Source organism: Oreochromis niloticus, linkage group LG18, assembly GCF_001858045.2.
Source record: "Oreochromis niloticus isolate F11D_XX linkage group LG18, O_niloticus_UMD_NMBU, whole genome shotgun sequence".
Lineage (NCBI taxonomy): Eukaryota > Metazoa > Chordata > Actinopteri > Cichliformes > Cichlidae > Oreochromis > Oreochromis niloticus.
Genome location: NC_031982.2, coordinates 17,847,211 through 17,919,299, shown reverse-complemented (window position 1 = coordinate 17,919,299; position 72,089 = coordinate 17,847,211). Strand labels below are relative to the sequence as shown.

Genomic DNA, 72,089 nt, shown 5'->3' with positions numbered 1-72,089 from the left:
ATGCAAAAATGACCATTTTGCAATTTTACGTGTGCAGTGAAGCAGTGAATTCATGGAGCGATGGGAAAAAGAACTGCTCTTTTCGTTAATCTACATCATTTTTTTTGTTCTCTATTGTTTTATTGTTTTTAACCAGTTGTCACAGATCAGCTCATACCTGAAAAACTTCTTCTGTGTTTTCTTTTTAGGGAAGAAGATTCCACAAATTTCAGATTTTTTTTGAGAAATGTTTCAGTTACTTTGACTTTCTCTGTCATCTTGGTGAGTAAACACTAATAACTTTATCGTGTTTGATTTAGGTTGCACTTTTTTTTTTGTTTTGCCAATTTTCTAACAGAAAACGTGCATCTGCAATAACGTTAGATGTTTCACCTGCAAAAGTGTCTGTATCCACTTTTAAGTAAAATCATAGCATGTTTTTATTTTCTTATCTTAACCTCTCCTTTTTGGAAAGCATGTACGACTATCTGATAAATAACCTTAATCCCTGCTGTTTTTACACTACATGTTCGTTTGGCTTAATTTTCAAACCTTCATAAGAATATAACAGCACTGAAAGACAGACCATGAATAACCATTACCTCATTATTATCACATTCCCTACCTCGCTGTCTTCTTTCTGTGTTCACTCATTTCTTTTAAGCCAGTGGACTACAGTTCACTGACCAGAGAGATGCAGAAGATTAGTGCCAGATAGGCATCTTTGTCCCTCTCCATTTCTCAGAGGGCAGTAGGGAGGACGGCTGGAAATCTCACTCATTTAAGCTGAAACTTTCCACCCCACATGTTACCTCCCCTACCAGATCTACCAGATAATTTCATTGCTTTGTTTAAGACAGCACTAAATCACAAATCTACAGCCTTAAGAAACTACTAACCTCACATCCATTTACAGAGAAGAAAACATTTAGTTTTTATTGTACTGAGTTAGAAACAGGGTGACATTAGAAATGTGGTATACTAATGAAAACAACATTTTTATCTTACAAATAGTGCAGGTAAAAATACTCACAAATAAGTGTTATTTTTAGACTTGCACAACTTGAACACAGTTAATATGTGTAAATATCAAGAAGCACAATGTTTAAGAAGACAATATATCATCCCAGAGGCATAATTTGATTTTGGGGGAATGCTAGCATTTATCTTCTTTCTGTGTTTGGACTGGATTTGATCTTTTTTAAATATTGACCTACTAGCAGCTAAAGCATTAAAGCTAAAGCATTAAAATTGGCAAGACACTTTTTAAGATGAATATATTGCTTTAGATAAGCTTTGATTTTTTTTTTTTTTTTAATTTATACTGTGCGTGGAGAGAGAAACCATGGCATTGGTCTACGGAAGCACTAAAATGGAAATACTGGCCGTTGTGTAGAAAAATAAGCTGAGAAAAGCCAGGAAAAGCCAGTGCTATCAAATATTAAATTCTCTCATTCCATAACCTGCTGATGTTTTGAGGAGATAACCTGGAGGAGTGATTAAGTTTCATACTCTTTGTTGGCTAAATGCAGCACTTACAGTGCTGTGACAAGAGGCGTGTCAAGCTACAGTATAGTGATGAGCCTGGTGAAGATAACATTTCCACTTTAAAAGTCAGTAATCTCTCTTTGACTTTATTTGCATCAGTGATAACCTTACTAATTTAATCTGACCTCAAGTGACATTACGGTCACAGTTTAAGCATTTTGAGGAATTTCTGGGCGTAAGTAAGAATCTGCTGATGAACCAGGCAGCCATGGGAATAACAGACTCCCTACTTCTGTGGTATCTCCTCTCAGCCGTGAGTGGTGAGGTGGGGGATGTTTCACCAAGGGTCTGGGACCTCTCACTCAACCCCTTCTCATCCTCTCTGCTAGAAGGTGTTATCATGAGGTGGACATCTTTTTACCTGTGAAATATTATCGCCTGGCTTGTCTCCACATAAGAGCTCTTTCAACAAGGCCTAACAGTTCTCTGGTTTCAGTTATGGATGCTATGGCTTGCATGTTATTTATACTCTATGTCAATCTGTCTTTTTCATTTGACTAACATGCATCTGCTTCATAGGGCAGTTACTTACTTGCCTCCCCACCACCACCCCCACCACCTACTCCACAGCTTTTGCTTTGGAAAGGGTTCAGCTCTCCCATTTACTGTCAGTAGTGTGATGGTCTTTTGTAAAGGGGCTGGCAAGCAGCGGGGAGATGAGGAAACCCTAAACCGTTTATTAGAAGCACTTTGCACCCTTCAAGCAGAGTGGAGCCATTGTAAATAATGAGTGTAACAGACCATTCTGGATCGGGCACAACCTGATAACTCAGCTCAGTAAGGGATTTGGAAAGGTGTCACGCCTGTGCATGCATGGCAGAGTAGAGCATTACTAACATCACTACATAGAAATGAAGATTGGTTAAAGTAATCAAACTCCAGTTTGGCTGATACACGACTTGTTTCTCTAACTCATTAGCCTTTTATCAACAATTTTATTTTATCAGAACTTGAGGCATCATCTTGATTGTTTGCAAGTTTACTAATGTAATTCACTAATGTAATTGCTAAAATCTGGGAAAATGGAAAAATGGAAAATGAAAAACAAACAAAAACATTTTAGCTAAAATTTTCTGAATTACACTATTTAGGTGAACTAAGAAGTGATAGGTGAAAGAAATGTTTCTGCAGCTTGATAGATACCATCTGTCACTTGATGTTTTTGATAATTTGGGTGAACTAGCCCTTTAAATAGTCAGCGGAACCACTAGGTATGAGAAACTGAGAATAGATAATAAAATAAAGATAATAATGATAATATTTATATATAATTATATATAATTATCAGGTATATATGCTATTTTATTGTTTCTACTGTTATTACTACTACAGAATTATTTGGCCTTTTCGTGCTGTTGTATATGACATTAAAATAATATGATGCTTGTAGGTATAGGTGGCTAAAAACAAAACAAACCAAAGCCACTTTTAACCTGCTACTCAAAGGTTGCCGGGCAACCTGATTGACTTTTAATAGATTATACATAACTGACATTTTTCTGTTTACATGCTGCAAAATTGATATGGAGCTTTCTTAAGGTGTTATAAGGTGCATAAATGTTAAAACAGGTCTTTTTAACCTCTTGCTGGGTAATCTTCAATTCTTGGGGTTCATGATAAAGTCATCATTTCTTAAACAAACATAAAGACAGAGAGAGAGTAAAATAATATTATTAATAATGACATTGTTATTATTATTTTTTCAGAAATATTAAAAAATGTTCTTATGTAAAGAAGTTACAGAACAACTTGTGTGTTTTCACTGTTACCGGGCAATATGTTACTATATTTTTTTAAGTTACACTTAATCAATAAATAAAGATGATTAAATTTATGAAGGTAAATATGTTGCAAAATGTGAGTGCTTGTAGAATAAAATGTGAAAATGTAGAAAAAAGCCTGGTGATGACATATTTGTAAACTGATTTTGAGCTCAAACAGGACTAATCTCATTTTGGTGATTTTTTTTTTTCCTGTACTGTGTGGGTGGAAATATTTTCCAGCAAAAATGTTAGATTCAGTTTTATCCAGATTAATATGAGCATATTAATTCACACATTAAACATTTACTAAAGTTTCTTATGAGCTATGAATAGACAAACAGAATGTGTGACACCATGATTAAGAGTCTCAGTACTGCTCAACTTTAACTTTAAGCACATAATTGTCTCAAATTTGTGAAATATAAGTCTTAAGGGACAGTATTCATGAAAAATCGGGATATTATTACAGCCCAGCTGGGGGCCACTACTGATGCTAAGAGTCACCTGCTTGTGGCCTCACCAGTACTTTACAGCACTTAGTCTGTAGGGCTGAGGTAACAGCTATGACATCATTGTCTCCAGAAATGCTGGGGAGGTATAGTGCCACACAGTTGCCAGATTTTATAGCCCACATGAGAAGGAAAATTACTTCATCCTCTCAGTTTTTGCACAGGGCCTGTTTGCCACTTTTGCCCATGGGAGGCGGTCAGCAAGGGGCTGGCACATTCAATCACAACTCAAGAGGTTTAACATAATATAACACAGTAAAGTTCATTTTTTCAGGAATTTACTGAGCTCCCCCAGTTCTTCTCACCTGTGTTTTTATTGCCGCACCTGGACACTATAGGAGCTTTGGGTTAGCAAAATACGAGTTTTTGCTCTATGTTTGCATTACATGAATCCGAACGTTTTTCGAGAAAGCGATGCAAAACTAGAACAAAACATAAAGGCCAACTGTTGAGGCAGGTTGTATTTTTATGTGTTAATTGCCTTGTTCATAAGGCCATGATAACTGCCGCCAGCTGAGGCAAACAAATTAACACCAGCATCAGCCAGCAAAGAGCAAAACATTTCACTTATTACGAATCACTTGTGGTAGCCTTATATTAGCTGTATATAAAGACGTGCAGTGATATATTATTTGGATTACATTAGAAAGTATGTCTTGAATTCATTATAAGAAACATTGTTGCTATAGTGCATCTAATTTTTAAAATATATTACTTATCTGATTTGATTTGACCCACTATAAGCGCTGTGTGTATGTTTGTTTATTCATATATTAATTTTCTGACTATTAAGGAAATATATTTGGTGCTTGAATAATCCATAACTATATGATGTGATTTTTACTCCCTTACTTTTTATTTACATTTACATTTAAGTAAGTTGCATTCAATAACTGCCTACTAAAATAATCTGAACCACCCTGTTTGTATGTTCGCAAACAATTATTAGTGATGAATTATTGTTTGACTTACACTTTCCAAAGAAAGAGTGCTTCAATATGACATTTTATGAGTATTTTATGTGCAATCTTATGTGTGTGTTTTCCAGCACACGTTTACATGAGAATCATGAGAGATTAAATATGTTTATGTGTGGCTCATATTAAAGAAAGTGTGGGCTCCTCCAGTGTAAGAAAAGTAATATCTGTAATATCTATGATCAGAATGACCAAGCATAACATTACCTTTATTCCAACAGGGCTCACTGTTGAGGTGCACCCACTTTCACGTACCCACATCAAAATTGATATACACAGTATATATACTCATATGCATGCAGTAAATTTGGTTTTATAAGCAATAGCAAGACCATTTTGATGAGTGTGCACTATTAAAAAATATTATCACACAGCTGAGAGGACTTAAAATAAAAAGCATTTAAGGAAAACTCTATTTTTCTATTCCCTATCTGAAGGAATGTTATTTATGTACTTTTGTGGACCTCAAAATGTAAATATTAATGCTTACCCCATATTTAAAAAAAACATACTATATGTATGTTTTGAATATCTAAAAGGTTTTAGTTTTTACTGGATACATTTATGTGAAGGTAATACTGAATACACAGGAATACATGAAAATATTAATAGTGCAGATATATTCTAGCGGATCTTGTAATGCATATTTAACATACTACTGCATGTGTGTTTTAATAAAATAAAGAGCAGTATATATACACAGGAGCTAAAAACATGTAAATATGTAGAAATTTCATGGAATTGCTTTACATCGTGCCATTAAAATAAATGTCTTCTGACTATAAATATGAAGAGAAATGTTCAAAATATTTCTTATAAAAATGCAGCAATAACCAAACCAATAATAGTATGTGACAATAACTAGTTTAGAAGTGCATATGCTGTAATGTTGAGAGCACTAGGTGATATTTGCCTGTTATTTATTTGATATATATCCCAGAACATAGCTAATAAAAGGAACTTAGAATTATTATTATTCTTTTTTAGCTAAAATGATAATCATAATAAGGAAAGTCACAGCTTATAGATCTAATGAATGGATTTTTCTGTGTCCACAAGATGAAAAAATAATTTAATTTGAATAATTATTTAAAAAATAACTGTGACACATTAGATCTAGTCTTCTCAACATCTTCGCCGGACCATGTACGTGATCGTGATTTTCTGGTTTGAGGCTGCTGATGGACTTTGCTTTTTTTAATTTCTGTTTGAGTAAGAAAAGGGAAGGTCAGCAGTTGAGCGGCTTGTTGTTTTCTGGCCTGTGGGTAGGCTTTAGGAGCTTGAAAACCAGGGTGGTCTTACAGAACTATAGCAATAGTCTCTGATTTACTAACCGCCCAACAAATGCCTCACAAAGCCATTCGTGTAACTTTTCCTTTGATAACTGAAATTCCATTTCATTTTCTTTGGCCATGAGCCCAAACACTGATACTTACCTAATAAATATATGTTGTGCGGTTGGATGAGGAACATGAAAATTAGAACGTGTAACTTTAACTTCAGTGATGAGGTTTCTGGACTTTCTCTCATGACCGGTCCCGGGAAAAGTTACTGTGTGGCTGCAGCAGCTTTTTAATCTCTTTGTCAGTGATATAATTCCTTTTGGTGCATTTTCATTATCATCTGCAGGAGGAGAGTTTATTTGGGTTCATTTAATCACAAAAATAATCACAGTATAAGAGATAAATCTTTTGGAAAAGTATCTGAAATCGGCAGGATCTGAAACATTGTGAGTCACTACACTGACGAGTTATAGACAAATAAAGTCTTACACTGACCTGCTCATAAACATACACACTCACACAACCCCATCCTTACAAGTGCACACATTGTACATGCCCACTTTCAACCACCCAGTGGGAATGTGTTTTTCTAGATCATTTGAAGCTGAAATATTTGAGCTGCATGAGTCCTCTTATGAAGTTCTGCCAAGAGGGAGTTCAAAACTGCTGAGATCCTCAGGCAACAACTCCAAAATTCCCAGAATTCACCCATTTCTGTTCCAGATAGTAATGGTTCACATGAAACAAAAAACGGTCAGACAAATTGACATTTTTATGTCACAGCTTGAGCATGACGGAAATAAAGATGATTTATTTAGGAGCGTTTCACTGCATATATTTATGAATTTATTTTGATAAACTGATATTTTTGACAGTTCTCTGAAAGTTGATATAGCTAATTCTCCTAAACCATAGAGGTTCATTGTCTCTCAACAATATGAAAAGTGCTCCCTCCTTTACAACAAATGGATCCAAGGATATTTGGATACAAAGGATTGCTGTTGTGAGGAAAACACACATGTCAGAAATATACGCTATACACTATAAGGCAATGCACTGCTGGTCCAGATAATGACACAGCACCTGTACTATCTCAGCGACTACTAATGCTTATTCAGTGTTTATACTGTAGTTATGTTGTTTATAAAAATAGATTATATTTGTTTCTCTTAGTTTCGGCGTCTCTGCCTCATAGGTTTCATGGTAAATAAAAAGCTGCGCCTGTTTTTATGGCGGATGGTCTTAGTGGTCAGCGTTATAGCTGCGGATTTGGATCTCCATCCAGCCAAGCATCATTTCATTTCATCTTTCCTCAGTCTCTCGTAGCAGACTTGACATCGAGCCAATGAGCTCCCCAGATATAACAAACTGTTTCAGCCATACCTATAATCCAGAACTGTTTCTTAGTGACCAAGTATAAAAAAATAAAACATTATGATTGTTCACAATGCAGATTTTTTATTATCTTCCGTAATGGAAATTCCACACCAATATTTGATATTTACAGTCAATAAATGCGCAGTATGCTGCCGTGTCACATATACAAGAGATGAATGCACCTTTGTTTGAAATGACAGCTTGGGAATACCTAAACTGTGACTCCCTCAAAAGTTCAGAGTATCGTTTTGCTGCGCGTTCCCTTCTGTGCAATTACAGTGCTCAAAGTGATTGAAAAACACCGGTCTAATGTCTCCTTTTTCAGGGCTGCCTTTATGCTGAACAGTAAATCTGTCTCAGCCGTTGGTCCGTTTAACCAGATAAGGAGTTATTCCAGGCCTCACACAAGTCTGATGTCAGAGCCACTAATGACTTTGCTGGCTTTCCTTGTTTTCACATAGACATATCACAGGAAATAAACTGTTAAATGATCCTGCAAAGTACTGATATTTATAGGCTGGTATAGGCTGAAAATATATTTTTATAGCTTGGACATATGTGACCTCCAAATTTTGCACAAGGTGCAAAACCACTCTATTCATATATCTTTGAATATGAGAATGACTTTTTCCTGGAATTTATCCTTTTACATTATTTAGAGTTCACCATGGATGTCCCCTAGAAACGCTACGTTGAGTTCAGAGAGGTTTCGTTTTGCGGGTCATGTTTTCAAACTGCAAAAACTGCGTAAACAAATGGTGAATAATGAGATTCAGATGTTTCTTCGTGCAGTTTGTTGATTTCATCATGTATGTCGAAATCGTCTGCTCAATCTGGTTTTTAAGTTGAAGATTACTTAAAGCGTCGATTCCTCGTTATCCACACTCCAGTAGGGACAAGGGTAAGGGTTGAACAGTGAAAAACGCCTGTGTGAAACATGAGCTACGTTTAAGCTGTCGCCCAGTAAAGCCCGGGCTGTAAAGCGCGAGCCTCCCATGTTGATGGGCAGTTAAACACGTGGGGTCCCAAATCACTGTCAAATGAGCTTTGGTTTCAACCAAGCACCTGGGTTACAGGAGAGGAAGACAGATGAAATCTTAAGAAATTGAAGTTCTTCTGCATCTAAAAAAAATTCTGTTAACTCTTTTGTATGATGCTGGGACTACTTTTTCCAGATTCACATTTTCCACTATCATTATTGTTTATGCTAGGTTTTGAGCAAAAGTGTCAAGTGATCTGTTGTCATCTGGAAGTAAGCCATGAGAGTGATTTGGGCCGAAATAGGCCTTGTCACTGTTTTTTTCCAAGGAGGCCTCCCTCTCAAAAAAGTGCCTTTCTCAGCACCAGCTTGTCTGGCTGCACTTCCTGTCCCTTGGCTCTCCCATGCACATTGTTATTAGGTTCACCAAATGGCCCTGGTTCACCGGTGGTCCCCCCTAATAATTGCCACTGATGGACAGGTCTCGCTGCTTGTGGCCTTGGGCTTCACTAGACGTCAAGCGGGCTGGCCAAGCGTACTTCACTATAACGTTCACAAGAAAAAGCTTAACTGCTGTAACATGAGCACAGAATGAAATAGACTGTAATGACTTAAAACACATCTAATTAAGAGAAAATATTGTAGGGCCACTAGCTGCTTTGGGATACTGGGGTTGGTTTCTTTAAATGTGCTGTTGAGGGACGTCAGGGAAGAAAGGGTAATCTGATCCACAGAGTTAATATGGATAAGTAAAGACATGTTTACACCACAAATGAGGTCTGAATATTCTCAAATGCACTTTGCCGAATTAGAGTTTCAGTGCTATAATGAGATGTATATACTTTTAAAATGTGATTTACACAAATCTCAAGCATGTGAAGATTACCTAAATAGAAATATGATCTTAGTAATACTGACACCAACAAACCGACTATTTGTGTAGCCTGTTGCCAAATTTTGGACCAGATACAATGAGTGGACAACAGTGATGACAGCGGGCATAGTCACGGGGTGGTAGGGGTGATGTTGGTGATGACAACAGCAATGTAGATGATGAAGATGGTGATGACAATGATAATAGCATAGTGGTGTATGTCAGTGATTTTACATTTTTTTCTCATCAGTCATTTTGTCAGTGATCGATCAGATTTTGACGTTTCTTCACATTCTGGTTAGTGACTGTTTACAAATGTAAAATCATAAACTCCCATTTAGTTAGCCTGCTGATCTTAGGTCTGCCAGCTTTCTATGTTCGCACAATAGACAGTGTAAAAGACATAACTACTGTGATTTCATCCATTGGTTAGTAAAGTCCCATTTTAGAGAGGACATTGAGCATTTTGTCATCATAATCTTCAACAAGGGGGCGTGTCTGACTGTGAACATGGTCAATGGCTAACGAGCATATGCCAGCTAATCCTTCTTTATATAGTATGACGATGTATGATGAAGATTTACAAAATGGACCAAATATTTTATTCAACATGGACCAAAAAAGCGAGTGACCAAGACCATAAGCTCAGCAGGAAAGTGTTTGTGGGGTCAACTTTTCTATACTCTGTAAGCCTTTTTGCAGTCACAACTATCGCCCCCAGGTGGCGATTACAAAGGATGCAGGTTTAAGGCATTTCTACATTGGCTTTACTTTTCAGACCCGAAGCTACTGTACGTTCATGTTTTATAATGTCAGTGATTCACACTAATTGTGAAGTCATATAAGTCTTTGATTTTACACACTGCAATAAAAAGCAGACTTCTTATATAATTTTGCTATTTAAAAATTATGTTCTGAAGGTAATTTATCCGGCAGCTAGCATATACTGAGCGCAAAGTAAAAGACTCGACCTCTAACTGACTTCTTTATGTTGTATAAAATAAGAGTGCTATGCATGCTATGCAATGTTATCATCTTAAACGTGTAGAAGATTGTTACATATATGGCATGATGCTAACAGACAGTCTAAGTAGTGTAAGCAACGGATCAGATTATAATTATTATAAAACTGGGTGATCTACCGACCATGTTATATGATTGTGTATAACGTACACACAAACATTTTTATTCACTAGAAGGAGAAGGATACACAGAGTGTGGCAATCGCAAAGCTAATGCTAGCTAACAGCATCAGACCAGGTAGTGAAATTGAAGAGCTCGTGTGTTGTGTGGTGTTCATGGATGTTGACTTTTCTCTTCATTGGAGAAAAAATTAAATGAACTTTTTCTGTATTAAGAGGGTGAATAGATAGAAAATATTTGCAAAGCTAGCTAGAATGATGTTTTTGGTCACATTTGATTATCCTTTCTAGTGAGTACACAACTTGCAGTGTGAATTTGAAACACAACACAAGCAGAAGATTTCAGTTTAATTTCTGCTCATGCTTATTATAATATGATTTGTCGCTTGCACTGTTAGCATGTCATTCGATTCATTCTGTACACTTTGTGTATTATAGCTTTTACTTGTGTTTTGCAATAAAACGGCACCACCATACAAACTTAGTGTATCGCAGGAATTCCTCATACTACAGAAACACAAATACATCACTTCAATATGCAGAGAAATTCAAAGACCCGCTATGACCGGATAGTCACAAGGGTTTACTGAACATTCGGTTTTATAAATAATGGACTATGTTGCCAAGTAGTCTCACAATATTAAAAACAGATAAGGTGTCAAGCTACATTTTAATGAGTGTCTTTAAAATAGATCCCTAAAAAAGTCCCCCAAAGGATCCCTTAAGTATCAGTGTGCTGCCCGCTTCCATTGTACCCCAACTTTAACAGTGCAAACCACCACAATCCAAACAATACTTAAGAAACAGAATAAACTGAAAACAACAAATAATTAAAAAAAACCTTTTTCTATTTTAAAAGCACATTCCTTGTAATATTAGCAATTATATGGCTATGAAAAAAGATCTTGCTTAAAATATGTTCTTAGGGGTTGCCAAACTGAATTCCCCATTCCCCATGGGTGCACTGAAAGTGGCCGTCTCTGGCCTCTGCGAAGGAAAGGGATAGGGAGGCAGATATGAGTCTGCGGTACTCAAACGCCCCAGCCTCGACCTCACAAACAGACCAGCCTCATTGGAGTCTTGGCAAAAGCTTAAAACTGTTTTTTTCTGGCTACTGGGAAGTGTTTAAAGACTTATGACAGCATGAATACTGTTGGCTACAACACAAAGTTTATCACGAAACAATTCAGGTTGTGGTCACCGAGTCATACTTCATCTTTTTAATTGTGATCTCCTTAGATTCTCGGGTTGTATTCTCAACCAGTCAAGCATTATCACTTTATCTTAGCAATGCTGCAGAAGCTGAAAGATGTAAGCAGTGACATGCCTGTTCTCTCTAGTGAGGGTATTTCCTGTTTCCCATAAATCCTTAGTTCATTCACCAACTAATGTCTGGCCAGCTGGCCATCATGAAAGAAAAAAGGATTAAATCTGACATTTCTTTTCTTTCAAAAGTAGGTCAGTTTTAAGTTTACAAAAAACCCAACAACTTTTGAATAAAAATAAAATACAGGTCTTACCTGAGTTTGTAGCTTGTTCACTTATGTTAAATTGTGTCACTGTTTAAATGCACTTTGGTATGTACACATAATACCCCAAAGTACCACTAAAGTAAAATACTTACAGTACTATTTTCTTTGTTCTTGATTTTTTTTTCTTTTAAAGCTGCCAGTTGTTATCCCCTTGCTCTATCTGACTACCACTATTAATTTTTATCTACTAAAAACTTACATCATAAATTAATAAATATATTATAAATGGGCGTGTAATAACTAATAATCATAGTAATAATAGCCATTATCTTAAATCTCATTAACCAACTGAACGGCCACTATCAGCTATGATCAGTTGCACGTTTGTCCGTGTAATCAGTTATAAACAGAACAACATGGATTATGTAGACGGCACTCAGCAGTCCTGTAGTTGATCACTTGAAAGTGCAGATAAACTCTTTAAGTAAATATCACAGTAAATTAGCAAATGTAAAGGACACATTTTAACTCAAGTCATAGTCATTTCCCAATCATTAGCTTCTAGTTTGTTTGTTTAAATATATAATATATAATAACATATAATAGTATTAATACCCTCATTTCCCTCATTGTCAGACTTTAGATTTGTGTAGTTATGAGGATAATAACATTCGTTTACTGGCCTGAAAAGTGATGCCGACAACTGAATCACAGAGTTTCAATGCAAGTCTTGCTATAAATAACGCCACCTCTTCAGTTCCAACTAACTCTTCAGATACGGTAACTAAGCTTTCCTCTTCGTCATTTCAACGAAGGGCAAATGCAAATGGTAGAATGAGCAGGCATGTGTGTGGGGGTGGAGCCCTGTACAAACAATGATGTGTCCTTATGCCTCGAGGTATTTTAAGAATTGACGTCTAGACGATATTGCTAAAAAGGCCTATTAACTGCAGCCGACGGCAGAACTCCAAAGCCATTTACTGGTAGTAGTCAAGAGATGGTCGGTGGCAGTAACTGATTCAAGAACATAATCTTTTACGATGGAAGATTCAGGTTTTTTTTAAAGCCAGCGTCACAATGAATGAGCATTTAATACCACACTGATGAAAATTTTCATTTTCATTTGTTTTTACATGACAAAAGGTTCAGTGGGATTTTTAATTTAATGCTTTACAATCCAATAATCTTTACAAATAAACAACAGAAATATAAACCCTCCTTCAGGGGGAGCACGCACACAACCATGCACGCACGCACACACACGCACGCATGCACACACACATCTAAGCAAGGACTTCCAAGTTCAAGATGGTGTAAAGGTTGACTGTAATAAAGTTCTTATCAGAAGGAAGCATGTTGATGCACACAGCAACAGGGGCTCATAAAAACCCAGCCACACTAAGGTATCTTCCCCACATGTCATGAGAGCGCCTCAGTCCATGCTATGAGCTCAGTCACACAGGCAAACACAAACACACAGCGATCAAATTCCACAACACTGCTGCTCACTTGTGGCTAATTGATGCATGTGTTAGATAATAAAAAGAACATCCTTTTTACATACTCCTAATGCTGTCCAGCAAAGAGGCCAGGGTAAAGAGAGCAAGGGGGGAGGGATGTGCTTTCCTGTGTTTTGCTGAGTTCAGATGACTGTCATGATTAAGTCAAATGAGCAGGGGAAGATTTACAGTCCCCCTCTGTGAGGAGATAAGGCAAGAGGAGTCATTCTGACTGACAGCACATGCCTGGGAGGGAACATAACCCACCTGATGGAGAGAGGTTTTCAACTTTCTTAATCTCTCCCTCTTCCTTCATTACATTCATCATCCCTCTCTCTCTCACCTTTTTGAGTGCTTGACAGCTCACCAACAGTAAAAACACCCAAAGGCAACCCTCGAGTCTAAAACGACGCATCACACAGCCTCCGCCTACCCAGTCTTTACTCACCTTTGCACACCTTTTTTACTCACTTTCAAAGTTAGTGTCTCTCCCTTCTCAGTGTAACAGTGCTGTTTCTGTGTCCGCCCCCACCAGTCCCCTTAAACACACCCCCTCAGCTCTCCCCTTTCCTCAGTCTGAAATAAATCAATGCTGGTTGGAGCTCAGCTGTAATAAATCAGGTCTTGTCCTGGACTGGAGCCTGCCCAGTCAGCCTGTCACTGCCTGGCCTTCACTCAGGATTAATTAAAGGCCTGATATAAAGCCCAGATGTGCTGGAGCAAGAGAGCCCTGAACCCCTTAGACCAGTTAAGGGCTCTTTCTCTGCCTGCACACACACATGCACACAAGCAGGCAGTGTATATCAACATCTGTACACACATGGCAACATGCATGCATCTTTCTAGACACACTGCTATTTGCAAATTCATAGAGGCATGAACAAAGGTCTGCACATGTCTGTGGCCTTCTTGTAATTGTGATATAATGACAGTGAGCTCATCATTCCTTCTGTCCCTCCCATGTTCCCAGTGATACTCTAAGTAGAGGCAGGGATAGAGGTGGAGCCACAGTGATGTATAGTATGTTTCGGTCCACTTACATTAGGTATATCTGTGTGAAGCATTTTTACTGACAGATGTCAAGGCAGTAAAAGTCCTCTGCAGGGGGCTCCATGTGCTCATGGTTCAACTGGAAATAAAACAAAGCATAAGAGTAGATACAGTAGTAATATGGGAGGGTTATTTTTCAGCATCTTGTCTGTTTAGTCTGTATAAACAATGTGAAATGATGAGCAGCTGGAGCCATTTTGTGGTTTTATTGGGCAAAAAAAAAATCCTCTAAGTAGAAACAAATTTGTATCAATACACAATTGCTAACGATAAGTAAAAAGATGGTAAATATGCACTTAGTAAAAAATGTCTCTTCATTTAACTAAATTTCTTGAAGAATACGCTGCGTCAGCATGTAAACCTGCATCCTGGTAATACACACAGGAGTTTAAACCAGCAGTCTGTCAGCAGTATTTTGTTCCTACTACAGTAAACTGACAAAAAAAAAAAAAAAATCAATAGAGCATAAAACATAACAGAACCATAGAAGTACATAACGTAGAAAGTACAGTAGCCTAGCACCTTTCCAATATGTTTAAATGACTGAACTAAGCTTCAACTTTCCTTAACTGAGAGAAAACCCTGAAATGTTTACTTTTTGTTCACTTTTTTGGTTGCATTTTAAACTCATTCTATCTTGGCAATGACAACACATCTATATATCTGACTTTTTATCTTCACTACATGCCTCTTCATGGTGGTTGACAGGGTGTTGCTGCTAGCGGGTGGGGTTATTCTGCCTTGTAAGGTCAAGGGTTGCAAGACATACTTTATTGCATGATGACTGAAAGGGGGATTAGATGAGTAAGATATCACTCTGTTTTCTGGTCACGGCTGAGCAAGGTTAACTCACAGTGGCCCTGGGGCTTGCGCTGAGAGGAAAGGAGGGGGGTGAGAGAGGGTATCGTGAGGGCAAGGGTGGCTTGAGGGACTATTGGGCTGATTCCCGATAGCCGCAGAGCGGTTTGGCCTTCCCGCTCCATGGCAAATGCTCACACAGGAAATTAGAAGTCTGTGCTTCCCTTTTTCACACGAGCTCTTCTTGCACACAGATGCTTTCTTTTATTTTTGCAGATCATTTTGACACTTTAAAATGCTGAAAAGGTCATTTTGGCAAAATTAGCATATGCTATTTCATTTTTTTAAAAAACCCAAAATATCCATGGCGTTTTATTGAAAGTCCCCACTGTGGAGTTATTTTCCAGCATTTATTTATTTATGCGGTCACGTGAATGTCAGCAAAAGCTTTGTCCTGCTCCACAGTTCAAACAACAGCACAGCTAATTTATTTGTCTCGGCTGTGGGATGTCTACACCCGTAGCACATTTACTTTTTAAAGTTCAGAACATATAAATGACGATCGTCTTCATATCACTGCTTTTAGAGGCCAGTCTGAAGATGTGGGGCCCACGCAGTCAGAGATCATGGCTTAAACAGATTGAGGCCATTTTCGTGTGTCAGATATGATATAGCCGCTTGGTGCCTAATGGGCCTGGAAAAAGAGGTAAACATGTCCTCGACCCTGTGAATTCCATTACATAAAGACGTTGATTTGCACCGCTGGGTACACCAACTGCAACGATGGAACTAAACTTCCCAGATAATCTCTAAAACTTGAAACACAGAGGCCACAGAACTCAATGAAAAAACCCCCCCAAAAAACCTCAGCTTTGACAAATAAACAAACTACACAGTCTTTAAATGGGTGCTATAACACAACATTAACATGTTACATATTATCAGACAATCAACAAATGATTCTCCAAAGTGCTCTCACTTAGACCTCAAGATACAATCAACACCCAGGATGAATGCAACTTAGTATTCAGGCGTTAAAGCAGGAAGAAAAATAAACCCAGAGAGTAATTGCTGATATGTTCCTAATGTGCCCCCTCACCCTTGCCTCCCCCTTTCTCTGTACCTCCTGCTGATAGGCCACCCCTGATGGCTGTCACACCTGGTGTTGAAGACGGTAGGGTGTATTTTATCTGCTCAGGGCCCTTTGGGGGGCTATTCGTCTTCCTCCAGACTGGTGTTGGGAGGTCAGGGACAATCCCTCTGTTTATCCCGCTGTCCGTCAAGGCTGCTCGCATCCCTGGGGTTTCTTTTGTATCTCCCCCGTGAAAGTGAGGCACACTCGCACCGCTGAGCTGGAATGTTCAAGTAAGGCAATCAAGCCGCTTGACACTAAATTCGCCCATACAGGAATGATGTTTTGAAATCTACTTAATATCTACACATGCAGCGCACTGCAATTTCCATCAATGCGTTTTATGACTCAAGCAAAACCTTTAAGAAATATACAACCTGACACAGTGTCCGGGTGAGCGCCATTTTTTTTTTTCCAAAATCATTTTCTTGAGGTACACTAACATTCCTATATTTGTGTTTGCCTTTTCTATACACTCCTGCAAAATGGTTAACTTGGCATTGTTTAGATGTGGAGTGTGCCCAGTGGCCAGCAAAAGCACTGTTTATCTACTCCGCATTGCACTACTGCTTCTGCCTGCACACGTGTGTCTGGGATTCTGGGATAGGTCCCCTGGGCAGATGGACCACACATGTGGAGAATGTGAACTCGGCACTCAAACTAGTTTCTCCAAAAGGGGGGGGGAAAGTAGAAATTGTACTGACTGGTATAAGGTGACAAAAATGTTTGAAATGAGTGAGTGTGACACAAAATGCAATTAGAAATATGCTAATATTTATGTGCACAGACTTACATTTGCGGTGGTACAATAAGTAATTCTTCTGCATTTCAAATTACATCACACACAGATGAGGTAATGTCTTGCTTTGGCAGTTTTCAGCTGCATATCGGGCTATCTCGAGCCACATATTTCTCTCCCAGTGAACCATTTTCAGCCACACAAAATAAATCTAGCAACTACAGGCTTAACTACACATTAATTAAACAATGTTTTATCTTCTATTGCTTTTGCTATCAAGTTGAACGACACGCATTTTGAAATGTTCAAAGTTAGAAAGAGGGCGACAAAAAAAAAGAAGAAGGATGGAGGGAAGGAGAAAATGAGTGAAATAGTGAGGGGAGCGGTGTGTGAGTGTGGAAGGTGAAATTTGACTCACAAGCTTGCACTCTTGCCTCTCTCTCTGGGACTTCTCTACTTGGCTTTGACTTAATTGCGTCCCCGATATAAACAAGGGGGTTAGTGTGAGAGCAGACCAGCAGCTGAGGGGCTCTAGCAGAGGGCCAGACTGGGGATTGAGTTCAGAAGGAAGGAAGGACTTAACGCAGAAACTGATATAAAATATGCAAGGGAGTGAAAAGGAGAGAGACATGGACAGAGGATTAAAGATGCGAAGAAGAAATGATAGCTCCTTAACGCAGCAGAGATGACAAAATTAGAACGGGACAGAAATTGGCCAGCTTTCATATCTCACCATATTTTGCATCAAAGCTTGACTGGCGTATCAAGTGGTAATGCTGCCCTGTAATGCCAGAACCGGAGCATCAGACAGTAGCCCTTCTGGCTCCAGCACAGTTAAGGCTGCCCTTCTGAACATCTCTTTCACAGATACTCTCTACTGATCGATTAGTTCCAGCCCTTTCAAGCAGACAGCTAAGGATTGTATTCCATTTTAAGTGATCCCTACTCAGAGTCTTAAGCCCACCAGACCCAGGCAGATGCTGCTGAGGTGCACCTCTGGATTAAGCCCCTAAACTAACAAAATAACTGAGGTAACAACCACATACAGTATACTTTACAGTAGCAGCTCCAAATACATTAGGTCCATATAAATGGTGGCTCTGGATGGATAAATCCCATTAGAACTCAGCTATAGGAGAATATTGTCTTTTGGAAAATATGCTTTAATAGCAAAATCGTTGCCTTGCACACTTGAATTTGAAACAGTAGTTAAACATTTTGGGAAACATGCTTAATTGCTTGCTTTCCAGAATTTTGCTGAGAATATCACTACAGCTTGAATATATTTATTATAAATACAATGAAGATGGGTAAGAGGTAGAAGCTAGCCCAAATCTGTTCAAATGCATCAACGATGGGGCACCAGGAAATCTAAAACCTATATTCCATATAATGGTAGCTAGAGAAAGAAAGGAAGAAGTCCTCAGCGTGTATCTGCTATTTATGGACATTTGGGCAAGAACCTTGAGTTAAAACACTGAATAAAGCCTGCTAAAGTAGCTGTGAAGTTAGTGCAGAATCCACACTGCAGTTCTGGTGGCTTAACAGCGAGTTGATAACATAATTAATAAAAGCCAAATTAAACACACGAAAACTAAGTAAAACTAAATGAGAAGAGAAGTGAGAGTTCCTAGACGAGGCATGAACCACAACACCTTGGCTGTTTTGTGTTTTACACCACTGCAATATGTGAACTTTGTCAGTCTTTTAAACAGTAGAGGGGTTTTATTAGGGTTAAGCTTAGCCAACAGAAGTGCCGTGGTGTTGTACAGCAATGCTACCGGATGCAGTCTGCATATGTCACACACACCAGTGTCTTTGATAAAAGGGTGGCGTAAAGGTGAGGTAGCTTCACGTGTCCTTCCTAGCCTTCAGCATGAACACAAATGTGTATGTTTTCCAGAATTTTAGATATATCGTTTATATTGTTTTTATATTACATTGTTACCAACAGCGACAGAAAGATAAGCTGCACCTTCGAACTTTGTCTTGTGGATTGTTAATCTGCGCCACAACCAATAACTGCAGCACAGTCAGAGCTGTTGTCGTTACTGTGCCACCAGATAACCAACTAAGGGTGAAATATTCTATATACTCATTTTTGCTGGAAAGATAATAGGCTTTCAAAAATGGTGCACTAGAAGTGGGTATTGTTAATACAAAAATGCAGGAATTAATAAGTACTGTGTGCTGTGTTTTTAGTCATAGAAACAAAAAACCCCTCAAATACAGTACAACCTTTATAAAACTCAGTACCACGTGTCAGTCAGAGTGATTAATTGCTACTGATTGGTATAATTTTCTGATGAATACTGTATTTTCCTATTCATTGCTCTGTAAGAAGTGGGCTATGAGAGTTCCCAGGAAATTGGTGTTTGACATGGTGTGCTATGAGAGCCATGTTGTCCTTTAAACTGGGACAAATTGTGTCTTGGGCAGCTGCCAGGGTGTAAAATGCCCAATTTCGGCCCCAGCTATTTAGACGGCAATCATCCACGAGGTCAGGCCAGTCTCAGCACTTCATTTCTCATCTATTTTGCTTCCACCCATGACAACTAAATGACGGCTGACATCGACTCACACGATTTTGTACTCACACGAATTTGTACTGGCTAAAAATGTGTGTGTGTCCCACAGCCATGACCCCTCGGCTCATGTCCTGGAGGGGATAAAGGACTGGGTCAAACACATATGACATCATTCTGAAGTCATGGAGTTTAGCAGTGACCGAGCTGTGATTTTTATGTGTGTGTGTGTGTGTGTGTGTGTGTGTGTGTGTGTGTGTGTGTGAGAGAGAGAGAGAGAGAGAGAAAGGGAGAAGTTGAGCATGTTTATTTTTAAAATGTAAAAAATTAGGAGTTTTGCCAAGACATCATTTTGTTAATCAGATTTAGCATCTGGATGCCATACTGTTTCAAATTATATTGTCTCTCTACTCAGAACATTTACAAAATTTGCCAGTGTGACTGTTTCTAAAAGAATATTTACATGCATTTACATGCAAAATAAAGTTAGCAACCCAGAGTTCCTCTGTTGCCGAGAGTACATCCTCTACCAAAGCCAATACCAATGCCTTACCTCAAAATTTAAAAACAGAGAATTCAAATCCAAATTTTAATGGATTCTGCTCCACCTGCCCTCCCGGTTTCATGAATTTCAGCTTGGTGAACAAGCAATCAGTAATGATCCTTCACACAGGAGCTCTAGTAGGACTGAAAACTGAATTAGGGGAACTGCTGCTGTGTAAAGACAAAAATAGAAAAAAGGAGTTGGGATCTGTCACATACATACTCATAAATGCACATACTCACCACGGACTGCAAGGTTAAGGAGCTTAGAACATGTCAAGTCAGTTTTATTCATTGCCCAATATCAGAAATCATAAGTATGTCTCGAGTGGCTTTCTAATCTGTACTGCGTACACTGCCCTGTTACCTTAAAGACTCTGTCCTAAGTGCTCCCTGCTGAGAGTAAGGTGAAAACAGATGTTGGTTTCTCATAGATTTTGAGCAACCGGTACCTTTTACATCAACCCTGCCTGGGCAGTCATGCAAATACAGTAAGTAGTTGTAACAGTTCAACATAAATGCTCAGTGGCTTGAAAATGTACACGTTTGTGATTGTGAGTTTCATATGCAATAAACTATGTCTTTAATTTCCTTTCAAGGCCACACTGGTGAAAAGTATTTTTTACTATTGATTATAAAGGAGTTGATTGTATTATATATGACACAGTTCTCTTTTTTTTGATATTTGTTTCATCTCCTCTCTGATTGAGGTCATTAGAAACCTCAAAATTAGTAACAGCGGGGGGAAGGGTTACCATCACCTACACACCACCCTTCTGTTGGAGTTACAGTTAATGTCTAAAGGCATTGTGTCTTACAAATGCTTTATTTGACACTAAATGAAAAAAAAAATCATTGAAAGACTGGAATTGGAGTCACCTTTTAAATGGAAATTCCAGCAAGTTTAATGGTGGGCCCTTGGTGGAGGTGAAGTAGATTATTATCCATCTTTATTCACTGTTCTCTTCTTTTGTCTTTGGAGTCTTTGGGAATTCCAAGAACTCTGTATTAGAAGGTTGGGAAATTTGGCATATGATTGGAGACTGACTCTTTCTTTTTACACATGAACCTCAGCCCTGAAACTTTCTTGACATTACCCAACAGAGTGGTATGCAAGGCAAATGTTATCTTACCTGTCCTTTGCAACAAAGCTGCGTGATGGCCAATTGAAAATAATGTAGGCAAATTCACAGCAACTAGGAATCATATCTCCTGACTCTTGCATGCTCTACCTCGGCAGGTCCGCTGCCTAAACCAAGCACAGTATTTCCAGTTGTAAGAACATGTCTGAAGCACTCTTGATTGCCACATGTGGGAAATGTTAATGGCAAACTCTGTCTGCAGCTCATGTGTGAAACAAAGTTAGAGGAAGTGTTTATGCACTCAGCTTTCAAACCATGCACCCAATTTCCATACTGATACTGCTGGTATCCAGATATCTTAGCTCTTCTTTAAGCAATCGTTGACCAGAATTTGGTCCTGTGAGTCTTTGATTGGTCGGAAAATTACTGATCATTAATTGTAGTAGGACAGTAAAACACATAGTTTACCTTTAAATCACATTGGTTCAGTAATTATAGTGTAGCCTTTGGGCTTTTTAACAATATCAGTTACAGGGAGGGATCTAAATCACTGTCTCTCTCTCTGATAATACAAGAAACACACACACACACACACACACACACACACACACTACATTTTGTAACACTTCATTGGGGAACAAAGGTGCTGTTCTGGCACCATTTGAATCTGAGCTTTTCTTAACATAAATGGTGTTGCTGATGTGGACATCATAATTATATGATTATTTCTTTCTTGTATTATTAGGAAAAATTCAAGTATGTGTATCTTAAAATCTTATACCAAAAAATCTTGAATCTCTGTCATTATCGGCTTCATGAACTCCTGACTGTAATGGTTTACCCAGAGCTATACTCAGGTACTGTCAGTGTGCTACTGAATGGCCAGCTACTCATTGGCCATTACGGTCAGACAGTAGCATAAAATCACCCCATTAAAAGAAAGCTAAATATTGACAAAAGGTTTAGGCTTGGCTGACTGAAAGTCGAAATTTAACACGTGTGGGCTGCGTTAAAACATTCAGAAGCTATTTGCAATTTTTGTGATTTTTCAATCAGGCTATAAAATCATCATTGCTTTTTTCATCCGCTTTTTCTGTCTCTTTAGTATCACAGATGAGTGGAAAACAGTTGACCCCCATCTCATGTTGATTATTTAGCTATGCCTTCCTTCAACTCTGCACTTCACTCCCCTCACTGACCACCTCCATTCCCCCAAAGACCGCTATCCCCCTGTCAGATTTACTGCAAAATATGTGTGTTCCACCATATTTGTGAAATTCCCCATGTGTCAACCTCCAGCTCCCCTAAGCAGGGCTTTGAACCTGCCCACGAGCTTGAGAGCTCACATAAATTCACCACACTTGATGCAGAGGAGTAGACTGTCTTTACATAGGAGTCTAATTGCTGAACTTTGCCACAGCTGAGTTTGCGGAGCTGAATGATTTGTCAAAATTCCTCTCTCTTAGCAATAAATTAGCCAGCCAACTTGGTCAGCCAGTTAACATTTTAAATAAAGAATGGCTCTTATTTGGATTGTCTTGGTTCTCTCTCCCTTTTTAAAGGAATAACTACAGAAAGGTTACTTGGCAACTGAGCAATGTTTTGACATTTTCAACCCTCGCTATTAATATCATAATAAACTTGCAGGGAAGAACTGTCATGAAACACAAAGCAAAACTCTAAATCTATCGTTGTGATTCTGCGAAAATATATAACCTGCATCACATATATGCCTGGAAAAGCGAACACTTTCATGAAAAATAATTACATCTGGAACATAATGTTGTGATGAGTTTCATGACCACCTAGTTTGTGCGACTATGAATTAGCCTGTTCTGGAAAATTGTGGGAAAAAGTGAGTGTGCTGTCCTATCAGAAGCCAAAATGAGTGTTTACTTTGACTTGGAGTTCACCTTGCACTTGGACTGACCCTCCACCAAACTGACTTCATTGGCTCACACTTGCTCTTCTTTTTTGCTCATTTCCATCTTGTCTGTCCCCACTTAGTCAGCTTTTCAAGCTTCTCTATGAATTTTCATAATTCTCTCATTTACTGCACTGGCAAAGCCCAAGCTATAAATCTGCAGTAAAGCATGTTACCTGACAGCAAAGTAATATTTACTCAACTACTGTACTTAAGTATTAAAGTTTGCCGCTTGTCCATCTCCTTTAACACATTCTTCATGGATTTATTGTAGCTTTAACTCATCTACATTTATTTAGTGGCTTTAGTAACAATATTTCAAAAAGCTATATAACATGTATTAGTATTTTCTAGGATTTTAGTATAATTGCAAAAGTAGGACATTTACTCATAATTAATTATATTTATAAGAATAACTCCTGGCATTCTGGGAGGCAAGTAAAAGATCCGAATCCCAAATGCAAGACTGCAAATAATATTTGCCTCCGTTTTCAAAAGACTTAATCAGTAACAAAGGGGGCCAAGGTTAAGACATTCTTTAATTAAGTACAGATACTGGTGTTAAAAATACTCCAGTAAAAGTGAAAAAGTGCAGGCTTTTCTTATTCAAAGTAAGAAAGTAAAAGTAACTCTTTGGAGGATGTTTCTACCACCTATTTTTGGATAAAGCTAACTGACACTTGTTTCTATATTAATGTAATAATGAAATAATATTAATAAGATGGGAATACAAACTGTACTCAGCTTGAATCAGAAAAAAAATAGCTCTGTTTTCTGTTGCCTACATTGTAGAGGGTGACTTTGCCTCTAAACAGGAAGATTAGTACAGATTAAAGTGGGATTGAGCAGGAGGGGGAACCTAAAATCTATTGTAGTGGCTCAGCGTGGGGAAAAGAATCACAACTCATAATAATTTCTATTGAGAGTTTAGGTAGATTTTCATGAGTTGTTCTGGCTGATTTCCATCCTCTACACCGACACTACACTGCTTATGTTGTTTTTATAGTAGACGGTAAACAGTTGGTATGAAGGTGGAATTCACTGTCAGCATAATCAGCTAAAATTCCTAATAATCTATGCTACACTTTATGTATCCTAAGTTTAACCATGAGCCCCGCAGCTACTGTGCACCAGTCCAACACACTGTTTACTTTAAATGCATCACAGTACAGGAAACTAACCAGTTTATCCTGCACTAACCTGCATAGGATTGCAATCCTTACCTTTAAATCTAACCTCTCTATGTTTTCCAGTCTATCTTTCTCCATCTCTGGGTGAAGTTAGCTCTCTTTCTTTTCTCTCCCTGTAAAATACAGCAGCTGGACCTTTAGCTAGCAGCACACTAAACGACAAACTGCACACAAACAGTTTGTGTGTTTGCTGATGTTTGTTGAGTTGATGAAAAACCTGCATTAGAAATTACCTGCTACAACATGTTACTCCCCTTAAGCTTGCTCGTCTTTTGTAGACTCGGTAGATGCTGCAATACTGCGATTGTAACTTATGACACCTGCAGTCGTTCCAGTGCTGTGCCAAAAAATGTTTTTGCATCTTTCATATCTTTTTATGGAACATCCCCTCGTGATTAATACACAAACAGGATTGCCTCTCATGGGTTACTGATTAGACTCGAATCGGGTTGATGTGTGAAGGCCTGCAGTGATGTGAAATTATAACTCCCCTCAAATGTATCAGACCAAAAGTATCGAGGCTGGTTTGAAAATGTAAGGAGTAGAAAGTACACATATTTGTTTAAAAATGTAGGGAGTAAAAGTAAAAATTTGTCAGAAAAATAAATGCTGAAGTAGAGTACAGATACCTGAAAGTTCTACGTAAGAGCAGTAGAAAGTAAATGTATGCACATTTTGACCTTTCCCGGCTGTGTAGGTTCTCATTCATCTAGGTCATGGTAGTGAGCTTAAAAAACTGCTTAAAAATGGACTTTTAAGTTTGCTTTCAACCTAGAGGCTTCATCAGTTCTCAAACCAAAAGGTGGAGAGGGGTACTCTGCATTAGGTATTGGATGAAAGGTGAAATGTCTCAACAAACCTTAAGAAGTCCAGTTACCATCTTTTTAATCTCCTTAGATTGACTTTTCCTCTTTTTTAATGTTGTTGCATTACTATAAAATGTACAATTGTACAAAAAAACCTAAAATAATACTGTGAAAGAGGTTAATAATATCACATTTTTGCCACAAATGCAGCAGATGTTTCATTTCACTTCTTCGTGTCTCTCAATTTCATACGTTCTTGAGTGTATGTGCACCCTGCTGGGCTAATCCGCAGACCTTTAGGTTTTCCACCCACATCAAACTGGGAGCCAAGATTCTTCACCCTGAGTTCCTTATGAGTGAGGCACTTTGTACCCCAGGCTCAAAATAGCATGCGGCTCTCAATTATTGGGTAAGGAGCAAACACAGGTGTGGAAATCAACCACCACCACTGGTGCCGCTGCCACAGAATAAAGGCACTCTTGTCTTAAAGAGTCTGACTAGGAAGACCAGGCCATGCCAGGCTTTGAACTACAGAGACCCTCTTGGTTTGTTTAGCGCTGGAGCTAAAAGAAACCTTTTAAAGGTGTGGAAATGAATCGTCCCACATCAGTCATGCATTTCCACTATTGATTTATTCAGCAGCCTCTGCTGCCTGCTGACCCTCTAATCCTGTATCTGTGAAAATGTTAGGTTCTTAGTATTTTTCAAAGTTTTGTCATTGTGTTATTTATGAGGTTTGATTTGATGATTCAGGAACATGCAAGAAAAAAATTGAAGGCGCATACTTTTAAAAGTTAAAGCTAGCCTTTAAACTCCAGTTTAATGGTATTATTTTTACCTTTAATGGAATAATCACTGAAGTCAAAGATAAAATTGACATTTCCGCAAAAGTGACTTGGGTCTAGCCCAGATTATGTCCTAAAAAATAAATAGCTTGGAGATTAAATTTCTCCCCAGCGCTGGCAAAATGAATTATGAGTAATTTTTCAACTAGTGGTAGTGAAGGACAGTGTGTTTGGAGCTGGGTGGGGGGCGACAAAGAGCAGAGCTTAGTGGTGTCTGCCACGGACAATGAGCGCTCTGTTTGTCTGGCTGTAATTCTGCTGGTGTGGATCAGGTGGCCCCGTTTACCTCCAGGTTCTTGGCCCCTCTCCTGCTGCTCTGCTTTTCTCTTCTCAGCACGTTCTTTACATTTATTGGCGAAGCCAGTGGTTCCTGTGAGGGCTGACCAGGCTTGTGCACTGATGAATTGCTGACTAATTTAGCCACATCAGAAAATGGGAACCTCATAACAGAGCCAGACAGATTAAGATACAGTAACTGTTCAACTGGTCACTCGCTCATTCGTTTTATTTACAAGGATTTACAAGCCATTTCAGATAAGGAACTAATCAGTCAGGGCTGCGCTGACATGTCTTTCTAATTAAATGTTGAAAAATGACAGTGGCAGTGACTGTTGAATGAGTCAAGACTCAAAAGAATGTTCAAGAACTATTGGATGCTGATATTTATTTACTCTAACATCGAATTATTGCCCAAGTTGTATTTTTTAAAACATAAATATGATTTTGGATTTTCATGCGCATAAAATGAGAAGAAAAGCCAGTATTCATGAAAAGACTGTTGGTTACAGAGCAGAAAGTGAATTCATGAATTATTTTTGTAGCTTTTCACAAGTGGGAGACAAAGCCCCCTCGCTGAAATCTACTTTCACAGTAAAAACAATGACAGTGGATTTTGCATCTTAGTTTCAGAGTGCAGTCTGTATCCCGAAGATCTGTGAGGTTGTGTGTGGCCCACACAGGAAATTAAGAAACCTCTGCAGCTTTAAGCATATTTATATCTGAATTATCTGGGAACAGTGGATTTAAACAAAAGTGAAACAAGGTTCAACATGTGCTCATTCTGGGTATGTGTGGTCAAGTAGCAGCTTTCCATTTAATTGTAGCTCTTGGGATTAAAAGTTCATATGTAAATATGTATTTTTTTAATTTTATGTATATTACTTTTTAATTGTTTAATTTTTTTTTTTCCTGTGGCCCAAATTAGATACGAGAAAAGTTAAAAACTTAAAATCTTTATGTTAAGAGCTTTTGTTTAATAGCTAAACATTCATTGTTGAGATGTTATTAATGTACCATCAACTTCAGGGGCAGCTTACAGTGTAAATGATTCATATTTACACAATCAGGATAAAACATGCTCCCGTCACTTAAAAATTTGAGAGGAGCCCCGTTACGTCAGTGAGTGTGTGTGGGCGACGAGGGACCCAACAAAAACAGGAGTTATTTATTTTAGGGAGGGATATAAGAAGCAGGATAATGATGAGAGAGATCCCCCTTTGAAAGCCCCGAGCCAGTCGCCGTGAGTTCATCACAGCCTTCTCACTGCTGTGCACAGCAGATACAGTACACTGCAGCCAGCGAGTGTCCAGCCTCTGTGGGCATAAATTTACACAGATGGTTCTTGTATCAATGGATTAGAGAGCGTATTTCCTCAATAAGCGAAAAAACAAAGGCTTTACTGAATTTATTATGTCTTAATTGAGGAGACCTACACCAATGTATATTTGTGTGTGAACAACCTGGACTTTTTTTCTTTTGCTTTTATGATCTCATTTAGGGATCTTTGTCAGTGGAGTTTACATAGTTTCACTTATTCAGACAAAGAAGTCCTCAGGTATGTTGTGTCCAAATACAAAGGCATTAAAATCACAGAGTCAGTTTGCTTTTTAAGTTTTTTCTTTTTTAAGTTAAATACATTCAAAGGCCTTGGACGTAAACGTGAAAAAAAGGTGACAAGAAATGTCACTTAGAAGTTTATAGAAATACTTGTGCAAAACCATGTTTGATATAAAACACAGTAGAATAATATAAAGGAAATTTCCAACTTGTGGAAAATGTTCATCTCAAAGAATCTTTTTCTACATCTACGTATTTGCACTGCTTTAATATTTATTCGCCAGTTTTACTGACGGTTACATTATTTTTAAAAAAATATCTGTTTTATGTATTTTTCACACTGTGAAAGAAATGAAAAAATAATAAATAAATGTGCACTGCAGTAGAGAATATGTTCTTACTCGATATGTCCAATGAGCTCTGGCTTCACTTTAAATGGATTGGCTCGGAGTGGAAAAAAAGCTATAGCCTATAAGAAGGTAGTTCATATGTAATCATAATACAAAATATACTTTCAATTTAAACTGCTGTATATTGATATATTTTTTTCAAACATGAATATATGTGTAAAAACATGACGAAGAAAATTTAAAAGTGAAATTTTTAAAAAACGTGTAAAAATGTTAGAGAGGGACTCGGTAAGGTGTACACGAGACTTTCCCAAGTCTGGCAGAGGGCCTGCAGTGGCGGTGTATAGCAGTCAGGACTCTTGGTGCCCTCCAAGGTGAGCTCTGTCTCCACCAGGCTAAGGAGACCATGGGAAAGCTCACATGCCAATTAATCACAGCTAATGAGCTGGAACAGTGTAGCTCGAGCTGCCTTCCATGACCATCTAACCTCAAACACACACACACACACACACACACACACACACACACACACGTCTGTGTGGAGAGACGTGTGAAGGACAGAATAACAGACACTTTTTTAACGTAATGTTAATCTTCCGTTATATTTAAAAATGGTCTCATGCTTCTTACGCTTCTTTTTACGTTTAAACGCATCATTTAAAATGTTAAAATATTATCTATTCAATCATATATTGAAATGCATATCCCTATATATTCTCATAAAACGTAGGAGCTATGTGGCAAAATATTACAAAATGAATATTTCACATTTTTGAACTCGCAGCAAGAAGAAAACCGTAGTCTGCCAAATTTCTTTCTTCATTAATGTTAACAAAAATGCAAACTTACCATTGTGTATTCACACTTCTTGGCATCAAAGTGACCCCTGCAACCAGTGGGTTGTAATGAACAGAGTTTAAACAAACATGAAAGCAGAGCGATGAATGAGAGGAGGAGGAAAACAGAAATAAGTGAAGTCATGTAGAAAGTGACGAATGACAAGCTTGATGTTGATAAATATACTGCAAGCATCTTTTGCTGCTGAAAGGCACACCATGCTAAAACTTGTGGATGACTCCATTATATACTGTGTGTGGGCAAGAGCCAAATGCCTCCAAATAATCCCTTTAAGTGTATTTTTAAAAAAATGTATACTTTTGTGCTTCATACCCAGCTATCGCATAAAAAGGTGAACCGCAGTCCTGAAGCGCAATAATAATAATAATAAAACCATCATCCCTCGTAAGATCCTACATGGTGCAGCTGTTATTATTTTATGTTACACATGGCAAACCATACATAATGCGGTTTCTCGACCCCTCTCCAGCTACTGAGGAAGCTACAGCTGTGGGCCTCTTACTGTAACACTGATCCTTGTGGCACATATATCTTAACTGACCCGTGTGAGTGTACATTTCAGTTATCATTCCTTGAGGCACATATATCTTCAGACGAGCTTCTGTTGCAGCGTCCCCTGTCCTTGTACCCTGGCAGGTGATGCAACGGAGAAATCGTACAGGGTGATTGTCATTTAAATTCTTGCTGCGCTGCCAACGGAGCCGTTTGTTATATGATTGCATTTTTTTAAAGGGTGTGGCTCGCTTTGTATTTTAAGAACTATGCTATAGGTTGTAAATCATCATGGGTAATGTTTTGACAGTGGTAGAAGTACCAGAGCCAAGGAGATGACCTTGTGCAACAAAATAATTTTATTACAAATTGCCTCAGTCTGAGACTGCATGTTTACAGTGTAGCCAAATGCCATCAAATTAAATAAGGAATCTGAGTATTAAAACTGTGCTGTGGAATGTATACCTGAAGTTATGGCTACACACACACACACACACACACACACACACAGTCTCCTGCAGATGCTCACTTTTACAGACACACACCTGTCTGTAGTTTAAGAAGTGCAGAATAGAAACTTGAGCTAGGACTCCCTGCCAGAAATTTGTGGTATTTGGGTGTTCATGTACGTATGTCATCCAAATAAAAGAAGGCTTAGCCAAATCCCCCAACTGCTTATGGCATATCCCACCTTGAGGCATCCAAGCCACAGGAAACCTCCCGCCATAACATTCTACAGTTAAAATGGTATTCCGAGTGTTTAGTACTTTCACAGTTTTCTCGGTTTTAGTTTGGTTTAGGAAGTCATTCATTAATTTGAGGCCAGATGTAAAGGGTTTTGCCTACCAAATAACCATAAACATACTCAATTCAAGGAAACATTTGCTTGAAGTTGCTATTGTGGATACATGAACTTTATCACCAGCAATTCTTTAAGGCTGATTTTGGTTAGCAATTCTCATATTAGCTTATATAACAACATCAGTCTGGAAAGGCTGGAGGGTGGGCCCAACTCCTCGGTGCGTTTCTTATATCTCCCTAAATATCCCTGCGGGTAGGATCATCTTGGGTGTTCCAGGGAGGACTCTGATGTTGTTATGTGTAACGGGTTCACAGCACAGAACGCATGGCCAAGAGGAAAAGAGAGAGCGAAAGAGAGCTGCGTGATGAGAAGCTGAACAGAGAGTATCAGCTTGACCCGAAGGAAAAAGCACCCTCTGTGCATGGCTTGGGGTAAGATCTAAGTTGCCCTTTAACTTCCCCTCTCACACTCCTTTTTCTCGTTCTTGGTGGGGAGGGTGGGGGGAAGGGGGTGAGGGGGGTTGTAGGTAATGAAGCTTAAGTGAGCCTGGTGTCTGGTAATGTAATATACACAAAGCCCTTGTCAGGTCTGGATCCAATAATGTGTCATTTACCACGTCTGGAACAGATTGGCCCAGATGATCGGAATGAACCTTTGCCCGGGTGAAGAGTACTCAGCATCCCTTGGCCTCGAGGCCTTACGAGTGAGCCCTAGCCGCACCCATTCTCCCTTGCACCTTTCATTTCTCTATCCCACTGCCTGGCAGCACTGTGAGTTTAAGAGGAACTCATATATGTACATGATGTGTGTTGTGCAGTGCACCACAAGGATCTTTAAAAAAATAAAACTGGTCAATGTCCGCAGCTCATTCTTTGAGCGCTCAATGTGCAAAACTTGAATTTGTTTCTACATCACTCTCACTAAACCTTTCCAAAGTCCTTCTCAAAGTAAGTTGTCACTCAGCAGCCATTTTGGTAACATATTAGTGCAGTGACTTTGTCCTAACATGAGGTTAGACTAAACATGTAAAATTTCACTACATTTTGGTTTCATTTCTGAGTCCATTTGAAGTATTTAGACTTAAATTACCGATGCTGTTGAACAATGCTGTTTGAATTCACAAAGTCTCTGTATTTTTCCTACAGATTTGGTGGTACAGACTTCTGGTTACATGTCTTAGACCCCATAATGATCATTCTCATATATATTGCTAAAAAATGCAATGAAAATGATTGGAACCCCCAATGAACTTGCAGTCTCATCTCCTTCGAAATGGTTGGTTTAAAATCTGGGATCAGGTCTGCAACCACTCACAGTCACAGTTTTCAAAGTGACTTTGGTGTATCAAGATGCTGACAACATGGCAGTAAGATGGAGCTGTTTGCAACGAGTCTGCTATTGTGTGCAAATGAATGGAGTCAAGTTAGCAACCAGTTAGAAATCTGTTGCATTTTGCAAATCTGTTGCTGTTTGTTCTAAATCTGTTATCATCTACATAGACAGAAATTCAAGCAAGCAGCAAGCATACTCCCACAGAGCTGCAATCTAACTGGCTGCGTCTCCAAGCCTCGGCATTAGTAGTGCAGACTCTGCTGTTAAAGATAACTCTGATAACTTAGTTAGCTATCTGCTAACTGGTTTGCAAGGCAGATATGTAATGGCTAGTCAGAGCTGCACTAGCCCACTTCTTTCTTACCTTAGTTTTTGGCCGTGGACATCAGATGTGTTATCTGCGGCATCCCTCACAAATGTCCCAGTCGATGCTACGCGCAACCAACCACACACTCTCCCCATCTTTGTCCTTTCCCACCTGTTTCAGCTTTCCCCTTCCTCCCTCAGTTGACCTCTCCCTTCAAAATAAAAGCACCTTAACAAATAAATTTTACCTCAGCTAACACAGAGAAACTATAAACTATTTATACCTAATTGTACATTGGGAAAAAAAAATAAATAAGCTTCAGTGTCTCCAGTCTACACTATTTGTATCCTAGTGTGACACTAACTTGTTTTCTCTCAAGTCTTAGACAACCTTCTCTTTATGGTTCTTATGTGTTGTTTGCAAAGTGTCACAGACACACAACATTATTACATGGACAACCTCCACTCTGAGTCACTGATTGAATTTTTAAGAGGTTTTGTGTTGATGCTGATTGGTCAGAGTTCAGAGGTCATGCTTTTAAGTAGGGATGGGTATTGATAAGATTTTAACGATTCCGATTCCATTTTCGATTCTGTTTAACGATTCGATTCTTTATCGATTCTCTTATCGATTCTTATTTTTAAAAACGAGAACACTAAAGTCGATTAGCTTAGAATTTTGTTTTATATCTTCTCTTTGAACAAGATAGAAATTTAGGAGTAACATGGCCTTACAAACCCAACAGTGAGATCTTAAGAGATCCAGCCTATGGCTCTTCAATGGGGTGTCACAGGGTCCCCAGGGGAAAAAAAATGTAAATGTAAAATAATAAAATAAATATTCTTCTGTAGCAATAACAAAGTATAACATAAATTATTCTGTAGCAATTACACAAGAATATCCAGTAATGTCCCTGCCTACAATTAAACACATTCACTTACCATCTGCTGTGGCAAACGGGTGCAAGGTTTTTACCACAAACTAGTCACTGCTTGGTGACATTCAGGCCTGAAAAGAGACGCTACCGGTGGACTGCAGCGACAACTGCCAGCGAGCGCCAGCCAGACTCTGTCTCTCTCATCACGGTCACCTAAATGCACAGTAATGGCAGGTTTTGTAATAAGGCAGATCGCGCTAACATAATATGCACTGTTAGTTGATTATTTACCTGCCGCATTAACGGGAGAGGACGTGCGAACGTTACCGCTGCTGCTGGGTTGAGATTCACGAGTCCGGAGCAGAATTAAAAACACAACATTCATTTAAGTTCATCGCGTGTTTTGTGAGCAAATGCTTTTGCATATTCGTAGTGTTTCCTCCCTTAATGAAATATCTACTTTGCAAGTATTGCAAGTTGCCCTGTTGTCATCCGTTCTCGTAAAGTATAACCGAACTTTTAAGCGTTTGAGCCGCTTAGGCGCCGTGTTTCCTGCCAGGTACGCTCCGACGCTCCGCAACGTGGTGACGTCATTCGGGGCGACTGGAATCGATAAGGGAATCGTTTGCAAAAATGGCAAACGATTCCAAGGAATTGAAACAGTGGGAACCGGTTCTCAACAAGAACCGGTTTTCGATACCCATCCCTACTTTTAAGGTAAACCAACTTCATAAGTTGTCTTTAGAAGTGATCAACTTATTGGCTAGGTTGAGAGAATTGGCCCATAGTAAAGCCAGTCTGTTCACGACATTTTTTGTAAATTTGATTTTATTATCAGATCAAAAATAAACACTGTAAAAGATAGCTGACAATCATTTGCACATTCAGAATTGTTAAAACATTAAGGTAACCATTATTAAGTCTCAGTTGTGTTTTCAAAGGCACTAGGCCGGCCATAAAACATTGGATTATGCTACTAATGAGTGGCAGCAGTCAACTGTGTTTTAGAAAAGCGTCTTATCAGCAATTTGTACCTGAGGGAGAGTGCATTTGTCCGTGGTTACAATTACAAACACAGGGGCCAGTGAAGTTGTAGGGGAGCAGGAAGCATGAGACTAGAGGGTGCATGTGTGTGAATTTACCACTTAGTCCATGGTTACATGGGTGCTGGACCCAGCCCGAGGCCCACACAAATAGTCCAGGTCCCAAGAGTTCACTGATGCAGGGTAAGAGAGGAGAGAAAGACAGATAGCATGGATGTGCAAGGTTTAAAGAATGTTTTAGTCCCCTGACTCAGTGCAAAACATTCATAAAGTGAAAATGAAAAAAACTGTCCCAGACTTTGGGAAAAGGAACAACAACCACACAGATTGAGTGAGAAAAACACGTTGGCTATTAAAAGCATTCCACCATCCTCGATCTTGGAGGAAATTCCTAAAATTCCCTTTTTTTTCTTTTCAATGTGCAAGAAAAAGGAGGAGAATAAAATAAAGCATATCAGAAGGGAATACAAAAAAAATCTGTCTTTATAACTCCTAATCCTCCTGATACATACTCCAACTATGCAATGGTGTCCTCACCCAGGCGGACTCATTCTGAAGGATCCTCAGGAGTATTGCAGCTCCCCTCCACGGCACAGAATCTGATTTAGTACTGTTAATAAACATGATGTAGTGCTTACTGTGATTGCTCAGACAGGAATGTTTCTTTTTTAACTTCTCTTTTTTTCAAGCATACACACAGTTTCATATATTTGTATGTAGCACTGAGAGAGTAGTAAGTAAATGTCGTCCCTCATGGTTTATTTCATGGTCTTTGTGCTACAATTATTTAAGTGGAGGATACAGGCAAATTCCTTTGGAGCAGGTTTAGCACTCTGAAATGCCACCAGGTTTTCCAGACTTATTTCTGGGGCTGTGATCGTGACCTGCTGTTTCTGAAGCAAAGGCAAAGCAAATTGTTGTATTATTAGCTCATCCTGGATATTTCAGAATTACTCAAAATGCAAGGTGACTGTGGAAGGTAAAAGTCAGATACTCTGAAAGACCTGGGTAACTCACAACATGGTATAAAGTGCATTAGGGTAAGGGAGACTTTTAGTCTCTTATACATTGATTGGCTCAAAAGCCCAGCTCAGAAAGGGTTTCTCACTAATTAATGCACAGTTTGGTTATTCCAATCCTCTTCAAGAAAGCAACTGTCTACAGCAAGCTGGGTTTATGATGTGCCTGCCAGTTTCTTCTTGGTGCAAATCTTTCAGCAACTTGCTCCCGGAACGGAGCCCACGTGGTCATCCACAGCTGGCTCTTATTATAAACCCATACAGTAGCCATTCTTTTCACTTACCCCCTCCCAGTTTGGTGATGCTTATTAGAAATGTAACATACTAGTCTGGGAGTTTTTAAAGATTTATGTATCATATGCGCTTCTTTAAAAATGATTACTTATGATCTATACTAAAATACAGTGATTAATCTGGAAGAAGTGAAATACCAATATTAATCCCTGATTAGGGATAAACTCACTAAGAATTATACATTTAAATTTCAAAAAGATCTGTTTATTTTTCCATAATAAGAGTCTAAATGTTTACTAAATATTAATTATGCATAGGCCATAATTTTTCATCTTCGGTTCCACCCCATCCAAAATGGGGAGGCCGTTTGACTACATGGTCAATAACAATCTTTTAAACAATGCTCAGTTGGTACTAAGGGGCCCAAAAAAGCAAAAAAACAAACAAACACAAAACATCCCCCACACCATTACCCCACTGCCATCAGCCCAAACCATTTATACAAGGCAAGATGGATACATGCTTTAATGTTGTTTATGACCAATTCTGAACCTACCGTCTGAATGTTAACTGAATGACTCATAGGACCAGGCAACATTTTCATTTCTTCTATTGTTCAAAGAGTGACACCCACTTTGGTCTTTGCTGCTGTAGCCCATCTGCTTCAAGGTTGGTCGTGTTGTGCATTTAGAGATGCTCTTATGCCTACTTTAATTGTAACAAGTGGGAATTTAAGTTCCTTTCGACTTTAGGTCAAAGAAGTCTGTTCACTGGATATTTTCTCTTTTTTGGACTGTTCTCTGTAAACCCTAGAACAGTCAGGCACACAGTAATATGAATGTTCCTGCTCAGTGTTGGAGGAGGATTGTCTGTATCTGAATGAATTTCCACAATGGCATCTTGATGGACTTTGACTGGTACCTGGTGTGTCTGTTGTCTGTCTGTCAACACCACCCTGAGTGTGAGGTTGTGCGCAGGCACACCATTTCACTGAGAGTCTGTAAGTACTGCCAACATGTAGGAGTGGATCACTCTGTGGTTCAGAACGCTAGAGCCTGTCCTTCTGAAGCTCTTGACTGACTCCTGGCTTTAAGCAAGCACAGACACATTTAGCATAAAAAGCATTCTTCTTCAAGCTACATGAAAACCAAATGTGATGAGTTCAAGGACTAAGCTTCATGCTGTAAACTGGTGTTCTGACAGTGTTTGTCCCTTTTCATTTGCCTCAGTCTTCAAGTTTCACAAGTTTCTCCTTCAGATGTGTCCCTCCCCTACCCCAGTCTCCACTCTTCACTTTGTCTCCTTGCTCTGCTACACCTCTCCAGTTACGTGGCACCACACCTCCTGGTTGTTATCCTGATGGTCTCTCTCTCCTTTGACTCCATCCCCACCCTTTCATGCTGAGGCGTGACACTCAATGCCTTTAATGTGGCCTTGGCCCCATGTTCCTCCTGCCTGTTGGACTCATCCAGGAACAGTGGATCTCAGATCCACCCTGGGTGATTGATGGCAAGGATACCCTCTCCTCTCACCCTCCCTGCCCCAACCTCTGTTAGGGGGACAGCATAGCGTTTCATGAGCTCATCTGTGTGGCGCCCAGGAGCTGCACCTTAAATGCAGACTCCACTCATGTCTCGCCCTGTAAGACTCCCTGGGGGACACAAAGCATGTGTGACCTCCTTTTACCCAGGCTGCAACCTCATCTACAAACTACTTTCACTGTATCATCATGGTCTCATCCTTAATTCGTAGTGACATACTTCAACATTTACCAAGATATGCCATTTAATTTTACATCCAAATCTGCCTGTGAATAAATAGATAACTTTATTTTGATTATTACAGGTAATTTCTGCAGTTTGAGATTTTGCCGGAAAAAAAAAAGAGATATCTGAGAAAATTTGAACAGCGTTGTTATTAAATGCATTTTTTAAGCCTGGCTGAAGTGGAAAAGTGGACATAAAATAAAATTTCATGACGCATTTAATTCATATAAGTCCAGTATATCTTGTGATTATGTCTCTACCTGACATTTGCATGGGACTGTGGTTCTTTTATGAAGCGATGTGGGAAGTAAGAGCATGAAGTGAACATGTAACACGGGACAACTCACCTATTCTAACCTCAACAGCACTGAAAGCATCAAAACACTGTAATTAAATATAATTAAGGAGCTTACAACATTGTCTCACCAAAGCTATTGTCTGGCAGGTCAACTGCATAGTCATGTAGCATTTCATAATCTCTCCCTCTTTATTTTGTACCCTTCTCTTCAGTGTTTCAGTCAAAAATAGGCAAAAACAACTTGCAAAAGTTTATGTTTGCCATTAATCAGACAAGGCACTTTTTTTTTAAAAGTAGAGTATAGTTGAGGTTACAGCCTGCTCCAAGACCCCAAGACAGGCCCCATATTTTACATATCTATCCCCATGATTACTTGATTAATAATAATGGGGGACAATTGCAGTTGTGCTAAAAAAGAAAGAAAGAAAAAGAATAATAGACACGAGCTACGAGATCGAAGCAAGAAAAATGTTCCATCTCCAGCATGTAAGTCTAAGTTTATTGTTGACTTTTCACTTTCTATTTAATGCCACCTCTTTTCCATCAGATTTGTTCATCTGCTTGAGTTCTTCTCATTTGTTTTATTTTGAGGATATTATCATTAAGACAAATAAAACCATCAACAGGAAAATTAAATGCAACTAGACAACTTCTTTAACATCTAACATCTTGATCCTGATTGACAGTTTTATATGACTATCCAAAACGATCACAAATTAGACAAAGAAAACCAGTAAAAGCTAAGCTATAAGCTGAAATATTTATTTTTACCTTAAAATTAAACGATTCAGTGAATAGCAAGTTTTGCTTTTGTTCTAGCATTATAGCATGAGGCTGATCTTTTCATGCTTTCTCCTCCCACCTTAGCAGAGAGAAGTCTGTCTCCCTCTGCATGTGGGACATTCCAAGTGGGCAGGAATCTGAGGACAGAGATCACCTAATCTCTTCGAATGAAGTAGCACCTGTTGGCGCAGCGCTGGATGAGGAAGAAAATACCAAGATCTTTGTTGACCCGATACACTTCCCCCGATGTATCAGCTGGCAGCTACTTGAAAACCAGTCGTCAGGTCCATCAGAATGACTGATGGACTCCATTAAAACTTTATGTAGACATATGTAGATGTAGATGTAATTCACATCACTTGTACTAAATTTGTGCTTGTAAAATTTAAGTTAGAATGACACAGTCTATAATTTAAGTTTATCCTATCTTAACCATGTTTACTCCATGTATAGTCACACCATCAGCTCTATATTATAGCCATTTGGTGCACATTTCTAAATAACCGTAGTTTTTCCTGAAACATTAGAGCAGCCTGATTAGGGCAACACTCTTACCTGACGCTGTAAGAGTGTTGCTGAGTGAGCCATCTGACTCAAATGAAACCAGATCATTCATTTAAGAATAGAGCACCCATTGAAAGGACATGCAATCCAGTCTACCAGTACCAGTCAAATTATCTCACCCAGCTGTTCACGAGGTGACCATGTGCTGAAGAGGACCCTGAGAGACTTGTGAGAAGGGGCATAAATCACAACTGAGGACGCTGCAGTTGCTGCGTGTGTCTGCATGTGGTGAAGACATTAGATTTTTGCCATAGCTGCTTCGGAGAAGTTGTCGTTAGATGTGTTTGTGTTATTATTCTGATTACACTTGGGTTCTGTAAGCTGTCTCTTGCTGCCTGTAAACAGAGTTTCTTAAATTAATCAACTGCAGTGTCTATTAAGTTAACTGTACGAAACATATTTATATGTCTGAATGTGGATTAATGTTCACTTGTAGCCTTTGAAAATTGGAAGTGCAGTAGAGGTAATAAATGAAATGCAAGCTTGCCCGCCTGAGCGCCACATATCTTCTTTGTGTAGACTACAGTATGAATGTATCCACACTTTGGTTTATCCTGATAAATGATCTGGATTTCTCTTGGAGTGAAATTGTTAATGTGGCCAGAGGAGGTCTAGTTTTTCCTCTTGTCCAAGGTTATTTAAACTAAACCAACCATTCCTTTAAATGTCTCAAATCCCTTACAGCATGGGCCACAGCCTTAATGCCTGTCAAAGGAACGCTGCTTTGCATGTAGCCTGATTATTATCTGCTATACAAATTGCTAGCAGCTGGATTGTTCACGGCTGATGGTCCCAAAGTTTATGGATTGAAACTGTTGGAATGTGGACAATTACCACTTTCACTTTCTCACAAAAACCTTAATACAGTTTACATAAACTGTTCTCTTGAAACTTCTACTTTAAAGAGCTTTATGGGGCTCTAGGGCCAGCTCAAGCAAACAGAGAATCTGCTCTGCATTTCAGACACTTCTCTACTAGCAAGGACAAACAACGATGACGATGTTGTCACATTTCAGACCGTAGCCGCTGGCAGAATTCAGTTGTAAGTAGGCTTCATTTAGGTGAAATATGTTGTACCACCCACCACTAAGGTCTGCTCAAGGTTAAATTTTACCAGACTTTAAGCTAGACTACTATATCTTTCTTGTGATTTAGGGGTCACAGAAACAGGAAACCGCAAAGAAGTTAGTCAGCAAACACCTGAACTCCTAAAAACGTTCTCCTCAGTTTCTCGCTGCTTATTGTGCTGATTTGTCACAGTGGTAATCTGTGTCAAAGACAGGTTATTTATTTGAAAAACAAGCCCTATTCTTTAGATGTTATTTTATGTATGTTCACGATTACTGAAAAGCACAGAGCACAGATCTCTTATGGAAATGTTAAAAATTTCACTATTTTAATTTTATTTACGCTCTTTCTACACATATTTAAATAAAGAAAGAATGATTGCTGTTTAGAGTCAAATATGAAGCTGTCTGTGGAAGCAAGGAATTTGATAATTAATGCGATTTTTCCATCATTCCTGGGAATATTTGAAAATTTGTCCCCCCTTAATGTTATGGAATACTGAATAGAAAGAAAAGAACAATAATAAAGAATAATAACAATATTATTTAAATTTAGAGGATTTTACTGTTTTTTCAACAGAAACTTCTCTTAAGGAGTCTGGTTCTACAAAAAGCAATGGTGCAGGTCAGAAACAAAAGCCAAGAGCTACTAATCAAATGCTTTTTACCACTGGAAACATTCAAGTCGATCAAAAATGGCCGGTCTTATGATTTTTATTGTGTGTGCTCATATTTTAGGGAAAAAGAAGTAATGCAAAAGATGAAATAGACTAAAAAGAGTTGACCTGTTGTCAAAAGTTGCTGAGCACCTAAGAGTGGTTGAACAGTTTAACCTATAATTACCACAATTAAAATAATACTCATATTAACAAAGAAAAATTGCTTCCAAATGGTCTTTCACATGCGCAAGAAAAGAAAAACAAAAACACATGGCACAATCTGGCTTCAGAATTCTGGCAGCAGAGCATGACATGTCAAATCAGAATTAATTTTGCATAGAAATGAGTAACTAGCTGCTTTTACGAATATACCACACATGAATACAATATGTCCAGTAGTGAACATTTTGCAGCGTGACCTTTGATTTTAATGTTCGTAAGCAGAATTCATGCTTCCTTTTTGATTTGTTGCTGTACTCTCACGTTGCATGGTGGGAATTTCCATGTAACTTGGTGGACAAAGACTGAAGGCAGGAAAAACAACTTAAATGTGTATTAGAACAGTGAGGGGATTCAAAAAGTTGCTCATAAGCCGGATAACTAAACAGATTAAGTAAGAGAGTGGAAGACGAGCCAATATATGAACACAACATGCAGTATTTGAACAGTAAATATGTGATTTTAGGAGATTTTGTGATTGATCATTTCCATTCTGATTCCTCACTTTAATGTGGTCTCACAGGAGAAAGAGAGGGAAATACAGTAAATATTGCACATACCGCTCTGACGCATCACAACCTGTTTTGCAAGGAAAATTGCAGGGGTTGACATCAAAGTCAAAAGCCCACTGCCAAAATCAAAATGTCAGCCGTTTGGCCTATAAAATTCACTGGACCCCTCACTCCTGCGATGAAGAGAAACAAAAGAGACTCCAAAGTCAACACAATTTTCTCTCTTTCTGACGAAAAAAAAAAAAAAGCACACTTGCAGGTTTTGTCGCTCATAGACTGAAGAACACTGTTTAAGAGATCTCCAGTGGTATTACCGCTTTGTGGGGGTTTTTTTTTTTTCAAACTACCTCTGGCAATAACAACCTTATGTCCAGTAAGTGCTCTTTCAGTAAAGAATTGATGTAGAGGCCCATTGCTGAGTAGTGTCAGGGAGTGATCAGAGGAGTCATGTGGATAAAATCACACTGCTGACCCTGGACATCAGTGATTGATGTCAAATGTGACCGTGAAACTCAATAGGGGTTGTTGTACTTTTGATTTTATTGGCCACCATGTCAGGCTGCCTGCTTTCTGTGGTAACAAGACCTGCACTGCTACAATGTAAGCATTTCCATGCATGCTGCTGAACAACATTATAATGATACATCACATTACATTACATTTAGTAGTTGAATTCTCACCTTATTTCTTGAGAAAACATTTGAATGAATGCAGTAATACAACATCTTGTATCCAAAACAGTTATAAGGCTAAATTGTAGCACTTTATAATATATCCCAGTAATGAGCAGAATAGCTGAGGGGTAACACTTGAATAGTAAAAAGATAGTAAGTAATTAACACTATGTAAATACCAAAGTGATAATTGTGTCATAGTTTAGTTTTAACAATGGTTATGTCTGGTTCAAACAACCAACCACGAGCAATAATATGTAATAATTGTTAACACGCACACAGTTAACAAAATTTAGTCCAGGTATTTAGTCTTCTCCAGTCATATGATGCTGATAATGATGTGATATTATGACTTAACCAGGAAATGAGTGAAAAAATGTTACAAATAAATTAAATCAGACCAACCAGGCTCCACTAGTCAACATTCATTAATCACTATCAGAGTAAAATAAGCACTTTATCCCTTTATCATGAGAAATCTGTGCCAATCAAACTCAAGCAGAATGTCAACAGATTTAGCTCCAACAGGTCAACGGGCTCCATTCTCCCAGGCAACAGGGAAATACAAGTCTTCCAAAAGCAATGATAATGCAAGCTGCTCTTCTCATGTAATCCAGTTAAGAAGCGAGATGAATCATTTCCTTTATTTTGATCCATACTGTTTATTAAAGGTTGTTTGCTTAACACACTTCCCGCATGCAGAGTTGGCCAGAACTAGTCAATACATTAAAAAACACAGTCCATTATTTTGTATGGTGGAATTATAAGACACTATGTACCACAACAATATAGCTAGCAACTTCAAAATTAAGCTGGAAACTATGAAAATTCTTAGACGTTCAAGTAGGTAATTACCATAACTTTTGCAAATGCGCTATGAACCTACTGTTCTCCAGAATGATTGTTTACTTGGAGACATACAAGCCTAGACTACAAGCATACTACAAACAAAGCTTCCGGTGAATAAAACCTTAGCTTCCACATGTTCAACTGTTACACAGTGATCTGAGCTCAACTCTTATGTTATTATCTTACTACTCATCTCAAGCCAACTTTGCCAATACCTTAAACCACATCTGCATCATATTTGGATCTTTAAGAGTCCTAAAATTAAAGATTTATTCCCAGAGTGTCACTTTAAACACACTTTGTTGTTCTTTTTTAATTTACTTTGATTTGAATTTGTAGTTTTAACTGTTGCACGCATATCTGCAACAGTTGTGAAATAGTCAATATGTATCATTTGACCTCTGCACACCCTTTATACAGTTAACATAGAGAGTTTGTAAACAGGAGAAAGCTGGTTGCAATTTACTCACATCATGTTACACAATTTCTGGGATCTAGAGTTCAAGCTCAAGTTCACACAGTTACTCTTTATTGCAATTTAAAGCTTCAAATGTGCAAAGCTGATGTTGTTGGAAACTGGTCACCTTGTGTGTGGCTGACCAGTGAGTCAGCCACAGCTAGTGGGAGGTTTGACCAACAGAACCAACAAACATGGCTTGACCGTGGTAGGAGTTTGATATATACTTTGCAGAGAAAATTGTCTATATGTGGTTTGACTAATGTGTTTTTGCATAGTGTGGCTGACTTAAAATGTGATTCCTACACATTATCATTATTTATCCAAAACTCTGCCTCCTTCCACGCTGACCCTGTATACACATGTAAGCGTTTCTGGAGGCTTATATGTGCACACATGTGCACATAAATCCACTTTGAATATACTGGCTGTACAATATATCGTAATTACACTGTTTGTCCCATAAATTATAATAATTTCACATGGTTTGATTAAGCAGAAGACGAGGAAATGCAATTTTGCAGCTTAAATGATTGTCATGTGTCATAAGTGTATTCGTGTAGGGTTTACTTTTTTACAGCAATGTAACGATGTAGAGTACCCTCTCGTCAGTGTCCATAGGGTGCAGTCAGAGCAAAAGGGTTCATGTAAAATACCGGCTGAATTTTTCTTAACATTTATGCATGCTCAGAGAGGAGAAAAATAGACCCATGGTTTTCCCTGATTTCCCTGGAACATGCATTGAAATGTAAACGAGTACAATAAATTCCCTTTTAACTGCCATATTGGGAATTAACCACACAGTCTGGACATAAGGAACTCGCGTACTTTCATTAAAAGCCACATCATGCCTTGTTAAAGTAACAATGTCCATCTCATAGAAATTGCAGCATATGTGCGCCGAAACTGTGCGATAGCATCTGTGCTCAGAGACCTAGTGTGTTAAAACATGGAAGTCATGAGTGTGTTGGGCTTTCACCACAGTTTCTTCACACGTTCCCAAATTGGCCTTTTTATTGCTAGATTGTTGATTATTTTTCATATGGTTCTCCTTGTTTATGCAGCGCTCTTTCTGCTGAGGTTCTGTTTAGTGAAAGATGATGACAATGGCTGCGCAAAAAGCTTTCAGTAATGACATTTTAATATGCGTCTCAGGAGGACAGCTGGACCAGGTCAGATGGAGGAGAGGATTTCTGTTGTGGATATGTAATACGAATTAGGCCACAATACAAACATTATTTGTGAAAGAATGTGTCATTTTAAAGCGCTCACTGAATTTGAGGGTGTTACCAATGCGGAAAGTTTACCTCTTACCATTGACTGTAAGTGGTAATTTTGCAAAGTGGAAGCATTTAGAAGCCACAGCAACTCAGAATGGGGTCACCAAGTACAGACTGCTAGTGTGTAAAAGTGACCAGTGCTGTCCTGATTCAGTACCTCCAGAGTTCCTCTTGCATTAATATCAGCACAAAAACTGTGCAACGAAAGCTTGATGTTATGATTTTCCATGTCCAAGTAGCTCCTGTAGGTGTACTGCGTAGGTGGCCAACTACTTTTTTCCATATAACTTATCTTCTTTTGTTGCACCAGGCTATGGCCATCCTGATTTTTGCTATAAAGTGGAGAATTCGAACATGTCTAAAATTCATGTAGCTTCCATAAAATTACCCACTAGATAGTGATGTTCTACTAAAATGCCTAAAGTTCAGTGTTTTCACTGTTGCTATCCTGGTGTTTTGGAACCGCAAAGGTGAAAAAAATGAAAACAACAATTGCTCAGTAAAGAATAACCTGCTCATGTTTTCTCAGACATTAGAGAAGCATCTTCTCAACTAACGTTCAGCAAGAAAATGATTGCGTTTTCCAAAATGTCAATGTGTTCTTTCAAATCCTCCAGGTATTTAAAAAAATAACAGTTTATTTTTCTTTATCATCTGTTCTCTGAACCTTACAGGTCATCAAACAGCTGCCTACCCAGTTAGCGTATTGCGGTCCTTCCAGGAAAACATGGCAGCTGCAGCCAACAGTGATAGAGAGCGCGGGAGAGAGAGGAGAAAGACAGCAGGAGAGAGCATAGCTATGTGCAAGGGAACTGGGGAGGCACTGGGACATAATTTAAACAGGAGACGGCTGTTTCACAGACAGGAAATGAGAGGAAGGCTAGTTCCTGGGATGGGACTGAATTGGATGGTTCAGACCCAGACCGGTATCAGAAGGAGACTTATGTGGTGTTCATAAGGGTAACAGTAAGGTCATTGAGAGCAGCATTTCCTTTTCTGATCACTTGGCGAGCTTGTCAGCACCAGTATCTCAGTTCCCACATCCCTCTTGAATCACTTCTATGGGCTGGATTCAAACTCTGAAATTCAGGCCGGAGCTGAATAAGACCTCCTGTTGCTGTGCCTGTTTATAAGTTCAGCTCCAGTTCTTATATGCTGACTACTTTGATTTGAAGTTTCGGGCAGCTTCCATCCGATGGAAGGAAGTCAAGTTGAAAAGGCACAATATTACATAAAAAAACAGTATAAAAATATGCTTACGGCTGAGAATGCCCAATGCGACCTGATCTCTTTGAGACCGCAGTTTTGATTTAAAACAGACACAGTACACCATAGTCAGAACCCCACTCCACCTAACGGTTCTCATGTCAGTGTTCTGGAGGAGCAGAGAGTCCTAAGCTGCTCTGGACTGTGTAACATCCAACCATCTTGTGAGTTCTCACTGATCAGACTCATGAAGTGCAGAGTCCTGTGCCAGCCCAGCAGATTACTGCCCCTAATCAATCTGATTAGATTGAGAGGGCGGACACCTTGGCTCACATCTGGGCTACATGCTCTAACTCCCCACAGTTTAGTCTGACAGCTAACAGAGCCAAAGCATTCAGCTATACAGGAAGCTGATCATTCAGTGACACTGGTGGTAGCAAACTTTTTATGCTTATGTGCAGTTCTGCAAGATACAGAGTATGTGTGCCGCACCGTGGTATTAGAGACCACCGAGCCGGGCTTTGATAAATGAAGCAGAGTAAATACAGTAATGGAGGAAATTCTCACATGTATTAAATCTTACTTTAGGTTAATATAACGCTTTGTTGTGGCAGATGACAATTTCAGAAACGTGTAGGAAGTGAGGCATCTGAACATATTAACTGCTGTCCCAATCTAGCTGTTCAAACACATCAATTTCTATAGTAACATTTCATAACACTCCCTTGTGAGGTCATTTCAACCATGCTTTAATGATATATGCGCGTAGGCCGAGCTCCTCTCACTTTTCTCTGCTCACAGGCAAGAATAACAGTCACATAAATCATCCCAGGCCTCCTATTTTAAACAGGTGTCACTTTGGTGATAAAAAATGACATCTTAATTCAGAGGCGCGATGCTGTGTCAGAACAGATTAACACATCAGAAGCAATTTTTATTTTTTTTGGTGCCACCATCATTTGGGTGGCGGTTGAGCGTGTCAGTAAATTCTAGCCTCCGCTTCTCCTGGGAGGGCGCAGTGGAGTGACACGGTCAGCCTTGATGTCTCTGGAAGAGGAGTCATCTGTCAGGTGATCGCTGTTGGAGGGTCGCCTCGAGGAACAGATGAGAACATTTTAAGATGTGTTTTAAATTATGTTGCTTAAGGTTCAATTTAAACAGTCATGCCTGTGCTTAAACTGCAGGACAGTTTGAGCTGTGTAACGTTATTGTCTGCCAGACAAAACTTTATAGTACCACTGTAATTTCATTTGAATGTCATAGAAGAGGTAAGTTGACAGTATCAGGTTAAAATTACAAATGCGTGTTTGCTGTTCCAAGCTGGCATCAGCTGTGTGAATAGATTGCTAATATATATATATATATATATAATATCACTATCAGCGAAGTGACTGCTAAGACAGGCCAAGGCAGTAGGCAAGGCCCATTTTGAGTAACGTCTCCTGCTATTTCAAAGGCTAAATCTAAAAGACTTCCTCATATTTAGTAAGAATATCCCATTTCATTTGCTTGAAAGGAGCAGCAAAATAAATGTCTGGTATCTATATACACTAACTAAACGCTCAAAGTATTTAAACACTACAAATAAGAATAACTCAAGCATACATGACTTTATTCTATGTACTTTAATTGCATTTTTTATCAATTACACACATGCCGATGGATGCTTAGGGGCAGTGTTGGGGAGTAACGGAATACATGTACCGCCGTTACGTATTCAGAATACAAAATATGAGTAACTGTATTCCGTTACAGTTACCGTTTAAAAAGGTGGTATTCAGAATACAGTTACTTTGTTGAAATAAATGGAATACACGGCGGTACTTTCCTGTTTCATATTGTCGCGGGTCAGGATTGTTTGGGTTTGTTTGACAGCTACGTTCTGTTGTTCCAGGCGGCAGCGTTACGGTTGCCATGGTTACAGGGTGACGCGCTCTCTCTCTGCGTGTTTCCTGGGTGAGAGAGCGCTTTTTTGTTGTTGTTGTTGTGCTAAGCTAAAAGGCAGAATGCTACAGGCATAGCTCTAAAGCATGTAGCCTGATGGGCAGTGTAGTCCGTGCTGCAGGGAGAATGGACTACCATACCCGTTATGTGTCTGTGAGCGAGGGAGGGAGAGAAAGGAAAAGTCCGAGCTGTCACGGAGCAAAAACGGGAGCTGGAAGCATGTAAATATAATAATAACCACTGCAGCCAAGAAGAGTGCCTGACGAGCCCAGTTGTAAGTAAGCTATTAAGACTCAACTGTACACTGTGTTCGTGTTTTCCTCTGGAAAAAATAAGTTCCGTTGGAGCAGCCTTTCAACGCCTCTCTCTGTCTTCCGCAAGCAAAGTTGACCCAGACAACAAAGTAAAGCTAGTTTTCGGCTACCAGCCCGACACGGAACCCACCGTATTAGCCAGAGGTCCCTTTACTACGTTTCGGAGCCGCGGACCTTCAGTAACAGTAATAAATCACAGCAATAGGACATTCATGTAGTTGTAAACAGCATGATAATATATTAAGTATTCCAAAGTATTCAGAATACGTTACTCTCATTGAGTAACGTAACGGAATACGTTACAGAATACATTTTGGGGCATGTATTCAGTATTCTGTAGTGGAATACATTTTAAAAGTAACCTTCCCAACACTGCTTAGGGGACAGTTTGAAGTTTGGTATGTTGCCCAGGAATAGTCCAGCATGTGGACATGGAGTACTACCTACACGGCCTCTCAAACTAAAGTTTAGTGATCGGACAAAAAGATGTTAAACTAGTCAGTCAAATTAACCATGCTTTGTAAAAATGTGTTTATCCCTCTTGAGGCAGGCATTGCTGATTTGCAACAGTTAAAAACTAACAACCTGATTACCCCACATACATATTTTATGAGGTTTTTTTTTTTTTTTTGATAATTTTCCCCAAATATCAGATTCTTCCTGTAACTAAAACTTATTTGGGCCTGAGAGGGTTAAATTCTAAAAATTATCCTAAGAAATTTGAGTAAATTGAGTAGTTCGAGTGAGTATAGTATAAATTTTAAAGATATACTCCATGATAATAAAAGTGTTGGAATAATCCATCCTTCATCAGCTAATAGCACAAGGGAACTGACATGCAGGGGTCTCTGCAGACTCGCGCTTTCAGTGTTTATGGACACACCCGGTAGTTACCGTCTGTTTCTTATAAAGGATATCAAAGAGGGAGCGCTGCCTGAGCCACAAAGCACCTGTTTCCTGACACTTCCATGACACGTGTTTGCTGCCGTCTTCAAAAAGCTTCCAAAGGATGAAGACACCCACCGTGCTGCCTTAGCTTACTACATTACATGTTAGATCTAAATCACAGAGCTGCATTCATTTAGTTGCTGACTGAAAAGTTACAGTTGTTCTACGCTGTCACCACACTCTGAAATCTCTCTTAATTTTGTTGTATCTTTGCGATTATCTCCTGAGGTATTCACATGTTATACATTTGGAGTTTTTACTCTTCCATCTGATAAAACTACAGTCACAAAAGGACACAGACTATTGGTGTTGTATGCTTTGATACTGATGGTCAATATAGTGAGTATTGTGGCCGTGATAACGCCTGAGGACAAACATTAGCAGGAAGCCAGGAGGGTTTTTGCTTTTGCTGTATGAATAGATAGTACCATTTATTAACACACATGTAAAGTGATAAAGTCAAGGCCAAAGGAAGGAGAGGAAGCAGTGTTAGCTCCCTTGTTGCTGGTAACACCAGGGTGTCTCAGGTAGGATGTGATTGTTTCTCTCTCCGTGTTTGCACATGTGTGGTGTTTTTAGAGGACCTTGCCTGCTTGTATTTGATCTAGTGACTATAATCATGCCTAAATTAACCTTACTTACTACCAGGGGTTAAAGTGGGATTTGGCAGGTGGGGGGAGCCCTAAGATCGATTTATAGGGCCCCACTCTGGAAGAAGAATTGCTTAGCAATAAATGAGAATAATTTGTTTTGCGAGCTCCAGTGAACATTTCTTTGTGTATGGACTGTGATCAGTGCTGCTCCTATTGTATTGTGTATTTAGCCAAATGAATTCAACAAGATATAAGAATATACCAACCACTAGACACTGTAAAGTTAGTATAAAAGTAAAATTCAGGGAGCAAATCTTATCAACCCATCAACTTACATTAAAATTGATGTCTGCTGAACTCCATGTAACCAAGTAGTAGATGAAACCAGTGCAACATAGTGCATCTCTATAAGTTTTATCATAGTACTGCAAATTAACCAGTTTAGCCTGCACTAAAATGAATTAGGACACTGCATTACAGTTTAAATTTCAAATTCATAAAGATCCACTGGCTGAGCAGTGCTTACCTTTCAAAATAATATCTCATCTTCCTCTCCTTTCCTCTCATTCTTACATCTTTCCCCATCTTTTAGTGTTGCACACTTTCTCTCTGTCCATGTCAAATACTGGCAGATGAAGTTAGTGAAAAAATTTGCACAGTTTGTGAATTTGGTGATATTTGTTGAGCTGCTTGAAAAGTTGTGTTTGAAATTACCTGTGAATTTAAAACAAACAAACAAACATTACTCTATTTTTGCCGTCTCCTCTTCTGTAGCTAGCAAGATGTTTAAGTGCCGTGTCCGCAACTTTACAATTGCATAATGATCCCGGGTATGAGAAGGAAAATGAACATGTTTAAGGTGTAAGCTCACAATGGAATGTCATTTTTTTTGTCTCTTTTACTGAGCAAATATAACTATGCTGTCACTGGAAGCAACGTCAGGCTGCACACGAACAACAAAGTTAACTCATTCAGCAGGAACATGCATGAACCTGCCTCTCGGATTTAATAACTCATTAACTGAAGGTGCCAGAATGCTGCTCCCCTGCTTTAACCCCTGCTTACTTCCTTGTGGTTGTGTGCCACTAATAATCAGTCAAGGCACAGTTTAATTCCATGTTGGACTCATAAAATATGTAGTGAAGACTTTAACAGGTGGACACCAATTCAGTATTTTACCAAATATGAAATATGGTCATAATCTTTCCTTCTGTTCCTGAATAATTTATAATATTGAATAATATTTTTTTTGCCAAACAATGTAATTTAACAACAGCACAGTGGTGAGTGAGTTTGCATGTTCTCACTGTGTGTGAGCTTTGGATAGACCGTCTTCCTACCACAGTCTAAACACATTCAGGTTAGGTTAACTGGTGTTTTTAAACTGGCCACAGGTAAGAATGTGACCATGAATAGTCATCCGTCTCACTGTGTTGGCCCTGAATTAGACTGGTGACCTGTCCACAGTGACCACACAGTTTCACTTCCATTATATACATAAAATGTTAACACTTTGTAATTGATCAGCATTAACCCAGCAATTCCTGGATTATGGTCAAAACACATTTTGTGAGCTCAGAGTTAGCTTAAGTATTTAGCAACAAAGAGCAATCAGTTCCAAATGAGTGTGAAGTTAACCGCTATGGGTGTTGAAGAGCTATCACATTCCCGAAAATAAGATGGACTGAAGCATGCAAGAATGATGCTGGTGTAGAGGCATAAAAAAGCAACACTGTGTTTAGGAAGACATTTCATGATGTGGCAATCCAGCTATCACATCATTAACATGTACTTGTTAGATCCATTCACACATTGCTATAATGCTTTTTTTTTTTTAAAAATTCTCCTCATTTTAAATACTAAAGATGGATTTCTGCTGCTTATCCACCTGACTTGTAAAGACCGAACCAAATTACCCCGAGAAAACATCAGACCACACACTTTACATGCCCGTGCCCACTAGTAAAGCATTAAGAACCTTATGTAGACTTTACGTCTGATGTTTTGATGTCACTGTTTTTGAATCTTTTCATTTTTCCACACTTGTGTCCCAGCAAAATACCCAATCTAAAGTCTAATTTAAAGTTCTTGCATTGCAGTTTTCTGATTTGAAATTGTTCCCAAAATCCAGATACATCAAACAACATGTGGCCACAGTCATTCATGCAGATCGAGTGTAATATAAACAAAACTCTGGATTATGTTCAAGCTTTAAGTTAGGCACACTCAGACGGTCTGTAAACATGGCAAAAGCATCTACTTTTGCAAGAAAAAAAATTGGCTGAAATTGCTTTTCAGTAATTCTCCACTCTTAGTTGTGGAAATTGATTTACATATGGGATATTTGAGAAATTAGGTTACCTCTGTAGCCCAGTCAGCTATGTGAATGTGTCTGCACTGAGAAACTCACACTTATAGTCACCTGCTCCTTCTTTTCCAGTGAGAGCATGTTTAGCAAAGCAGGATACTGCATGAAGAGATTCCCCCCCAGTTTCTGTCTGGCTGTTCAACTGCCAACCCCATCAACAGAGATTACCTACCTAATTTTGTAAAAGTCAAAGTATTTTGTCTGAACAACCAACCAAGCCAAGGGAATCAAAATCAGGCAAACAAAAGGCAACTTGTGGGAGCAAGATCACTTAAAAGTAATGAAGCTACATTAAAAGGTGCTATTTGTCTTTGAGCAGTGGTCTTGCTTTAGAAGTGAACTGAAGGGTGTAAGCACATGAACCAGTTCTTCACAAACCAGGTCCGCTGAAAAGTCAGCGGTTCATGAACGAAAGCGGTAAGGTAGCGAGGTCAGGCGAATCAGGATTCAAAGGTTTGTGTACAGTATGTGCATTCTGGTGTGGTTCAGAGGCAAATCGTGATTGATGACCACATTATCAGAGTGTTCATACAAAATGCTGCTCTGTAACTGATTCAAACAAGAAGTTGTCCCAGCAGAAACAAAACAGGATGCTTAGTAATGTCACATGAGTTAGCCACAGTTCCTTGATGACAGATAGCTCTGCATAAAGGGTGATGTTTTGTCATCTGGATGTCATCAGCTCTGTCTGTCTTTGTCCTCATAGTCTCTGATCCATCTCCCTACAGGGCTAATGGCAGTACTTGTGTTGACCATTACATACAAAACATATTTACTGTTCACATGCACACACACAGACACACACGCAAAAAATCAGATAAAACATCCACATTAAACTACTACCTCTACTCCCCTTTCTTTTTTTTCCTCTGCCCTCCCCCCACCCCTGCCTCTCCAGTAATGAAAACAAGATGTTCTTAGTCTCCATAGACAGAGAGTAGTAGCAAGTTAGGGCTCCAGTCTCCGCTCCACACTTCTCTTAAACCCTCATCTGACTTTCTTAAATATGTGACAAAAATGCATTAACGGAGACTTTAGGGGCGGCACGTTGACTGCTGTAAATAAGGTGCTGCTCAATGCCAACTTTCCTTCGCCTGTTAAAGGTGGGGAAGTGGCTGAGCCTCATGGAGGTGGGTACTCTGAAGGACTGAGATGAAGCTCGTTGAATAGGACATGAGAAAATTGGGAGTTTCTGTGCCTGCAGGCATCTCTCTCTCTCTCTCTGCATATTTGTGTGTGTGTGTGCGTACTGTAAGCATCTGAGTGTGCACTTTCCACTAAAAAGAGGTGAGTATTACTACCAGACTCTGCACCTGACCTTCATTTTTCAATTTGTAAACCAATCTTCTCACAATTGGGCACCAAATTAAAGGATAAACACAGAAGATATTCATCTTGTTTACTTCAAAGCCCTAAACATCACTATACCTTCCTTGCTCTGTCCCCTTCACTTAAGCCCCCATCAGCAGCATTCCCACCCAACCACTGCTTCTTTTCCTGCCATACATTAGTCCTAATCACGGTCAGTCCTTTTTTTTGAAGCCAGTTATCGCTTGTCACTCTGTAGCAAGCGTGTGATGAAGACATATAGTTCTTGGTGCTTTCATTTTACATGTATTTTCTCATAATTAAAGTGTGTGCTTGTGTCCTCCTTCTTTAAGACTAGGTGCAGTTTAAAATATGTGTTAATTGTGAGTGATGCACACTGTTAATGGTTCCAATCAAATATTCCTATATTCCCTGTGTTGCATGTCACTTTTTTTTTAACATATTTTTTTTTATATATGTAGCAAGGTTGCTTCTTTCATGTGATTTTATCTTAGCAGAGGTTAAAAAAAGAGAATGACTGTTATCATGTAGTGGAGTAATCCTGTGTTAGTAAGATACAGGTATCCATGGTGTAGATGTTAAAAAAAAATTTTAACACGGGAAATTAGTTTTACTTTACTTATCGTTAGCAGTTATTTAAAAAAAATCACTAACAGCGAAGTTAGCAATCTAATATACTCAACCCAATGTTTGTCTGTGCTACACACAACACTATTTTTGCTTATTTGACACAGTTTAATATAGGCCTGGCCGTTTTAAAATTTGATTACACTACAGAAATTGTAGGAAGATATACTACATAACACAACAGCAAGTTGATCACAGCATGTTTGAGTTTCTAGATTGTTTCTGATTTGTGAATGTCTGCATGTTCTTGTTTCCCTGTTTCAGAGCTTTCAAGCTTGAAAGCGCAAAATGTGCGTATGTTTACTTGGACTGACACTTGTGTTTAGCTGCCCCTCAACACATTTTGGGCAGACTGCGTGAGTGGGTGTCTCAGGCCGCCAGTTTTTCAGAGCTTTTAGACATTTTAGTCATAAATTAATTTAGTACTAGTTTACATGGTAACTGTGTTTGGGAGAGACATTGATCTCAGTCAGCAGTTCATTATCTTTAGTGGGCAATTATCCACATTGTCACGTTTGCATTTATCCCTTTGACTCCAAGGTCACAGGGGTCTAGTGTAATTCAAGCTGCATGGATGACTCCATGGCCTTAGTCTTTAGAGTAAAGCACACCCAAGGGAACTGTCTCCACAAGCACACAAAAAGCCAGTTTGGCTCAACCCATTTTACACACACAAGTAATAACTCTCTAAGTAGTTTAAAGGCTGAGATAAGCTGTATTTTCCCAAACAATCTGTCTTTCAGGGAGTATGGTAATAATATTGAAGTAAACTTTCTGCAGGACACACAACAAAAGATATATTTATATTCCAAATATTCCAATTATGATCTGTTTAATAGCCCAAACAGAGACCCAAACTTATTAATCAGATGCAGAGAAAATTCCATCAAAGCACTTAACCTGATTACTTTCTGGCATGTACTCACTGTGATATAAATTCATGGGGGCAGAGACTCTTTCCAAAAATGGAAACTTCCAAGCTGAACTGGTTCACTGTGGGCAGTTTATCATTAATACAAACGCTTCACATCCAGTGGTGGGCTGCCTGTTGGGGGTACCAGAACAATTCTTTTCGGCTTGGATTGGTCGACTTGACCAGCAAAAAAATAAAATAGAAACTGAAACAAGCTCATAATCTTGACGTAGCTGTTGCATATAAACTGTCTCTCTGTCTCTGCAATGCCCATGGCAGATGCACACACATCTTCTTTATTAATAATTTAAATGAAAAAAACACAAGCTGAAAGACGCACAAATTTAATTTACCTTAAATGTCATTGAATGTGTGCAAATATTTTTTGGATACTTTTGCATTTTTTTTTAGTATAGGCTATTTATTTTCTGTCTTGCTTTTGTATTTGCTAATACAGATGTGTTTAAAGTCACCTTCACTGGTGTTTCCCCGTAACTATAATAACTCACAATACCATAAATATCCATCTATCCATTTATTTTCTGCTCGTCTAGCTCAGGTTGGTGGGATGGGGCTGAAGTGTACCTCAGCTGTCATAGGGTGAGAGGTATAGCACACCCTGGACACATCGCCACTTTGTTGCAGGGATAACACGGAGAAATAGACAACCAGTTAACCTAACCCCATGCATATTGTGAAGAATTTGAAGGAGAGAACCCACATAGACACGGGGAGATCATGCAAACTCCACACAGAAAGGACTGGATTCAAACCTAGGACCTTCTTGTTGTGAGGCAGTGGTTATTCCCGTCACACCATCATGCTATCACGTGCCATAAATAATTTTGTAACTGTTGTTTTACATACTTATCTACATGTTTAAATACCCAATCTCTACTTGCTAACACTTGTTTTATTATGTGCAAATCATTTACCAAAAAGAGACAGGGAGTAAAAATCATTTGATTAAGAACTCATTTAAAAACTTTGAGCTGCCTGGGGTGGAGTTGCAGTTTTTTGGCGTAAATACTGAACAGATATTTGATTGATTTGTATACGTGATTATAATTAGGACATTATTTGAATTGCAAGTGCAACCTTTAAAATGAAAACTGTTGTAGCAATACAACATCATAGGAAAATTTATAATAAGCACTGGACTTGTATTTCTAAATCCACCAGATGAGTTACGGATGTATTTAATATAGAAATGCACTTGAATCACATACTTGTTTCTTTTGGCAAGTTATCGAAGATAATATTCGTATGTTGATGATTATGAGCAACCATGTTGTGGTTTTGCCAGGCTAGATGACTCTCCCTCACCACCACATGTGGCATTTGGCCTTCAGAAACTCCTTAAACAATTTCTTCCTATGACAATACACAATACTTCATACCATAACTGACCCATATGTGTGCAAGTTCTGCAGTTGTGTCTGGTAAACAAGATCAGATTTCGATTTCCCTGATTTTGAAGCCAACCATATGTGTTCAGACAAAACGTGCACATTTTCTGATGTGGTTTGATTGCACGTGAAGTCAATGAAAATACAAGAGAGGCATAACCAGTTAAGATCAAAATAAATTTAAAATGTTACAGCTTGCAATTCTGGCAGACGCTGGCATGCTGTCAATGCATTTATCTCTACCTCGATCACTTAGTACGCTGGTTGTTCGAGGTAAATATGCTCAAAGGTCAAGCAGTAGACTGTGAACTGCAAGAGGCAATCCTATATAATTAACAAATCTATACACTGTGCCAGCTTTACTGACTACACAGCAAATATAAGGATAAACAAGTTACTTTAAGCTACATCATGAACCTGAATGCATAACTAAAACCCTGCACAGTATGTATGTGTGAGTTATAATAGCACAAAAATAATGTCTGTGTGTACAAAGCATTTTCTCTAGGTCCAGAAGTAGATACACACTCATGTGTGCAGATTATCCCCAACACATTTCCAGTTGTCTTGCAGGTTTTCAAGTGAGATCATACTAACCGCACAAGCTGATGAATGACTTATTTTTAGTTCCAAAGAGACACGAGGGGTACTTACCAAATCTGACATGCACTGGCTCTTCAGCACAAAGTTCTCCTCAGTTATGTTACATCAGTTGCTGCTGCTGTTTAGTTTATAGGGATCCTTATTAGGTACACTGATGCAGCTGCTATTCTTCATATGGTCCACAAATAACTTCACACTGTGACAATATAATAACTTAACACAGAACACAGAGACATAAATTGTCTGTGTTAAGCCGTTACAGTGCACTGCTGAAACACTAAACTACTAAACTACTGTTAACTGAATAATTAACTTGAGCTGCAATAACTTAACTATAACTTAATTTGCTTACAGCTGTCAATGTATACCAGCAGAACTGAACTCCCTGCCTCCAACCTGTAAGTATACATGCACTGGCATGTTTCCATCCATCCATTTTCTAATGTAATGTAATTCAGGTTAGTGTTAGAGTAAGGCTGGGGCCTGTCCCAGCTGCCATAGAAGAAGAGGCTGTGCACAGCCTGGACAGGTTGCCAGTCTGTCACATTCTGACACATAGAAACAGACAAGCATTCACGTTCATATTCACACCTACGGCCAGTTTAGAATAACAAACTAACCTAACGCTCGCGTCTTTGGACTTTGGAAGTAAAACCAGATATTTCAAACGTAACTTAGTTCAAGGTTAAAATATAGCAGCTGCACCTGAAGGCAAATACAAAGGTATAATTTGCATGTATAACATGTAAGGTGTTGAATGATGCTTGGTTATGCAGGACGGTAAGGCATTATGCAGTGCACTCTCAGAAAAATCACTGTGGCTATATTTCATTAAAAATTTCAGGGGAATATTTAAAATAGAGAAAGGCGATCCAGCACAAATACGAATGGCCGACTTTAAACACCTTAATGGCCCTCAGACCAGAACTTGGCAGTCACTGGAGTTGTGAGTAATATCCGTCTGCAGGCAGCTAGTTCATTTAAGAGACGAGCAATAAATGGCTCAAGTGAGGGGGAGGAAAATATTGTGGTTCATTTTAAACAAGGTATGGACTTGTCCATTTCCTTTGTTTTTCAGTTCCAGAATGGAAATCATAAATAATAAATAATAGCGACTTTTTGGGGGGTTTTATATATAGTATGGCACAACAAGGGTGCACTAACAAATAATGGCATCAAATAACTTGTAAAAGATTAACCAAATCCAGATTTTAGGTCACAAGTTCAAATATGCATCACTTATTTCAAGCTTTGCATTCCAACTTTGACCTTCTAACTGATTTAAAAGTCACAGTGTTAGTACGAAGCACCATCTCCCTGCAGTGACACATTTTAAGCAGTATCTGTCAGTTTAGTTTTTACGCCATTTAATCTCCATGTTTCCTTTTTTTTTTTTAAGCAGATCCTCATGTTTTCTTGAGCATTGCCTGTCTTAATCTGGGAAAAGGCCTATTTCCTTCTGGTTCCAAGTTCTCCCACTGAGGGACAAAGTGTGTCCCTAAGTTCAAGCGGTACCTCGGGCAATGTAAAGGGGTGAGGAGGACAAGAGGTAGACCCATGTTAGAGCCAGGATATACTGTGGGAGTGTGTGGGAGAAAACTGAGAGGTTACTGACCTTACAGGGAAATAAGTAAAGCTTGAGAAAATACACAACAAACAAGAGACAGATTACAATCATCTTAAGTCATGGAACTGAAGAATATAGCCTCCATGACATAGAAAGGTTGCAGCACCGGTCAATCATTCAGCTTTAAAAAGGCCAATGAATGTTTTCGGTTTAAGCTTTCTGATTTAAAAGGGGCAGTTTAAAGAAGAAGATCCTACACAGATACAGCAATGCCATCACTACTGCCAGCATCCCTGGACTACGTGTTGTTGTAGATTTAACAACATTAAAAAATAATAAAAATTGTACGAGTGAAATGTCTACATAACATTAACCAAACAGGTAAACATATTAGTTTAAGTAAAGAACTGTTTGCTGGTGTTACTTGAATGACAACATCTCCCAACAAAGAGACCATCCTTCCAGCAAAAATTTATGCTTTTACAAAATCTGTTGAACATTTGATTAATAGCTCATCATTACAAGTGTTCATAAGAAAAGCAGTTTTTGAGGAGGAGATCTTTGCTCTAGTTCACACAAAACTGTTTTTGTGTCATTTGGATTCTTACTTGGAACAAGCAAGCCACAATTTAAAATAAAATTCTAGATAATAAAAGAGCTCAGCGCTGCTTCTGATGTAACAAAACTAAAACAGTTTCCTATTAGAGTTTCCAACAATTATGTGTCACCACTTCCCTATAGTTCTTATCAGCGCCCATGTACACAATGGAAGTGACTGACCTGTGCAGCTCTGATGACATATAAAATGCTCCCAGAGGCTATTGGTCATGTAGCAGCACCAGCAGCCTTAGTGGAGGCACTTGGGAGGTTAGCTGAACTCCGGGCAAGTATTCAGTATCTCTGGCCATCTGTAAGACATTTTCTATGATATTACACAACTGTAATATTTTCTGTTAGTCGGAATGTGTGATCAGATATAAATTAAATAGACTTCTTACATTTCACAAATTCATGTTTAAGCTGATATTTTAAATGGAAAATGTATCATTGTGAAATATAAATGGGATCACTGCAGTACATACAAGCACATGCCTGGATGCCCATTAGCAGTTTAGCAAAGAAGATAGCCCCACTGTGCAGAGGGGTAGAAAGAGAATTGTTGCCACTGGCCAAGATTAGAAGGTAGTTTGATAGATGCTCTCTTGCTTCTAATGAAGCCCTGCCTCATATTAGCCCTGGGTGAAGGAAACAAAAAGGGAGGGTAGCGTAAGAGGCTACAATAGGGGCCAGGAGGAGAGAGTTATCTCATGCTAACTTAGTTAGCTGATAGGCTCCAGGGATACAGGAGAAGAAGGGTCAAGACCCCTACCAACATCCCTCTGGGGACCAAAGCACAGAGAAGTCAACATTCCTGAGAAACTCAGAGACTTTCCTTCCCTGGAGAGATGGAAAGATGAGGGAAAGACTGATTGAAGGGGGAGACAGTGAGCCTAAGAGAGAAAAAGAATGAGAGAACTTTGCATGTTCTTTCCATTTAGCCTCCTCACAGAATGACTGCACACACAGACAAAAACACTCACTTCGCTTTATGCATCACATACGTTTTCCAAGCCATTTACAATCCCAGGCATTGTTAGTGACTCATAAACTCAAACTGACCTATGTACACTCATTCCTGTCATTATTTGTGAAATATTTTTAGGCAAACTCCTAAAATAGTCTTTCTCTCTCTTCTCCCCTTGGGTAAGTAATTTCCAGAGCAGTGGTGAATGGCGCCTGCAGAAGTCTGAGGGCCAGGAGGAATTCGTACTCTTTGGCAGAGAGCCTTTGTTAAAGCGATATATCAGGCTTATCGGTTGCATGTGCATGCAAAAACAATTTGCATGATCTGTACCTGTGTTTGTTTAAAGACAATATGGGGACGTAGCTAAAGGATTTCACAAATACCATGCGGGATGCTGATTTTCACTTAATCATCAGCCTTGTATTAGACCTCTCTCAGCTGATATTCAGCTGAGGCATGAACTGCCAGCTATGTGAACATTAAATTTTGGAGTTCTTGAAATCAAAAGATTGAAAAAGTTTGAGACTTTTCCCTCTGTTTCCTTAAAACTTTTTTGTCTATTCAATGAACAGTGAAAACCATTATAATCATGGGATTATTTTGACCACAACCCTTTTTTTTAAACAAATTGTAATATTTTAGAGTCTTTGAAGAAACTACTTAGCATGAATGTGGCTCAGACTGTGTAAACTGTGCCGGAGCCAAGACCTCTAAACACAGCAGATTTCAAGGTCTTACAGTGATGCATTTTAATGGCACTTTGTCTGACCCCCCAACTAAATCCCCATCACTCCCCCTACTGTACAGATAGCACACAGAGGAATTTGAATCTCAGCTTCCTGTGGGTTTGATCGTGTTGTGAAATCAGGAACACTTAAGGAGAGTACACACACTGACACAATGGACATTTGTGTGTGTGTGTGTACTGTTTTCATGTTTTCGACATTCAGCTGGCAGACATGCAGATCAGAGGGGCAGTGCAGAATAACAAAAAAACAATCTTCTGTTTCAGAATCATTTCCCAGTCCAGACTGAGTAAGCACCAAAGAAGGGAACTCCGCCCTGACAGACAGAGTGAGTAAGTCACCGAAAGCAATCATTTGTCTTTGTTCTGCACAGCAGGCATTATTTTGTCCTGTGTGTAAGCATTTGTCTTTCTTCATCATCATCTAATACAGCGAAGCTTTGACAGCCCTCATTCTGCTCTAGAACCCTTCTTGTCGTCTGCATCTCGCTCATGACAGCCCCCGCAGCAGAGTCCTATGCAAACATGTAGGAATGTATGAGAAATATACCCTCCTGGAATGCCCCTGGCAATCATTGCCGGCCAGCGAACGAGCAAGAAGGCGGTCACATGTCTTCACAAAGGTCCAGGCAACTTTACAGCATTCTCAATCACTCATCGATGGTCCCTTTTTTTTGCAGTCAACTGTGGGTTCTGTGCAGCGAGAGAAAGTAAATGTAGCATTGCCAGAAACACCGCACAGCGCTGCCGCGCTTCTCCGAATAGGAGCAATGCCCTCCAGGCACCCCTAGTCTGGGCTCAAAGCCTCCAATATCTGGCAGCAGTTGTTAGTGTGCTCAAGGGGTGGAAGGATATTCAAACTTTCATCCCCGGTTAAAAATAGGCTGGCCCTCACAAAAAAGAAGGCCCTGCTAATAATCACAGCTCTGTACTAGCTGTCTGAAGCATCTGGTCTGAGAATGTGTCATTTTTTAGGAGGGGCCTGGGAAACTGTAGACACCATGCTTGCTGCCCAGAATAAGAACCATGGGAATGATTGAAGGGGTCTTTTTTTGTGTGTGTGGGCCGCTGAAGTAGGACTAGCCTGTCTGCAGGATTGGACAGCCTTCCTTGCTGCCTCCCGGCTGCCAAGTCAGGCATAACTCACTTAATGGCTGGTTTGCCAGAAACAGATGATTTTATGGTAACACATAAATGGCTGGGGACACAATGAGGTCAGGGACTCGTGGACATGGGAGCGATGTCAACTCTTGAAGGTCAAAAAGAAATCTTATATCGACAAGAGAGCATTTCAGCTGCTTGCGGCACATGTATTCATGTAAATTAAACACTGGGACATTAGATTTGGGCTATTATTCCAGATATTTTCTTTAAACTTGACTATTACATGGTGAGAGTTATTTTCTTCTTTTGAATATGTCTAGACACGACTTGATTGAGAAGATCCATGCCATTGTCATGTTTATATGTGTGGTAAATGGAGCTGCTAGCCATTTAGGAAATAGACCTGCATTTGATTAAGATTAAAAATATGTATTTTTTGTATGTAAATATGTAGATTTATGTATGTAGATTTTGTTATGCATAAGAAGGAAGAGCTGTTGCCCTCATTTCTAGTCTTTATATGAATCTAAGCTTTCTGGGGTCTAAACAAAATCACATAAAATGATAAAATTGTTCAATTCACAACGTGCCAGTGGACTTAAAACAGTTTAAAAAAGGAAGAAAATTTGTTTTGTTTTTTTCTGTGTTTTAAAGTGGAATGTACTACTAAATAAATGTGTCATTGTTACTGACTAATTCCAAATAAACCACTTTGTCTGTTTAGTTTATATATTATATAGTGTGAGAATGCTCAAGTATTACCACTATTCTTAATTTACAGGAACTGTGACAGGTGCACTGTGAATTGCCTTTTCTTGAGGAAGCAAAGTTGCTGCTGTCATTAACCTGGCTAACAATTAGCTTTTAAAACAGAGAGAGGTGTTCATGGGAGACAAACTGGTTAATGAGTTGTCAGACCAGTACTTGGCTTGAAAAGCCTCCAGAGCTGAACCTGGGAGTGATGAAAACCATCGCAGAGCAAAACATCACAAATTGTCTGAATAGAACATCCGTGATTTTCAACTTACATAACCTGTTGTACTTTTATTTATTTATGTTTGTGACCCAGTAGTTTTGAAACCGAGTGAAGGTTCACTTTTATTGTTCTGAAAATAACCATTACAGAAATGCTAGGTGTTAAATTTTACCAATAAATGGCATTAATTTGCAAGCTAATGCGAATAATGCATGAACAAATCCATTTTATCGTGTGAACGAGCCAAAGCTTTTCAGCAGTGCTGCAGTTTTAATCAGTCCAAATTTCTGTTTAAATGGATATATTACTTGTTTGTTTTTGTAACTGTATATTACTTACCCCATTACTTGTGTTTAAATACTCGAGATATAAACAGTTTTTGTATTTTTCTCTAAATCTAACATCTTATATTTTAAATGAAACTTTGCACATGTTTGCCAACAGTTGTATCCAATATAAACCTGGCTTGTTGCTATGCTAATCAGTTATGATCTGTTATGGATTTTCAATTTTTCTCGCTCATTATGGAGTATGCCATAATGAGCAAATGACAAACTGTGAATGATGTACTTGATTTATTTTTGGATTATGGCCCTGCTGAGTATAAAACTGTCATAAATGAACAGAGGATGACCACAAAAGCTTTATGTCCGTAATTTGTGAAGAATTAACAAAGACACATGCAGTCTCTGTCACGTAGTGAAACTCGTGACTTTTGACACCCACTGACCCACAAAAACACAAGTACACTTGGAGCTGCTGGACAAATTCAGACCGTTTAATATACAACTGTATCAGAGACATACAGCATAGAAAGTGAAACGCTGCTTTTTGTGTTATAATGTGACACAAATTTTGGAGAGATTCTTTCATATGAAACAACGTTTTTTCTCTCACTTCTGGCTCTATTCTGAAAAAAAGTTGTATAATGACTGGCTGGGTGAAAAGTTTAACATCAATAGCACTTTAAATGAAAAATGATGGAAGTAGGACAAATACAATATGGCTTTAAAAAGACATTTTTTAAATTGCTTTGGAGAATATTAATGTAAAATCATGTCTGATGACACTTTTTTTTTCTAAATTTGTACATTTTGTACTTTCCTGGTAAATAACCTTGCGGTATTGTACAACTTTAAAAATCTATCAGCTTGTGTGTTTCTCCTGAGATTCAAGTGTTGACAATGATCATGTGTGTCAGTACCACCTGACCTTTTTTTCCAATAAAAATAAATCACATATAAAGTCCAAATCTGTTACTCCATAGTTAGTGTATAACCACAAATGAAGAATTCACAGGAGGTGAATCAACACACAACTCCCTTATAAGAACAAAAAGTACATAGGAATAAGAATGATTAGTTAATTAATCAATGAAAATTTTTACAGCTTTTGTTGAGTTTGTAAATCTGTGCTTATTTTGATATTTTTCACTTCTAATAGTTCTGCGGAGGTGAGAAAGATTGCAGTACATTGAAGGAGCTCTGTATGTGTGTTTGTAATGTGTGTGTATCCACTTACTACTAATAAAGCTCCATTACTCTTGCGTTTTAAGGCATTAGAGATGTCAACATTGTTAAGGCATGTGTATTGTTTTCTCAGTCAAGGAAAATTAGAAAATGAATTCCTCTGGGTTGAAGTGGAGTGTGTTCACAAGAGAGGGTAAGTGAGGGTGGTGCTCATGTGTGGGGGTCAGAGGGGAGGTGGTGGTGCTGCTAGGAAAGGGATGCCAAATTGTGCTCAGTCACTGGCAGATCATTTGCACTGAGACAGCTGAATTGTGGGAAAAGAGGAAGCATTGTGGCTCTGCCATTTGTTTGACTTGTTTTAGCCTCTTACACACATGCTGAGTACATCCTGGCGTAAACTCACACTTTTCTATTAGATTTAGTAGTAATGTTATTAGGCAAAATTATTCCTGGAAACTGTGACTTCATCAAACTCCGACCACAGCCTTTTTTATATGATATTGCAGTACATTGTAGTACATGTATAAGTAGCTTAAAATATTTGTCTTTGCAAAACTGGTGCATTAACTAAACCATATGCTCATTATGTGTTATATTGGTACTTACTGACTGTATACAAAGAAACTTTCTCTCTGCATCCCCTCCTTTCTCCATCCCTGGCAAGGAAACAGCAGCTCAAGCACAGTTGAGAGCAGTTATGGCATTAGGACAACAGAGGCGTGGCTGGCTTTAAATGAGGGGACTAATTGTAGTGCAAGGAGGGCCAGGAACCAGCAGTGGCACATGGGAGGTGGCCCCTGAGCAAGCTCGGCAGGGTCAACCCGGCCTCCCAACCACGTGAACAGGAAAGGTGTGTGAACTTTTGCCTTGCCTCGCTCAGTCCATCATCCAGCAAATGGAGCACATCAGCCACACTGCAGGAGAGAGGCGGGCTGGGGTGGGAGTAGGTGAACACCTCACACAGGCTCCCTTTGTGCTTTGGGCAAGAGTTCGCATTACTGTGAGGGGCAGCTGTGGACTTCAGTTAGGGACATGGGAGGGGTATTGTGAAGCAATTCAAGGAGAGGACCATACTGCTGGAACAATGACCACTTTGGCATATACTCACATGTCTTTTCCATATTTTTATCATTTTATGTTCAAGATGAAAACTGATCTGATCAGATCTGTGGCTTTAACTACAACCACCTCATCTGACACATACATAACAACTAGACCAAGCAGGAAACGTCTGTGCAAACTAATGTGTTGCTTTCTGAGACTTTAGATGTCTCTATCTAAAACTCATTCAAATACTTGCCAAAAATACATCGAAGTTTTTTTTGCATGTGTACTTAAATCAGGTCCTAAGATGTATTATGAGCCTGTATGCTTAACTTTGTATAACTTCTCAGACTTGTTGATAAGATGTAGCCTGACAAAAAATTATTTAATAATTAAATTGTTAGATGTCTCAAACAGCAGCCATCCTAAAATTACTGTGACTTTTCACAGTTTGACTGTCAAACACTGACATCTTACTATAATATATGAAGTCCATTTTTGTCAGTCTGTTTGTGTGTTTCTTTGTCCAGTAACCCCTCCTACATGGTCAGAAGTTCAGTAACCACTTGGAACGCAGGTACAGCCTATGAAGGTCTTTATCTATATCAGATGTTATGGATGTAAGGTGCCTAGCAACTACCTAGAAGTGAGCTAGAATTAGCATAAATTTAGCATTTCTACACCTAAAACAGCATATAAAAATCATATCATTTTAATTTCACAACAGTAACATCTAATTTATATCCACAAAAGCTGAATTATGCGTGATGTATTATGACATATTGCCTGGTAACCACCTAGCAACAGGCTAAAATGAACTGTTTTTACCACATACACAGAACTGACCACTTGTAATAATTTACTTTTCTTAATGCAATTGAGAATATCAGTTTGCCGACAGTATCAAAAGGCCAAATAGTACTGCAGCATGGGAATGCACAAGTAACAAATAACACAAATTATGGCATTTTCAATGCAGCTGTTCAACAAAAGGAGTATTCTGCAAATGTCTCACAATACATAGTTCAATGGCACAGAGAACATAGAACATAGTCATGGTTAATGTTATTAGTCGCTTTCCTTCCACAACTGGTGAGTAAGTCCTGCCACGACTGGTGAGTAAGCCCTCTTTTATGGACTTCTAACTTTTAATTATCTGTAGTGAAAGTACTGGTGAAGTATGCAATACAGCCAGTTTATTTTACAATGCCAATTCCTCCTCCACTCAAACCAGAAACTGAATTTGTTAGATGTGCACCTGTGAGCAAATTTTCAGACTGTGAGACATCAAAATTAGATTAGAAGTGAATCTTGAGCCAGTCCGATGTGGAAACTATAATTTTTCATCATATGTACACTAAAGCCATTTTGACACATCACCTCTGGAAAGTATCTGGAGAAACGGTTCAGGGCTTTGTCCAAAGTTAATTTTCTTACCACACAATGGGAGCTTGCCTGAATCAGACATGTTCTCATCACTGGAAAAGCATTCTTTAGTTTACGGCGTGCACCTCAGTAGAGCGTCCAGAGCATTAAAAACACATAACTGTGAATTTATGAAACAACTGGATCCTGTGCTATTACACTGGCTCAGTGTGACCTTATATGGCCTTTGTATTAAGGAGCTTGCGTGGTAAAATTGCTCTACTGCAATATTCTACTGATTTGGACATTAACGTTCTCATATAGATCTCTGCCAGATAAAGTGTAGAAATTTTGTGCATGTCATTATATTTATAATTTCAAATGTCTAAACATGACTAGGATGGGAGGGGGGGTGCCTTTATTAAGCCATCTCGTGCATTTTAGATTGATTACAAGACGCCTAAAGAAAGTGTACACCAGGATTGTTTCTATGTCTCTCTCACTAACTGGCATATGTGGCAGCTGATTTCATCTTTCATTCTTCTTTTATTCGCAGCTTTTATTCACTTCCACTGTGCTGGCATTGCTTCCACACACACGCATGCCCTTAAACACACAATCAGATAACAGCACAACCAATATTAGTAGTAGCTGACTCTGTGTTGAGGTTTAAGTAAATATAGCTGTCCAGACTGCTCTGCTTCCTCTGAGTGGAAATTCCAAAACATTTAGAGGAAAAATATTTAAAACTGAATATTTTAAGATGCATTCATAATTCAGGAACTGCTGACGAGATAGTTCAGCAAATTTCCTCTACAGTGTCTGTCAAAGCAAAGAGGGTTCAAATGTTAGCATTGTACCACATTTGCATTCCTATTTGCTGCTTATATGTTGCATTAAAGTTGGTAGATTTTATAAAGAGCAAAGTAATAAACTTGTAAAAAAAGACTCAAATGATTCTTCTGTTCTATGTAGATCAACTGCTGATAATCTATTTATCACATTGCCTCCTACAGCCCTGTGCTTTAATAGAATCAGGGATAACTAAGCTTTTAATATGGTCTTTATAAGTCTCTGATTTAAAAAGGAAAGGAAACAACAACTGATTGTGAAATATATTTGTGTAATTTAATTAAGATGTCACTGAACAGACGGAATATTGGAGGGGGAAAAGCCACAGATTTTGTCAATCTTTACAATTGATTTAATTAACTGCAAATCTCTTGCTGTGACCCCTGTAATCCTGTTTTTTTGCCTTTTTTCACCCGCTAAAAATTAAAGTTTAACTATAAATAGAGGTGGATAATGCAGTTGACCCGAGGGGTTAATTCTCAGGCTTTTGGATGCTTTCATCCCCTAGAGTCCCCCGGTCTATGCTCTCCTCAGGTTACATTACCATGAACTCGAGAACCACCACAAGGAAATTAGTTCATATGAAGAAATCAAGCCAGGATTTGGTCTGCTTGGGTACCTTTGCAGGCGCTCCTAAGACAAGAGGCCCGAATGGGCTGTGCCTAAGTCCCGGTTAATGCTGTGACTCCGTGCAGCGTCATGAGGTCAAAGGGAATTCAGACAAAAAGAGAAGCTGGGGAATAAAAGAGGCGAATCACTGATTAGGCTATAGCACACAGGATTGCTTTGTTAGAATGTGGAGTAGCTTTCTTCCCTCAACGCCTGTCAGAAAGACAGACAAACACACGTGTGAGATGGAGAAAACTTAAATGAAATATCTCAATTAATACCAGATGAAAGTTCTTGGTGAGTTCAGCCAGTGTGAGCAACCTCTGTGAATACTGCACAGCCAGCAGCATTGCTGACTAATTGCTCCTTTACATAATCTTAAAATGTTTTTACATAATCTCCAATAGTGTTTACACGTGAAAACTTCTTAGGATTAGCGTTATAAAGGACTTCACAGTGCCAGGATAAATATACATCTTGTGCAAGCGAGCCAACCGTTTTAGCATTTATCTTTCTCAATTTGTTCACCTAATCAAAATAGAGTTGGATAAATAGCTATATATGGCCTGAGTATACATACAGAAGTCAAACAGCGGATGACATGTCAGTCAGTCCACACCTTTATTTGCAGTATTTATTTGACCGTGTTAGTGACACATAGAACCTGAGGCCATTGGATTTATGTCACACCAATATGATAAATGCATCACGCTACAACACATTCGCACACCACAAGCTACACAGAGTCACAGTGTACAAACAAACACACGTGTGTGCGCAGCTACAGTCAACCCAAATTTAAGGAACCAAACTGATTGCCTGAGCAGCTGAGGTCTGGAAGCTCAATTCAAAGTGCTACTGTTGGACCTCCTGGAGTGCTGAAGTCTGGGAAAAATGGCCACTGAAGATTTGTTACTGAGGGCATCGAGTGACACAAGACATTGGAACTTAATGGCACGTGCACTTTTTTATTGAGTACATAATTTTATAACAAGCTGGAAAAAAACCCTGTTATTTCCCTTATATTTTAAATGCAAATCCAAACCATGTGTTTTACACGTCTACTTGATAGTCGATCAGAACGGAGAAAGGAAAAGAAATTTTGACTCCAAAAAAACTTGAAAAAATATAAAGAGAGGTCAAATAAAGTATGCATTAATTCCATTAATACAATAAGTGCATGCTTTCTTGATTACTTTTAAAAAAAAGAAATGCTATTTCTTTTTTTGTTTTTGTTAATGTTTGTAATGCTTTTGGTCATTTTTTCAACAGCAACTGGCAGATTTCCCTGTTACTTTGAAGGCTTCGATTCATTTTTTTTGGAAAACATGTTATAGACGGGTTTTCTGCTAAATCTACACAAGATGTGAAGAGTTTAGATTCAGAAGGTAATGAAAAAGGCTGCCTGGGGCACATAAAAGATGTATGCAAGTAACACTTTTTGCAATAATTAGCCAGATTCATAATCTGATTAGGAGATATTTTTAGTAAATGATTGCCTGTTTTATGTTCCAGCCCTGCGATTACCCTGTTCTCATATCAGCTGGGAAATTTTCTTTCCCTGCCACAACTATCTAAAAGATAAGCAGGTATATTTGATGGATGGATATATAAAACATGTTAGCGGTGGTGTTATACTCCTTACAGTTGCATCACTGTACTACAGCAAGGGGGAATAAAAGAAGGTGGAAGATTTCTTCATCCCTGGGTTGTGCATATGTGCGAGTGTGAAAGCAGTGTTGTGATGCCCAACTGAGTCAGTCCAGCCCTTGCTGTTTATGCACAGCTAACTGCATTATAAATGGTCACAACTGCTCATGCACTCAGTTACAATGACTTATGACACTTATGGACAAAGCCTGCAAATTCTTATGCCATTGCAGGACATCCTATATGAGCAGCTCACAGTGTGCAGAACTGTCTTGAATCATTCTTGGTCCGACTGCACATGCCCCCCAAAGCTCCCCCCAGTGCCTCAGAACCCTGAAACCCCCAGTGCATGCATTAATCTTGTACACCCGGGAGGGAAAAATCCAGCAGCTGCCAATGTAGTCCCACCCAGCAAGCTGTGTCCCAGGAGTTCTACTAATTTCAAGGTCATGTGGACGCCGCCGCCCCTTTCCTCTTACTTTGCCTGCTTACCTCAGCTGCAAGGATAGGAGAGGAAGTGAGACAACAAACGGCAGAAGAGCACGGAGAATGCAAGGTCTTCAAAAGTAGCACTGCCACACAGAGCTCGTTGGCTGTCAAGTGAGAAGTTCCCTCATGCAACAAATCCGAGAGCACGGATTACTGGGGTGTGACAGGGCATGTATTTCTGGAAGAGGGAGGACAGGGGAGGCCCGGTGCTGTCTTCAGAGTTCTCTCCATATTCAGTGATTGAATATTTCATTACTGGCGCCCAGACCAGTACCAGACATTCCTAAACCTCCCTCCTCCTCAGTGACCCCTCTCAGGTGGCAGAGGCAATAGATGTGGCTTCTATTAACCTTTGTGTGGTGTTCATGTTTTTGCTACTCTGGTGGAGCCATTATATTTTGGGGTTTACAGCTATAAAACTATATGTAAAAATACTTAACAGATGTTTACTTTATTTCACCTCCAAGCAGAGAACATATAAAAGTCTACTTATAAGTAAAAGTGCAATTTTTTTGATGTGATATGTTATTAAAAAATGAAAAAAATGATCATAATGGTGATATAAGTGAATGAAAAGCTAAAAATGAGATTTGATGTCCTGTACATCAAATGTTTGTGTTGGTCCTTGTTGGCAGCCATGTGAGGTGGCTAATTCCTTGGGCAATGAGACCATTTGACATCATTACTTTTTGACATTCATATTTCTCCACTTTGTGACTGGTGATAGACTGTTTTGGAGCTGACTTCTGGTCAGGCTCATCCTTGTCTTCAAAGTCACTGTAAGACTCGAATTGATGGTGCTGACTTGATAGCTCACCAGGTTGAGTACTGAAGGTTTCAGTCCTGGGGTTCTGGGTCTGAAATACAGACCATTTCCTGTATTTCATTCCCCTTCACTATCTCCCCACCTTCTCGTTTACAATTTCCTGTCTAATAACGGCAAAAATAAAAATTCTGGCATCTTGGTGAGTACGTGGCTGCATAGGCAAAGCTGTTTATTTATTGTGTCCCATCTCCAGTATGTAGCCAGAATGTAGTGTGACAAAAAATTGAATGGTTCCCACAAGACAGAGGATAAAATGTGCAGGAGGCAGGTGTAGATGCCTAAAATGTAACAATGTTGGAATTTGTGCAGCAAGAGCAGGAACACACACAAATAGACAAATAGACACACACACACACTCAGACATAATATAAATGCGTAAAAAATGATTCCAAAAGTGTTATTTCACAGAAAATAAGCCAAAGATAAGGAATCTGAGGTTGAAATACTAATAAATCATAATTTTTCTTTTGGTAAATGTTGAAACGGGTCCTGCAGACCCAAAAAACACACAAGAATGAGTCTGATTCCACTGTGGAGACACGGAGACCTGACCAAAATCTGCCTTGCTTTTGCAGATGTCTGAGAAAAAGCAGAAAACAAACATGCTATATCGGTTAAATATCAACTGTGTTTTGTGTTTTGTAATAGTTTCCAGTGTTCTTTTGAACAGCTGTGTTAGATGCTACCCAGTCAGGATGCTAACGTTTAGAAATGTTTATATAACAAATATGTACTAAATTAAAACACAAAATAGTAGAAATAATACACTGATAGCATGGGGAATGGATTCACAGAGACCAATTACATGAAAAAGTTCGCCTAAATTACATAATAGCAGATACAAATACTTTCATTGTTCTATTATTATATGCTGTATGTATGCAAAACAAATATTTCTTAGTTAACTTGAATCCAAAGAAAAGTTTTTTGTCCTTTTTGAATGAATTTGAGCCTTTGATTGTTATTGACTGCTCACAGCCACTGTACCATTAAATAACATTTATAAGTTTATGTTACCAACAATGACTGCATGGAGAACGCAAGCTATGTAACAACAACCCAAGACAGTGTGTTCGCAAAAAGTTTATTTTGCCTACTGTAAGTCAAAAAGAGATATTTAAAACAAGAAAATAAATGTTTTATTTTGGTGTAAGCCTTTCTTTGTCTTTTCGAGCCAACTCTTATGACTCTATGCTTACATGTTGCCATGACTCACATACTTTGTTCTGCATGAGTGAAGTCTTTTAGCCCTGTTTTCTCA

General features: G+C 38.9%; 1 long non-coding RNA gene across 3 annotated transcripts; it reads left to right on the top strand.

Moving 5' to 3' along the window:
* The first annotated feature begins 47,700 nt into the window (after window positions 1-47,700).
* LOC106097894 (uncharacterized) lies at window positions 47,701-64,017 on the top strand. Of its 3 annotated transcripts, none has more exons than XR_002056994.2 (4): window positions 47,701-47,738; window positions 56,923-56,966; window positions 60,712-60,777; window positions 60,878-64,017. It is a non-coding gene; the product is annotated as an uncharacterized LOC106097894 (long non-coding RNA). The 3 variants fall into 3 exon arrangements; XR_002056993.2 differs by having other exon boundaries at window positions 60,712-60,773; window positions 60,878-64,016; XR_003214714.1 differs by having other exon boundaries at window positions 60,712-64,017.
* Window positions 64,018-72,089: the final 8,072 nt, after the last annotated feature.